At 34.0% G+C, this 72,089-nt stretch overlaps 2 protein-coding genes, 2 long non-coding RNA genes and 3 other non-coding genes across 14 annotated transcripts; 4 read left to right on the forward strand and 3 right to left on the reverse strand.

The window, feature by feature from the left end:
- Window positions 1-8,528: 8,528 nt before the first annotated feature.
- Window positions 8,529-10,801, reverse strand: LOC105788353 (heat stress transcription factor B-3). Its single transcript, XM_012615226.2, has 2 exons — window positions 10,358-10,801; window positions 8,529-9,092 (listed from the first exon to the last, which is right to left on the reverse strand). Exons 1-2 carry the CDS (start codon window positions 10,604-10,606, stop codon window positions 8,619-8,621), a joined length of 723 nt encoding a protein of 240 aa, XP_012470680.1. The 5' UTR covers window positions 10,607-10,801; the 3' UTR covers window positions 8,529-8,618.
- A 2,508-nt stretch (window positions 10,802-13,309) lies between these two features.
- LOC128036018 (uncharacterized) lies at window positions 13,310-14,508 on the forward strand. 3 transcript variants are annotated; one of them, XR_008192819.1, is made up of 4 exons: window positions 13,317-13,563; window positions 13,659-13,945; window positions 14,047-14,145; window positions 14,428-14,508. It is a non-coding gene; the product is annotated as an uncharacterized LOC128036018 (long non-coding RNA). The 3 variants fall into 3 exon arrangements; XR_008192817.1 differs by having other exon boundaries at window positions 13,310-13,945; XR_008192818.1 differs by having other exon boundaries at window positions 13,310-13,945; window positions 14,434-14,507.
- A 94-nt stretch (window positions 14,509-14,602) lies between these two features.
- LOC105788352 (uncharacterized) lies at window positions 14,603-17,098 on the forward strand. 6 transcript variants are annotated; one of them, XR_001131973.2, is made up of 5 exons: window positions 14,603-14,673; window positions 14,996-15,174; window positions 16,025-16,130; window positions 16,581-16,697; window positions 16,770-17,098. It is a non-coding gene; the product is annotated as an uncharacterized LOC105788352 (long non-coding RNA). The 6 variants fall into 6 exon arrangements; XR_001131974.2 differs by having other exon boundaries at window positions 15,018-15,174; XR_008192807.1 differs by having other exon boundaries at window positions 14,606-15,174.
- Window positions 17,099-34,083: 16,985 nt separating this feature from the next.
- On the forward strand, window positions 34,084-34,190 carry LOC128039499 (small nucleolar RNA R71). Its single transcript, XR_008194001.1, has one exon. It is a non-coding gene; the product is annotated as a small nucleolar RNA R71 (small nucleolar RNA).
- Window positions 34,191-43,567: 9,377 nt separating this feature from the next.
- Window positions 43,568-43,674, forward strand: LOC128039455 (small nucleolar RNA R71). The gene has a single exon (XR_008193959.1). It is a non-coding gene; the product is annotated as a small nucleolar RNA R71 (small nucleolar RNA).
- Window positions 43,675-48,746: 5,072 nt separating this feature from the next.
- On the reverse strand, window positions 48,747-54,049 carry LOC105788351 (AP2-like ethylene-responsive transcription factor At2g41710). The gene is made up of 9 exons (XM_012615220.2): window positions 53,643-54,049; window positions 52,323-52,405; window positions 52,175-52,183; window positions 51,995-52,083; window positions 51,194-51,267; window positions 51,076-51,126; window positions 50,466-50,530; window positions 49,669-50,300; window positions 48,747-49,094 (listed from the first exon to the last, which is right to left on the reverse strand). The coding sequence occupies exons 1-9, from the start codon at window positions 53,852-53,854 to the stop codon at window positions 49,041-49,043; spliced, it is 1,269 nt and encodes a 422-aa protein (XP_012470674.1). The 5' UTR covers window positions 53,855-54,049; the 3' UTR covers window positions 48,747-49,040.
- A 15,325-nt stretch (window positions 54,050-69,374) lies between these two features.
- Window positions 69,375-69,481, reverse strand: LOC128039526 (small nucleolar RNA R71). The gene has a single exon (XR_008194027.1). It is a non-coding gene; the product is annotated as a small nucleolar RNA R71 (small nucleolar RNA).
- Window positions 69,482-72,089: the final 2,608 nt, after the last annotated feature.

Below are 72,089 nucleotides of genomic sequence, written 5' to 3' on the forward strand. Positions count from 1 at the left end.
TGATCAGGGATATAGGACTGTGGCTTAAATTTGCTTTCTTACACTTGAAGATAAGATTCGCCGTCTTCGATCTGCTCCGCTACTGCTTAGGGAGACAAGATCTGTAATTTCCCAGATCTGTTCTCTGGGGAACATGACCTGTATAATGAACCTAATTATGCCTAATGATTAGGATGGCATGATCAAAATGAATCAAATGCTCCTAACTTAGACATGTGTGAATGGCATTTGCATGAATGCAGAATTTTATTTTTTCCGAGAATGATCCCGCTTAGGTTGTCATTACTCCAAGTTTATTAAGGCTTTGTGACTGACGTGCTACAACGTCTTCTTTCTTGACTGGCTTTTCTGAAGAGACATTTAGCCAGGTTGCCCCCCACTGTACACCTCAAAGTTTAATCCATTAGGGCGCACAATTTGTGCCATCATTCTCTCACTGCAATCCAATGGTAGAAATATGTGGCTTTTCCTCAATCCTATCTTATCACAATTCAAGGATACAGGATCTGAATCGTTCTGGTTTCTTACACTATTCCCAGGGTGTCGTACCAAAGGCTCATGCGCAAATAAAGGCTCTCTTTTCCGAGGTAACCTCTTCCTATTGCCTGGTGATCATTGCTTGCTTGTTTATTTAAGCTTTGTCATCAGCATGACCTTCTTGTCATTTTGTTCAATCAATGCATTTGACAACAAAATCCAAAGAGAAAGTCCAAATTTAAACTCTTCCTTCTCAAATTTCCAACCTTTAAATTTGGTGTGTTCTAAACAATAGTCCTGTTTCAGGTTCCTATATTACTTAGAACTTTTCAGAGTAATATGCAAAACTTCCTTTGTGAAAGCTTTATTAGTCCATTAATCATTATTCCAATGCAACATGCTTGCACAAAGGGTCATAACAATGGATAAGAATAAAGTTGGTTCTGAGCATAGCTCGAAAGGAATAAATTATCAAAAATAGTAAAGAAGGATAAAAAAGAAATTGATTGGGAATGTGTATCTTGAAAGGAAAAAGTATTCCAAGAACAAAAATAATATGAGAATTGGGTGCCCCAGATATCGCAGCTTGAACTTCTCTGTACAAACTTTCTGAAGATCATTTTGAGTTTGACATGTGTTTAGGAGATCTACAGTGCTTTGTCGATGCCCCAAGATGTCGCCTACCCTTTCCTGTTGATTCAGGTATAAAAAGATTACCACATGCCCGAAGATTCGAGTTGCTCTGATCGCTTCATGCCCCATTCTGATCAATATTTGAGCTGCCTTTTTCAGGTTTTCAACTCAAATCCCCCTTGGTCTCAAGGCGCCCTTTGCGGGTTTTCCCCTTAGCCTCTCCATTTTTACTTTTTCATTTTTTCATTTTTCATTTTCATTTTTCATCATTTTTTCCTTTTTTTTTTGACTAAAAGTCCCCTTTGCAGGTTTTCACCTTGGTCCTTTCTTCTTCTTTAAACGAAGTATTTCTTGACTGGATCCGAGTTTATAGGATTAGAAATCTCACTCAGGATCAGTGCTCCTCTGAAAAAGGTCTTCTTTATGACATAGGGACATTTCCGGTTTGGCATTCATTTCCCACTAGGATCCTTTCGTTGAGGAAGGATCTTTTTCAACATCCAGCTCTCTCACGGAATTCTCTGAGACGACCCTGTTTACTATGGGCTTGTATCATTTGTTTCTGGGACATCCGACCCTAATGAATAGCTGTTAACCCTTTTCCTAGGTCCAAATGACCACATCGCGATTGGATCCCTCCAACTCTAGCTCAACTAATACCCGGATAGAGGGGATTTCAATAGGTAAAGCTACCTCAATCCCGTAAACCAAAGAGAGGGGTGTTGTCCCAGTACAGATGTTCGACAAGCAATTAGGGTAAATGGTAATTTCTCATGCCAGTCCTTACAAATCTCAATCATTTCAATTTTCTTGATGTTCATCTCTAGGCAATTTACTGACGAATCGTGGTGTCTGCTTCTGAATTGATTTCAGACCTTAGCTCTCGTGTTGTTGTTCAAGCTCAACGCATTATCCAATATAATCTTCTTTGGAATTTTATATCGGCATATAATGACATTGGCGTGTGAAGCAGCCTCTAATGATCTCAAAAATGAAGCAATGCCCATTAGAAGTCTTCGATAATGGTGATGTCCATGCCCCATTTCGCTCAAAATTTGAGTCGCCCTTTTTGGGTTTTCAACTCAAAACCACCTTTGGTCACAAAGCGCCCTTTGTGGGTTTTCACATTGGCCTCTCCTTTTTATTTTTCTTTTTCTTTTTTTATTTTCATTTTTTTGATTTTGATTTTGATTTTGATTTTGATTTTGATTTTGATTTTGATTTTGATTTTGATTTTGATTGATTTTTTTCTTTTTCATTTTTTTGACTTTGATTTTGATTTTTTCTTTTTCTTTTTTTTTTTGAATCAGATCTGAACTCATAGGATTAGGCCAGTCCTTGTTATCCCTTTTTTATCAGAACCAATGTTTTTCCAGATAAGATCTGAGCCTTTAGGGCCGCAACTATGACAGAAAACTTTGGATCTTCCTCTTTAATCAGGATAAACCCAATATAAACTTGAAGAGATGGAAACTCGACTTCAAACGAGCAAAGCTATGATGAGTCCACGAGAAAGGCATTGCCCCGGTAAAGAATTGCATCATTCATACTGCAAATCATGCTGTTGTGCAGATTTCCTTATCAGCGGTTAACCTAGACATATCCTGTATGATCATACAAAGACATCTTTGAACTCTAGAGGTAACTCAACAAGGCCTTGCTTCGTCTTTGCGGTCAGGTCAAACCTAATCTTCACCAAGCTTACAATTTCTAATGGTTCCTCGTGAGGTAGGATCTGTCTGTTCTCTTGTTCTACCCTCCTCGCCAATTCTGGAGATAAGCTACGATCTATGTCATTTCCAAAGTCATGGGATCCGTCTAAACACATGCCTCGCTTAAGAGGAAAATCTGAGTCTGTAGCAGTGTCATTCATGTCATTGATATCTAAGGACCCATAGCAAGTACCAAAGAATATACAAAAGAATGTGTGAATTTATGAATAATTATTTGTACAATATAATTATGAATGAAAGAATGATGTGGAAGACAATTTAAAAGAATAAATGAGTAATTATTCAAAAAGAATGAAAGAATATTGGCTCAAAAATGAATGTAAAGATGTATTTTTTTAGAATAATAACGTCAGACATTAGCCTATTTCACAAAGGAATTTCTATCACTTTAGGCTAAAAACAACAAAAATGTTCTGAACATTACTCTAAATAAGCTCTAAAAACTACAAAATTTCTTCCACAAGCTAATTGCTTAGAACACTCCAGATTTATAAGGGTAGATATCTAATGAGGTCCCTTTTCATTTGTGTCTTCATATATGTCATTGGTGTGAACACTTGCCAACATTGTGTGTATGTTTTTCTCCTCTTTAATTTCCTCACATAGCTTCATCTCCTTGTCGTTCATCATGCCCGGAGCCAAGGCCATGAATTTCACACTCTCTTGGGTCTCGTACCCCTTCTCGTGATTGAACTCACAACGGTTCCTTGTCTCTCTATGGTTTCCTCCTGAATCAGAAATAACTAATCCCCTTCCTGCCCTCACGTCTACCACATTATCAACATGATTGGGTAGTGGATTTTTTGCGCTAGACGAGTCATCAAATCTGAAAACACCCATGCTAATGAGTTTTTCAACCAGTTTCTTGAAGGCAATGCAATTCTCTATTGAATGCCCCGTAATTCCCGCATGGTAGTCGCATTGTGCGTTCGTGTCATACCATTTGGGATACGGAGGCTGTATGGGTTTTAAGTAGAAGGGGGACACCACATGTGCATCAAATAAGCTTCAGTATAACTCACTATATGACATTGGTAAATGTCTGAACTGAAGCCTTTCAGTACCTAGTTTCACTCCAGATTCTTGTCTCAATGAACCTTGTTGATCAGTAACCACCTTCCCTGGTTGGTTCACTGTAATTGACTTGTATGTACTCACATGGTTCACTTTATTCTCCTTTTTCTTTGGGACTGACATTCTATTATCCTCCTTATTCCCCATCTTCTTTGGGGCCTTTGTAATATCTGGGTACTCCACCCTCGACTGCTTTATGTCTGCTGGGTTATCAGGAAAATTGTTCCTCAAATTGGATCCTGGGCCTGTCAAGCAACTGACTGGTATCAATGTACCAGTCTGATATTGTTGATATCTGATGATAAAGAGTGCCCCTTGCGCCCATCTGGCTGGACCTGGATGCTTGTCGAAGTACAATCTAGGGAATAGGTCAGATCCTCATTATCAACCCCAAAGTGGACCACCGAGTCTTTCATTTTTTCTAACTCTCCAGCTAGCAATCGGTTGAACTTGCTCATCCTGGTTCTCTGTAATTCTAGCATGTGATCTTTCATCTCCTATTGAAATTCGGTCAATTACTCCTGCATCTGTATCTGCATTCGCTCTAATTTTTCCAACCATTGTTCCATTTCTCTAGTCTTTGCTTGGATACCGTAAGGGTGTTTGGTTGGTTGGTTTTCCAAATTAGCTGAAATAAATTTACTCGTTTAGACTCTTTCAATGGATTTTAATGCATGTAATGCAGATGCATAAAATGAATGCCTAGAGAGACATTGATTTTGATTCAATTACATTTAGGAAACTTTTCTAGAAAGCAAATTCCTTTACATGAAGAAGATGCATGTACGGCCTCGCCCTTATATTCCAAGAAACAACATCGATCTTTTTCTTAATCCGCATGTTTGTGATAATCTCGCCAATTTCCAATAGATTCCACTGCTAGCTTCTTTTCTTGATCTTGGTCGCAATTCATCCTCTGCCCATCTTCATAAGGCTCGTCAGCTTCTTTAAGGGGTTGGAACGTCGAAGGCTCTTAGACGATCGCCTTGATTCCTCAAGCCACGAAGCAAGGTCACGAACTCTTCCATCGCTCTTCTTGTGTTTCTCAGAATATATTCAGGCAGCTGTATTGTTTTCCACTTTATCAAGGGATCCGTATTCCATGACAAGCTTTCTAATTTAGTAATTAGATTTGAATCAATATCTCTTTCCTAAGATGAAAATGCAATGCAATCATAATCAAAACAAAACAAGATAGGTTAGTACAAAACAGAAGCAAACAAGGAAAACAAAAGTACCTAGTCAGGTAACCACTAAGGATTTGGAGTGGCTCTACCTAGGATGGGTTCCTAAGGTCTTCTACATGCGATTTGGCTCTAAAGTCAAGGTACCCGAACCAGCAGATTCCTCGATCTTCACTCATTATAGGCTCATACAGACCGAGTTCGATTCAGGGGAATACATTTCCCTATGGCTGCACAGATCTCACGAAGACATAGGTACGGATGTATTCCGAAAGTGATCCACTATCCTGCACGGAGGTGAAAACCTCACGAAGGAGTAGCTTATCACTCCCACTTAGAGGGGTAAGACCAACGGTCTTTATGCAATATGATGCCAAGATATAAAAACTCAATTTACAGTAATCATACAAACAAATGCAAAAAGAGGATCGTAATTTTTCAAACCCAATTTTTAATTTTTCGGCAATAAGACAAAAACAATCAATTTTACGGCTTGACTCTCTTATTGTCCCCAGTGGAGTCGTCAAGCTGTCGAAACCATCTTTTGAAAAATAAAAAAAATTATTGTCGACATGAAAACGAAACGAAAATTGGAGTCGCCACCGATCTTTTATTGTGGTGTGATTGGATCACCTTGAAAATAATTTTAGGTCTGCAAATTTTGAGAAAACAGGTTCGGGAGTCGGTTACGCATGAGGAAAGGTTAGCACCCTCGTGACGCCAAAAATTGGTACCGAATTGATTGTTTAATGTCTTAATGTCAAAATTTTGAAAAGATTTTAAAATTCGATCCTTTTATCTTGAATAAAATGAATTGGATGATAAGGTTCACTTATTCCAAAGAAATATATTGTCACACTCAGTAAGTTAGAGTGCAACATTTCAAATCTTCAAAATTAAGTTTATCTTTTGACTTTTAAAACCTATGCATTTTGAGAAGGATATCGGATTATTTGGGTCAAATGAGAAAATCAAAACCTAGTAAGTTAGGGTTCGATTTCACAAAATTCCTAAATATCGAATATTGCCTTTATTTTCATTTGTTAGAAAAATCCTCATCTCGAGAAAACAATATGTCACATCCAATGCGTTAGGACGCCACGTATTGAATTCTCGAGAATGATCTTTTTATTTATGTTTTAAAAAGGATACTCGATTTCTTGGATACAGCGAGGAAGATTGAAATCCAGTAAGTTAGGAAAAAATCTTTTCGAAGATCCTAAATTTCGAGTGTCGCGTTATTTTGACGGCTTTTTGAATAAAAATACTTGCGATATTTAAATGATATGAAACGTAACCTTTTAAGCAAATAAAATGCAATAGAATGATAACGTACAACGCGAATCGATTATTCGTAAATTTAAATATACACCAATGAATACAAACAATCAATAGATAAATACAAACAAACATAGTAACAATAGCCTCAATTATGTCAATATCAACATCAACATTCAAAATAAACATTATAGAAAAAATCAAAATGCATTAAATCATATACATATATTAATTTAAGTAAATTGTACATATGGAAGGAAAATTTTAATAATAATATAAATGATAATATATACATAATAATATACAAAAGTTGAAATAAGCAAAATATATTAAAGTAGGTTTTTTTCTTTCTTTTTTTAAAAAATGTATGTATAAATAAATAAAAGATACAATATAAAATCAATAATATGTTATATATACATGTATATAATCAAAATGGTTTAATATAAATTGTATATATGTATAAAATAATATCGTATATAAATGTTAACACCTAAAACAATATTATATAATAAAGTATATACATAAAAAAATATGTAGATAAATATATAAACTAATATAAATGATAATACTAATAATAATGATGATAATTAGGGTAATAAAAATAATTTAATAATAATTACAGTAAATTTGTTAAATAAATGAAAAAAATGAATAATGAAAAGGGTTAAATCGCAATCAAAATCGAATTATCAGGAAATAAATGGGATTAAGCTAAAAAGGAGGGCCATACTGCAATGCGCGAATTACATGGAGGCCGATTGGGAAATATCCCGCTTCCCCAAAACGCAGCGTTGCAAGCTGGGTTAAAATGAAAAAAAATGAAATAAGAGATTAAATTTAAAAAGAAATAAAAGACTGGATTGAAGCACGCTTGAAAAGCGGAGGGACCAGGGTTGTAAATAACCCATTAATCAAAACACGCGGATCCCCCATGGAGCGGGTCGGGTCGCGTGTGGGCTGCTGGGCAATGGTCAATACGGCACCATTTTGGAGCCACTGATCAGGTTCCAAACGGTGCCGTTTCGAGTACCTCCAAATATCATTCTAACCCTAAATCAGAAAAACCAAATTACTTCCCTTTTCTTTTCAAAACTATCAGCAACCCTATGCCCCCATCCTTTCTTATCCGCCGCTCTTAAGCCCAGAAACTCTTGCCAAACTCCGATCACGGCGAAGCAGGCAAGGATTCCACGGCGAAATATGAAGGTAATCCCTTTTCTTTTCTCTTTTCGTATAGAAAATAGAAAGCAACAAAGAAAAATAATAGAGAAACGCAGAAAGAAGAAAGAAAAAAATAAATAAAAAAACAAGAACCGAAAATGGTGAATCACCTTCAAAAACTCAAAAAACTTTGTTTTTTGATTCTTTTTGTATTGATATTGTGCGTGTAACCTTTTTTTACAGAAAACGATTAGCCTTATATAGCCAAAACAGAAAGAAGAAGCCAAAACAAAATTCTCTAAAACTCTTTTTTCTTTTACATTTTTTCATTTTTCTTGCTATTATTTTCTGTCCATTTGTTATGTCGTTACTCCTTTGCTGCTGTTTGTTGCATTGGAGGTACGGCCGTACGAAGCAGTGGACGTGGAGGCGTGGTACGTGGCGGTGGCGCATGTGCGAGGTACGGCTCGGAGGGGAGCCCGTGTTCGATTGCGGCGTGATAGCTGCTGAGGGCTAGGGTTTTGGCTCTGTTTTTTTAATAAAATGGGCTTAGGGCTAGGTGCACTGGGTCATTTGGGTAGTTTAGGTTAAATGATTTGGGTTTTGTAATCGGGTTTGGGCTTAACTATTTTGGGCTGTAATTGGGTAGTTGTGTTAATAATTGGGTTGTGATATTGGGGCTTAGTGGGTCTGATGTATTTTGGGTTTGGGTAAATTAATTAGGCCTACTGTTGTAATAAACTGGACGTTTTTTGTTTTGTTGTTTTGTTGTTTTTCTTTTGTTTTAATTTGGTGTTTATTTATCTATGATTTTGGGCCCGGACTAAAATTGGGTATTACAGTTTCCATTTAACATGAATAAAGGAATAAAAATAAACATTCTTAAATTTTCTTAGGCAACAGCTAAAATTTTAATAGTAATAGAAGGTAACGAATGTTTTTGGTTGAAAATTATCAATGTATAAATTTATATGTTAATAATAAATAACCTAAAACCTTAAAAATGATTTATAAATAATTAAACTTTTTAATATATAACACCATAATTTACCATCAATATATAAATATATAGTAATTATTTGCAGGCTTGAGATAGCAAAACGCTTGCGCTTTCACTGATCTCATCTCTCTTCCTCTTCCTCTTCCTCTTCCTCTCGCTATCCCCTTCAATTTCCAACTTCACTCCAAACAACATAGGGCTTTCATCGTCATCTTTTTCTTTCTCGAACTGTGCATAATTAGCCACCAAATCAAGAAGTTTCTTGAATTTTCTTTTCATGCTTGTCAGCTCCCAGTTCAATGCCCCATTTTCCTTCCTCAAACGCTTATTTTCGTCCATTAGGTTGTTGAATCCCGACGATGAACAAGTTGACGAAGACCTTTGATCTTCCTCACACTCCAATGGTGATGACGCTTGAGCTATTGCACTGTTTTGTTGCCTATTTGCCCATGATTTTCTTCTTCGGATTTGGGAAAGTAGCTCTCCTTCGCCCTTTCGAAACATTTCGTTGCAAAATTCCCATCGACTAGTTGCAACTTTCCGAAATCCCTACGAACAAATAAATATATGCAAGATACATTTACTAATAATTTGTTTTGGCCAATACTTATTAAGCATATGGTTTGGATATAATATGGCCATCATGCATGCTATGCGGGATCCATAGACTCGAGAAATTACTAGTTTACCACTAAAAAAAATATCAAAATATAAAATTAAGAGTAGATCTAGTAACTCTAGACACCGTGAACAGTATAAACACAATGCAACATCAAAATAAAAACATGAACTTAACAAAATTAAATAAATATGTATATTTATCAATACAAATTATTAACTTGCTTAAAGTTATAAAATAATCTGAATATAACTTAAGAAATACACAAAACGATATGAATATGAAAATTGTCAAATTTAAGTAGGAATTAATTGAAACATATATGATTGAATATTTTTCAAAAATAAATTAAAGGTAAAAAGTAAATTAATGAAACCAATAAATTGATGCAAAATAGTACATTTTCTTTACCGTGTGACAAACTTTTATTCACACATATAGGTACATGAGCCAATGTTAAAATTAGAATTCTAAATCTATTACATATATGACCTTTTTATATCAAGGAGAAGGATGTAAGTGGAGTTTGGTACTTAGCTTACTATTGAATATATGAATTAAACTTTAGATTCATAATTATTTCTTTTAGATTCATATTTTGTCTAATCAAAAATTCTTTTGGGAAAACTATAGAAAATTGGTAAAAACATATCCGATTAAATTAAAATTAAAGGCATCGAACGTAAATCATCCATAAAACGTTTTATTTTATTAGGTTAGACCCCCTACGTGCTTTTTAGAGTCGAGCTTTAGTCAAAAATAGTAAAAGCGCCTCAAGGTCTTTTTTTGGCACATTTGACTAAAATCTATGCCTGAAATGTCTAGCACAACCGACAGAACACAACACATAAAAACAACAGCCATCAAAAAACCAGCAACAACCAAACAAGCCACCAACTGAAAAATATCTTAACACATCTTTACGTATGGTATATCTAAGTATATTTTCTTTTAAATGATAATACTTAGGTGAAGAAAAAATATTGTTGAGGGACTGGAATAAAAATATAAATTATTGAGGAGTCTACTGGCACTAAAAATTTTATGTTAAAAGGATAAACTTGAATTATTGATTCTGAAAACCAAGTCAACTCAACCTAAATGATAAAAACAGATGTTACAAGAAATTTATGACACGAGCATCAAACATCGGTTGCAATGATACAAGGAAAAGGAACAAGAAAAAACTACTTACGTAAGTATTAAGCTGGCGGACAAAGCTAGAGAAATTGCTATGCTTGAAAAGTGTTGGGAGGAGATCACGAGCAAACTCCGCTGGCTGCCACACGACAAAACCTGACCCGTCTGCGTTCCACGATATAACATCATTGGTGATCGGATCCTCCACTAACATGTAAGTCTTCAACAAAAATGGTGGCGGTGTTGATTTCCTTACATATTCTAACGAAACTTTGTTATTATCACTTCCCATCATATATTCCATACTAATACAGAAAGTGAAATCTATATAATAAGTATTGTGTAAAATTAAATAAAACGAAGAAGAAATTAATTCAAGGATAAGGGGAGAAGAGAAGAGGGGCAGTTAAGAACTCCCAACCCCAACAATAGAAACCCAAGACGACTCCACAGTTCATGAGAAATGCAAGGGCAAGGTTTTGGCTTTTCCCTTCTCTTCTTTCCTATTTCTCTCTGAAACGTATGTTCTTCAACCCCCTACCGCTTCTTATATTAAAGGCATTGTTTTACTATGTATGTGGGTCCATGTGTTACTATGAACCTTACTTTTGGAACGCCCAATTTCTAAATATCTAAAGGAACATCTAATTACAATTTTTTTTTTTAAATTTAGATTTGACCCGTAAATTCTGAAATGGGGTTTAGTAGTCACTACACCAAACCAGGCTTTTAGCGGCGTTTTTAGCGGCGTTTGGACAAAAAACGCCACTAAAAATCAAGCATTAGCGGCGCTTTTATAGAAACGCCGCTAAAGGTCGAGCATTAGTGGCGCTTTCTGGAAAGCGCCGCTAAAAATAAGCATTAGCGGCGTTTTTTGAAAAGCGCCGCAAAAAGCCTAAGCCCAACGACACCGTTTTGTAAGTTTTGGGGCCTTTAGCGGCGTTTTAGAAAAAGCGCCGCTAATGCTGGGGCCTTTAGCGGCGTTTTTGAGGAAGCGCCGCTAATGCTCTGGCCTTTAGCGGCGTTTTTGATGAAGCGCCGCTAATGCTCGGCCTTTAGCGGCGTTTTTGAAGAAACGCCGCTAATGCTCCGGTCTTTAGCGGCGTTTTTGAAAAAGCGCCGCTAATAATAATAAAATCTAAAATCATTTCAATTATCTCATTCTTTGAAATATTCTCAAGTAATGTTTCAATTATATTTTTTTTATTATAAGTCGAAAAAATTGATATTTCGTTGTATTTATTATATATGATAACAAATTTACATTTAAATGATAACCAATTATATTTTTAATACAAAATGTTTTTATTAAAGAGAAGTCTTAACTCCTAACTATTTATTATTATTTTTCAATCACAGTTTATTTAAACTACTTTACTAGAAAAATATATTAAATTATGAGTAAAATAAAATATCATAAAACTTAAATTGTTGTGTTGTAAAGAATAAAAAAAGAATAATTTTTTAAGAATAATAAATTTTGATAGTTCGATTAAATAATTCAAATAAGGTAATATAAAACACCAAATATCGTGATAAATAATATTATATATTGATAATTTTATTACCAAAAATAATTTTATATTTAGTTAATCAAACATGAACACAACAATGACCTAATAGTACCTACTCAAGAGTAAGAACTGAAAATGAATGAAAAGGGACAAATGAGGTTGTTACTTGGTCTAATACCCACTAGAAATAATGAATAGGGTTTAGGGTCTAGATTAATTAGTGTGTTTTAATTTATATATTAAATAAGGTTTAGGGGTTAGGGGTTAAAGGTTAGGGGCTGGGGGTTATGGGTTTAGGGTTTAGGGTTTTAAGGTTCAAGGTTAAGGGTTCAGGGTTTAGGATTTAAGGGTTAATGGTCGGGTTAGAGTAAGTATTTGATTTAATTTCTATTTTTTAAATTATATATATTAAATAATAAGGATTAGTAGTTAGTGGTTAGTGGTTAATTGGGGTAATTAGGGTTATCAGTTTGGGATTAGAGGTTTAGAGTTAGAGATTTAGGGTTTAGAGATTTGAGGTCGAGTTAGGGTTTAAGGTTTAGGGTAATTAGTATTTTTTAATTTACATATTAAATAAGTTTTTATATAAGTGTAAAAGATATAAAAAAATTGTAAACATTATTAATTTTTATATAAGTTTTTATACTAATTGAATATAAAAAATTGAGATTTGGCGGCGTTTATAGCAAAAAACGCCGCTAATATACATTCGAATTTTTAAAAACGGTGCCGTTTCATTAGAATAATTGAATTTTATAGTGGCGTTTAAGCCAAAAATTGCCGCAAATTTATGTTCTAAATTTTCTATACGGCGTCATTTAATTTGAGGAATAAAAATTTTATACCGGCGTTTTTCCATATGATTTTAAATATGTCAAAACAATGCCGTTTTTGTAAAGAATGAAATATTTTTGTGGCGTTTTACTGAAAGCGCCGCAAGTATAAAGAGCATTTTATCAATGCGGCGCCTTTTATGTCCTGGATTGAAATATTTTAGTGGTGTTTTGTAAGAAAACGCCGCAAATACTTATTAAATTTTGCCAATGCCCAATTTAAGGTTTAGGGGTTAGGGGTTTAAGAGTTAAATATTAGGGGTTAAGAGTTAGGAATTTAAGGTTTAGAGATTTAGGGGTCAGGTTAGGGTGTTGGGTTTAGATTAATTATTTTTTAATTTATATTTTAAATATGTTCTTATATAATTATAAAAGAGATAATAATAAATTAAATATATTAAAATTATGAGTATAGTTTAAATTATTTAAGAAATATATAATAGATAGACTTTATATGTATTGGCATGTGGATTTAAAAATATATTGAAATTTTCAGAGCAAAACGGCGTCGTTTTATATAAAATAAAATAAATTTTTTGTGGCATTTTTTAAAAAAATGCCGCAAATAATAAGCAATAGCGGCGTTTTTCTGAAAAACGCCGCAAAAAAAAAATTAAAATCCCGCCCATTCACAAAAAAAATTTTTTGACTACCCGCTCATTACTCCCTCTTTTTCTCATATCCATCGAGCGCCCTAAATGCCCCAAATAAAAGTTTGTACTTAATTGTTTTTCTCTTTCAATCTCAAAATTTGCCCCCAAATTTCCCATTTTCCCTTTCAATCAAATCTTTCTGAATAAGAAGAAGAAAAATCAGTACTTTCTTTCCATTGAAGAACTAAAAATGAAACAGGATTTCAAGGGAAAATGTCAAGAGAAAAACTAAGAAGAGTCGCACTTCCTCCTGTTCAAGAGGTGTTCTTATTTATTTCTATTGCTTTCAGTATATATTTCTTTGATTATTTCTGTTGATAATAGTTGTAGGAGTTTGAGTGGTGATTCTTTACAAGGTGTGGAGTTGCTGGTGCTACGGCGGAGGGGGAGAATGGAGTGACAGTTGTTGAGATGAGTGCTGGAAAGCGGAGACGGGGAAGACCGTCGAGGAATCAAGTGAGAACCACGTCGTCATCGGCGCCGCCGCCACCGCCTCAAAGGAAGGATGAGGATGATGAAGAAGATGTTTGTTTTATATGCTTCGATGGCGGTAGTCTCGTGCTTTGTGATCGACGGTGAGTTTGGAAATTTTTTAACATTCACAATGGAATGCTAAAACTTACAGAAGGTGGCACTTCTTGAGGTAAAACAAAATGATAACAGTGCTTTTTTAATGAAAGCTTGTCCTTCTGGCTGGACTAAATATGAAGTGAAAAATCTCTTAAAATTAACCTGATATATCAGGTTGAATGCACATCTTTAAATCAAGAATTGCAAGACATGGAAGCTCATTTTCGTCGTGGACAAAAGAAGTCCCCAGAAGAAGCAAATCAAATGCTTCAGGTAAATATGATGAGGATGTAACTTTCTGAACTCTGTCTTGCGAATTATATTTTTTGGTCTATTTCCATCTAGCCAGTCTAGAAAAAAAATGCATCTTACCTATTTGATTTCAGTACCTCAAGTAATCTACTAGAATGTGGGTTTCTATATCATTAAGAACATTCTGAAGTCAACAGTTCAAAATGTAATTAATATCTAGTTATAGGCACAATCTGTGGCCATTAGCTATTCCACCAACTGTAATTAATGTAAGAGGCAATGGCTTAAAGATGTTGATGTTAGATGCAGGCATGGCAGAAGGAAGTGAAGCATGCACGCCAAGGTCAAAGAGATGCTGAGAGCAAGCTCTCTTCATTAGAGGCAAGTATTATCATTGTACATTTATATCAAGATTATTTTGTTTTCTTTTGCGGGCTGATTTGTGGATTTATTTTCTCTGATCTATTTGTCTGGCTGCAGGCTGAAGTGCAGAAAATGAGGGTTGAAATGGCTGCCATGAAGAGGGACGCTGAGCATTATTCACGCCAGGTAACTGTTAAAATTGATTCACCTTTTAATTAGAAGTGTGGTTGTCAATTGTATTGATGATGTATAAACTGAAAGCGCTTATTATAGTGACTGTTGAACTTTGTGAAGCCTTAAATTTCATTGCTTATTTGATTTATGTAGTTGTATATCAACTATCAAGTTATATGGCACTGATTTACTGTTGTTGATGTCTTATTTCTTAAATTTTCCATCTCATCTGAAACTGTGATGAAATTCAGTTCATCAGTTGCTTTCCGTATGCTAGTTTATAAAGTATATTTCAAACCAGGCATTATTTTATTTTCTAACCCTCATTTTTTAGCATACTTTTCTTAACATGGAAGAATAAGCTATGATTTTGACCTTGATGTTGATGGAAGTCGCATTATTTAACACCAAAACCCATATTTTACGGGTTTTTCAAAGAAGAAAAATGCTGAGAATAGATGGTCTCTGCAAAAAGATGGGCTACAAGGACGCCAAGTTACTGATGCTTTACGGGTATTAGATTTATCCTTTTTCATTTGTTTCTTGTGTGTTCCTAGCTTTCACTGTAAAATGGGATAGCTAAATTATATGGAATCTGCATGCTCCAAATTCCTGAAAAAAGGTTGAGAACATGGCAAGTAAATTTTTAGAGAAAGTTCTATGAAGTTTTTTATGGATTCTGTGGCGCAGACCCATATTTTTTATTTTGGCATATCATGTAATTGTTGTACAAGTAAAAAGTAGACTGAAGCAGTTTACTATGAAGTTTTAGAGAAAGGTCTATGAAGTTTTAAAAATATATATACATTTGTTTCAATTTATTCTGTTGAGTTTACTTGAAAATTTGTGGAATTATGTATTACTTGCTTTATTTTTTTAATAGCTTATACTGTTAGTGAATTAGATAGATTTACTCCTTGTTATACCTATATCTAAGTTGAAATTATATATGTGCCTTTGCATTCCAAATATGAAAAATTGGAAATTAGGCATAGCCTATTGAAATTGGTGTTTTGATATGAATGTGTTATGCTTCTTTTTGTGCAAATCTGCATCGTACCATGGTAGGATATTCAACATTTGAGTTTGTGTTGAACAAATATGCAATAGAAGTGCTTTGTAGGATTATCAAAGGAATTCTCACCAATAAGGTTTGTTTTACATGATTTTTTTATGTGCAATTGTTTTTACTATCAAATTCTTGCTCATATTTTAGTTTAATAGATTTTCATTTTTGAGATGGTTATAATGGGGGTTTTATTCTACCAATCAGTTGGTGGGTCTTTTTTTTTGTCCTTTTTCATTTTCTACTTTTTTTTCTGGTTTTGTAATGGTGAATGCAGTATGGTTGATGGTTTTGCAGGGGAAGAAGTTCTATTAATAGGTATTTACAATGGAAGAGTGGTAAGGTTTGGAGCAAGTGATTTTCAGCTGGGGATGATTCTTGTAATTCTTGTTCTGAATTGGAGGTAATTTGCAATAGCTAATTTTATTATGTTCCTTAAAATTTCCAGAATCCAAATTATTATGAGGGGAAATTGTTAATTTTACTAAGAGAGCAAGGGTTTTTATTATGAATTTATGATATATTTGTTTAGGTTTGTTGAAAAGAGTTTTAGATTCTGAAATCATGTTGTTATACCAGGATGGCAAGTCCCATGAAAAGAGTTTTAGATTCTGAAATCATGTTGTTATACCAGGAAAAAAGCATCGGCATAACAATATACTTTTAAGGGGAGACATATGAAAACATGAAACAATTGTTTACTCGTTGAGAATTAACGGTTTGCTAATGAATGACATGCCGTTATCATGATATACATGTTTTGATTTTCTTTTTTTTCTTACCGGTAACAGCCAGCTTTGTGCAGGATTTATATCTCATTCTCATGCAACATGCTACCACTTGGGTGATACAGGTTAAAAAGTTGCAGCAGCAGTTGCAGAAAGAGACCGATTTGCACTTAGCTCTAGCAAGTGCTATTGAACATTGTGGTTCACCTTCTTCTAGTTCTCCAGGCAAGCTTCCAAATAAGGTCAGTCTCTTTCTATGGGATTTCTGTTCTTTTTTTATGTTCTTTTCTCAATTTCTGAAACTTGGATTTCAGGCCTAGGAGCTTTTAGATAGCATAGTTGTTCTCGAGATTACCGTAGCAAAGTTACAGCAAGCATTACACCAGGGACCGTGTTAATTTTGTTGGCTGGAAGGTTTATGGGGAAGAGAGTTGTTTTCTTGAAGCAACTTACGTCTGGGCTCCTTTTGGTCACCGGTGGGCATTACATATTTTACTGCTATCCTTGTTTCGTCATTCATTTGCTTACTTCTTGAAAATATTGGATGTATGATATATGTTATTCAATTGCGAGCTGGATATATGAACATGTTTGTTAAAACCCTTGTTATTGATTTCTGCAGTATTACTTCCATAGTTTCTCACTTGGATTATTTTCTAGAAGCATTATGCTACTTTTATCTTATAGATAAGATTTGATGGTAGCAAAACAATTTAACATTTAATATGCCCGAGATTGAGTGACGCTATCTTGAAATTCAATGCTTCAGAAAAGGATAAACGTGGTGAAAAATATCGATTCACTATAAAATTGATTTGATTAAAAGTATATTAATTTAAATAATATTTTTTATTTATCCTTAAAAGTATATTTAAAGTTTAAATTAAAAAAATAAAACATAATATAATATTTATCATAAAAAAATATTATTTGATTAAAATAAATTTTTTTAAATGTTATGTTTTTAGTTGCGTTTTTGGAAGAAGCGTCGCTAAATGTTTGTTCTATAGCGGCGTTTGTGGTAAAAGCGCCGCTAAAGGTCTTCAACTATAGCGGCGTTTGTGGAAAAAGCGTCGCTAAAGATCCTAATTTTTCACTTTACTATAAACTTTTTTTATCCTTTTTTGTATATAATGTACATTGCTTCGTTATGATTTTTGATCTAATTTTTCAAGACATTAAAAAAGAAATGCCACTTACTGATTTTTATATTTTCATAAAAAAAATTCTTGAATTATTTTTTAGCTTAAAAATATATTTATTAAAATTACATTTAACTAAAAATTAAAAATTGTATTTTTTTTTAATTCTTTCTCTTTTTTCATGTTTTCTTTCTCCTTTTTCCTCTTTCCCAATTTTCCTTCGTACCCATAAAAAAAAAAAAAAACCATTGCTGAAGTCTTCATTTCCATCATAACTATCATTAGAATACACCCAAAAAAAAAAAGAAAAAAAAAGAAAAGGAAAGACAACAAAAAGCAAACAGCACAGTATCAATTCTGCCTAAAGCAAGAACTGAAGTCTTCCGAGTATTATTTGATTGATCTAAACACTGAAAGAGAAACTGAGAAAAACCCATACCGAAAATTGAACACAACAGAAAACACTTAGATTTTATGTTGAAGTTTCAAGATTGCTTTGGAAAAATTCAAATTTTCCTTTGAAAAAAGAAATGATGGAAACGAAAAGAAAAAATTAAAACAAAATAATGATGAAATTTGGATTCAAACAGCCACGTGAGAGGTGATTAACGGTAAACGCCAATATCTAGAATTTTTTGAGTTGATTCGAAACTTTAAAGGGAGAATAATTTGAGTTTTAATTTAATTAAAGAAAATTTTATAGAAAATCATAAATAAAATAAAATCATGTGAATTAATAGGAGATTTTTTTTCTCAGTCATTTATAAATTTGTAGAGGGTTCTTAACATCACTTTAATCTTTGGGGAAGAAGAAGATTGAGGGAAGAAAAGAAGACAGAATCTAGAAAGTAAGAGTTTGAAACCTAAAATTATAAAATTAAAAAGAAATTTTCATCTTGAAATCTAAACAAATAATCTCATCAATCTTGAAACTCAAAATTATACAATCATATTTTATTTTGGGTTAAAATTATTTAATCATTTACCATATATAGAGATAGGAGAGAATTTATATCATTTTTCTTATTCTTTTTCTATGTTTATTGATAACTTAGTTTTAGATTAGATATGTTTATGTAATGTTTATATATATATATTTTTTATTTTTATAAATTTTCAAATTTATATATTTTATAAAAAATGATATATTTTTATTAAAAATATTACATGATGCTATTTTATTAGCTACAACAAGTAAAATAAGGTTTATAGGCCGATTTTTTTAATTATGGTTTTAGGTCGGTTTTAAAATTAATTATGGATTAGGTTGATTTAATTGGAAAGCGCGTTGGACGTGCTCAGTTAATGGTAAGATTCTAACGACTTTTTAAACGTTGCTGCCAACGGTAAAAAAAATTAAATACCCAACGGTAACTTTTTTTTACCCTATAAATACCCTTCAAATTTCATTTTTTTCATTCGCATTCTTCTCTCAACTCTCTCAATTCTCTCAAACTCTCTCAAGCCTCTCAACTCTCGTTTTAATATTTTTTTGATATTTTTATTTAAAATTATTATTTTTAATTATCTCATTTTTATTCGTTTAAATCGACTTCTCACAAATGGCTACCTCCTTAATCCACTTTAATGACAAGCATATTTATGTCGCCCAATTAGTAATGGTAAGAGCAAAATTTAAATTTCGTTAATATCAATAATGTTAAATTTAATTTTTTATAATTATAAATTTTTTTATTGTGTCAATAGGCGGATGATCGTGTTCTAGAGGGCTTTATCCATAATATGGGAAATCCTATGATCCTTGAAATTCGTGGCCACTTGCAAGCAATTGGATTCTTACATGTATCTTGTATGTCCAAGGGCTGCAAACTCGATTTGTAACTAATCAGCACATTGGTGGAAAGATGGAGGCTCGAAACACATACTTTCCACCTTCCATACGACAAGTGTACAATCACACTCAAAGACGTAACACTATAACTTGGTTTGACAGTGGATGTGTCAGTCATCACGGGATCTGTGATCATTCCGGGCAAAGTGACCATCTGCCAATAAATGAACTGGTTGAAGGATAATTTCAACGAGCTCCCTGAAGACCGAATGGAGGAGGTCATACAATAATACGCCCGAGCATACATCATGAGGTTGATCGAGCACATTTTAATGCCCAACAAATCTCAAAATTTGGTCACGTAAGGTGGCTACTACATCTAGTAGACTTCAATGAGTGTGGGAAACTAAGTTGGGGATCTGTCGTATTGTCCACGTTATACCAGGAGATGTGTCAGGCCATGCTACCGAGTGCGGCATCGATCGGTGGTTGTCTACTCCTACTGCAGACATGGGCTTGATGGTGACTATCGTTTCTACATCCTATGGTGACCAACCCATATATGTTCCTGTTGGTGACGAGGTAAACATCATTTATTAACAAATGCATAGTTTGTACAATAATTTTTATTAATATACATTTTGACTAACATATCACATATATAGGTAGATCCATGGGTCGAGCTACATGATATTGGTCGAGGATCTAGAAGATATTAAGTTGTTGTTAGATCAACTCTCGAAAGCTGAGGTTAGTTACCTATTCTTTCGAACCTATATTAATTACGTAATGATTCGTAAAAAATCACAAATAACGATATTTACAATTTTTCCTTTCAGTTTGAATGGATGTCTTACGCTGATATTGATGTCATATCATGCATCTAGCCGGAAGTGTTGGGCAATCAACAAATGTGGGACGCGAAGGTACCATTGGTAGTGTACACAACGGTGAAAATGCATGAAATAAGACCGAGTGTTGCGACAGTTCGGGGTGGAGGCAACAAATTCTGCCGCCACCGCAAGACCTAAAGGAGCTGTACAAAGTGGACATCCAGAGGAAGGACAACATCGACTGGCCAGTGTGGCACGAAGAGCACATCGAGGCGTATGATTGTAGGATGTTGATGATTATCATCGAAGGAGAGGAGTCGATAAATTTAGGTGAAAAGGTCACGTTGATCACCCCAGTATACTAGAAGGGGACACAGTCGCACGACAGGTTCATCATCCGCTCTGGCAGAAGATGTGTTGCCTATAGCTACATAATATCCGGGTCACTTCGATCTAGGTATTCCCATTAAATTAAGTAACCCTGTGTTTTATTCACAAGCACCACCGCACTATGGACCACCGCCACATGTGGTCGGTTCTTCTATTCCAGTAGGTACATATTTCGCTCCACTGACGTACCCCATATACTACATCCCTGCGCAGATGTTAATGCCGAACCCTGTGTCAAGATAGACGCTGACGTACCCACCGCCACCGATGCAAGTGACCATGCAGCAGTCGATGCCTAGTACTTTTCTTACATACCCAAGATTTGAGGTTCCTTATGGTTTCATGCCTATAGTGACCCAAACACCACGTGCATCACTATTTTACGGAGGTGGCTCATCGTTGCAACCGGTGGACGAGGGAATGGCAGATACACCATTGATTGTATTTTTTTCTTTTAAGTTTTTAATGTAAATATGGATATGTCATAAATAAAAAGAACCGAGGTTATTCATTCAAACAAACCATTTGTCATTATTACTATCTATGTTTTATCGATAAATAACAAATGTCAAAATTTGTTATCGACATATTATTTTGAATATAATTTTTTGGATTTACCTTGTTATTTAAATAAAAAGAGAAGAAAGATGAACACGAAAATGTAGAATAAAAAATATTTGCTCTCCGTACATCCGAGAGTCATAACATTTTATAACTAAATAAATTGTATATCCTTAAAACCAATTGCAATACAGAACATCGATCTTTATAGTTTATATTGAATACAACAAATACTATTAGTATGGAACACGCATTTATGAAAATAAAATTTGGTTATAAAAAAAACACTAATGAATATGAAATTTGGTTGAAAGCAATGTTATCAACGCTGGAGCCCCACGATTTTCCTGTACAGATAACATGTTGTTCGTATGCCCTAGGTTTCTACAATACCCGCATAATTTTTGTTGATCATGCCTCTCCTGAGTGTCCATATTATTATTTATCCGGGTGGAATTCAGGTGACCTTTCTGGACGCGACGCAAGTCTTTGTTGGCACTAGCTTGAACAGTGCACTGGACATAAGCGACCACATACTCTCATCCGGGACAGGTGGGAATTCAGGACTCCACATGTTACGAATGCGTTGTAGTCGGTAGACGTCATTGATGTAAGGCGCGTACTCAATACGTATGTTCCTACATGTGACAATTGCATGTATGCATGGAAACCAAAGTGCTTGGAATCTCCCACAATAGCAGGTCCCTTCCTTTAGGTTCACATGATAGGATGCAGCTGACATTTCTTAGTCGGGCCTAGCATGCTTAGTGACTCGAAAATCGAGGTTCTAACGTGAGTGGCACACTACATATGTTCGCTCTCAATGTACTTCACCGAATCTCTTGCATCACATCATCGTAGAATGTATGTCTACTATTTGTCCAACATATGCCGACTCCCTCTTAGGAAACAAGGCGACCAGTCAAAAGTATGTCATGATAGAAAACATGTTGGACAAGCTCGTAACCTCTCGATAAATAGGTATCGGTTAGTGCAATGAAATAACCCCATAATTGAAAATTCAATGTGTAGTGAATACATAGTTAGAACTACAAACTCATGTCGATGACTAGATCTCGCTCAGTCGCCGAAAGATATTTTTGGTAATAGTTCGATCCCACATGTCGTATGTAGTACCAATGATGAGTGCGATCTCATAAGGATCCGTGACGATCAATTGCTAAGAGTATTTCGGGTCCCTTGTCCGATATGACATATATGTCGAGCTACTGGCAAATGAGTCGGCACAACTAACTTAGGAAGAAATCTCAGTCCTTTTTCGTTTCTCCGGGAGTTATTGTGAATGCTATAGGCAGAATCTTTCGATTATCATCATGAGCAACGACAAGCAACAGACACTGCTGATACCTTCCATATAGCCAGGTGCTGTCAATTTGGACTATAGGCTCACAATGCTAAAATGTCTCTTTACATTGCTCAAAGGTCCAAAAGAACTGGTGGAATACTCTTTTCTTAGGGGCCATCTGATTGTCGCAGTACCGTAGGTACATTTTGAGATCATTACGAAATTTTGTATGTATCGGTCCAATACTTGACACCATTGCCATATATAGTTATACGAACCTTCCCACCCGCAACCTTCTATTTTGCAACCCATACTTTTTAGAACAGTGGAGTGTGCTGGTACTAGCTATGCATATTCGCAATCAACAACAGTATTTTAATTTGAGAACTGGCCTTCACCATCTGTAGAATAATGTCAGCGATGAGTGAGCATCATTTCCACGAGGATTAAGTTCAGGCAAAAAATTGGTCAAGTTATTGTAATATGGTTAATGTTATGGCAAGACTGACGAATAAAATGTTATGGTAAACTTAGGTAAGTATGCAGTGATAATTCAAAGCAATAATGATGTATGCAATAGATGGAATTAGATGAATAACTGGAAATGCTATGACAAAAGTGAGAGTAGAAATGTAATGGCAATAACGAGAGTCATTATTTGAATAGAATATAAAAAAGAAATAAACAACTAAATATGTTGTGGCAAAGTTACTACGACAAAGAATAAGGATAAAGTGATGTTGATACAGAAGGTTGGGATTAGCCAAAATCAACCCTTACTATTAATAATGCCTTGGAAAAATGGTATCTACTTTATTGCACAGAAGATTTCTCAAATGGCCTACCTCTAATGAAAGCAAAACTGCAAGTTACCTTGGCAAAATGGTAACTACTTTATTGCACAAAAGAGTTCTAAAATGGCCTACCTTTCATGAGAGCAAAACCGCAAGTTACATTGTCTGTTTCTATAGGCTTTTTAGATATCTTGCATGGGTTCCTTCTATATGATCATGACTTTATGTTTAGAGTTGACTCCAAGTGTCTATTGAATACTTGTTCATTTCATTTAATTTTAATCCAACCAATCCAACCCTTTCGGAATTAGAATCAGCTTATAAATATGCGAACGGTCTTCTATGTCTAGAGATCAATTGCATTTTAATTAAGAAATAAAACAATAAAATGAAACAGTAAAGTAAATTAGATATATACTGCATCCATAAAAATAGTTTACAGTTTCATCAAAAGCAATCTTATCTCTATGAGATTTAGCTCATGAGTTGGGAAAATAAAATTCCAAACCAAAATATTATCCGACATTGTGTTCAACTACTTCAAATCAATGTTTTGAAGGAACACTAATAGAAATAACATAATAAATTTGGGAAATAGCTTTTGCTTACTCAGTCCACACTTCGGTAGCACAGCGTCATGTAATGGCTAAGAAGGACTGCCTTCGACTTTCTTTTCTTTGCGCAGTTGAACCCGTATCACGCCTAAAGATCTCTCCCACTTTTTTTGTTTGCCCTTTGTGAGATTCCCTTTATCGGCTTTTATAGATAGGCTAGGCTAGGGTCAGCTAACAACTCGTGATTATCTTCTCCGCTTTCAGGGGGATTTATCTGGTACAAGTTTGAATTTGAGCTAGGACTCTTGCGCTCAAAATGTTGACTTGGTCTTCCCCGTATTGTCACAAGCATACATGCTGGCAAACTGTCTACACTTTACCCTAAAAAAACTTTACTCCTTTATTTCCTCGTTCCAAAAATTGTTCCCTCCACACGAATACACAAAAAACTCCACCGCAAGCGATTAAAAACACCTAATTCTGACACAGTCCAAGTCCTAATGCAATAATAAAAATGCTAACTAAAATGTCCTAAAATATAGAAAAATGTATTTAAGTACAAGCAATTAACTAGGTCTAAAGGCATGAAATATAACTCTGTTCAAGAGTTATTAGTATTTCATTCCAACTTTCAATATTCGTACATCACGAACTGTGTTTGCATGACCAAGTGTTTTATATGGAAGTTGAGAAAAATCTAAACCACTATTTGCCAATAGGTCGATATTCTTCATGTGGGGCAGAGGTTCATATGCCTTAAATTATGAATTCGAGTTTGAAGCATTTTCTGGGGCATTATCATCAGACTCGTAAGGTTCCGACTCTGTTTTAACTGGATCTGATTCAAAAAATAGTGCCACTTTTGAACCATCAGGACTGGGATGTCGAATTGGCTCAGGTTTTGACTCCTCCCCCTCGTTTGCATCTGCAGCCCTTCTTCCTCACCTGCATCTCCTTCCTCGTCCACGCTTTCGTTGTCACCTTTGAGCATGATGTTGGATATACACTCATTGGCCCCCATCGAAAGGAGTAGGTCATTGGTTCTCCTCTAAACTATGTGTCTACCAGAATAATCTTCGGGTTGATGACCGGTGTATGTCGATGATCCCCTGGTATAACTGCTCCCTCCCCATAACATCGACCTAGTGTCGAATTTGAAATCGAATGTACTGATTGAATACCGAGCCTGAGTGTCTAGATTTAGGTTATGTTGATACCCGGACTGGTATTGATCCCTGAAGTTTAGATCGATGTCGGAGACCGATTAGTGTCTGCCCATAGATGTCCCGAGAACATTGTAGTAGCCACATCGAAGGAGGCCAGGAAACCCACCACACAACTATGTAGTAGGACTTTCTACTTGAACTTTGGTACCCATATTCGTCGCGACGGAGGTCGAAGATGTGCTAGATCCATCAACATCGATGAACTCGACATATAACTCAATAACAACATTTTCGCTAGAGATGTGCAATGATATGACCGTCTCGAGCTACGTCTCACTAATCACATCGAATAGCTTATACTTATAAGGGTCAACAAATGCAAGAAAATCTGCATTGCAACCTTCTAATTCTTTCCCGGCTCGATCCCCTGACTTTCCTCCTTATTCTAGTCAGTAGCTCACACATTTGAATGGTACTATTGAATTGTAATTCCACGGACTTCGCTCCTACAAACACCACCTAGAACACTGTATTAAAGATTTGATCGTCATAGTATATAACGAATTTCGCTCGTCGACTCATTTCAATATCGGTCATAGTTTGGATGAATAAATATAAAAAAATAAGTAAAGAGTTGTTCAAATGAGTACACACAACTTTCACTCGCGATGTAAGGTTCTTTTGTTTGATATTAACTTGGTTTGTGTCTATGTTATGAAAATTACACCCCTTTTATAAGAAAATTATGGAGGGAAAAAGAGAATACCTACTATGAATTTTGTTTACGAATGCACACATTTGTTGCATATTGTATGGTGCAAATAATTTTTATCATGCATTCAGAGCTCATATAACTTTATCGAGATTTTATGCTTCATAACGTGCACAACAGTCATTTGAAAAGATACTTTCTGCCCACGGATAGCAAATATGTTAGAGCTAGCTCACCCAGCTGGAAGGCTTTCTTACTGACATGGCAGGAAAGCCCCCTAGCTTAGCAAGCTTTCTCTAACATATTTATTATTCGAAGCCTAACGCTTCGAATAATTCGAATGATTTAAACACTTCAACACGTTTAGAATATGTTCCAACGCGCTTTCAAGGTTTTCCTTTGCAAATAGACTCTTCCATACGGCTATAAAAAAAACTCCCACATACCAAGCTTCATCATTCGTCACTCATATAATTTATCTTCAATCTTTCTATTTCTCCACTATAAACCATTTCCCGGTCTTAAAAATTTCGGGCCTTAAAAATATTTAGTTTACGTTCAAAGTATTCTTGAGTCGTTGGTGATGCAATATTGCTCCAAGCCGTACATATTTCATATATCATGCTGAGATGGGATCATTGCCTTTGAAGCCTATCTTGGGGAAGTCGGTTATAGGGTGATTTTTCTTTGTATGATCAATGGGAAAAGTGGACATAGAGGTCTCAATCGATGGTTTTTATGCGGTAATATATCCATTTGATGGTCGTTACGAGGCCACAAGCTCAATGTTTTTGAATACCTGAAACTGATGCCCTATAGATACCATAAAAAGTTTGAGGGCATATTCATATTGAAAAACTCTGGGGCTTCTAGCTATAATCAATGTGATTTTTTTATCCATTTCCAGGCAATTGGTACTTTAACATTCATTCTTATTTGAAGGTCAGCACCTTCCTGGACACAAGAGGACTCTTAGGGGGGAGCGACTATTACAGTGCAGTAAAGGTGATGCTCCTTCTAGAGTAAAAACTGTTGTCGATATTACACAACCCATTAATAATTGCAATTGCTGCCGCACCGACTTGAAATTGACCTCTACTGTGCTGGAACATTTTCTCTCCTCTTAAGAGCCCTCTTGTGTCCACCTCGGTGTTAGCCTTGGACGAGAATGAAAGGATAGAGATACCGGCTACTTGGAAATAAAGAAAAAAATAACGTTGATTACACCGGAAGTCCCCAGAGTTTTTTTGTATGATTATAGCCTAAGAGCTTGTTTGGTTTGGTGTATTGGCTAAGCCAATACACCCCTAATCGGTGGGCCGCACGTAATACCTATCTAAGACGCCGTTTGGTTGAGCGTATTGCTAATACGCGTGTATCCCCTTACTTCCCTAATCGGTGAAAAGCACCGATTTCTATTCCCCCCTTCTGCCCAGATTAGACGACGCTACCCTAAACCCTCCCTCTTTTACCCCTAATCGATCCCCTCTGTTTCTCTTCCGTTTCCCACCTTCATCCGAATTGCTTCCTTGTTTCATTGCTTTTTCCCAGTATTATTTTCTTGCCTTTTCTGCCGATTTGCTCCCCCGATTATTTTCTTTTCTATTTCGGCCGATTTGCTCACAGTTTCTGCCGATTTGCGTCATCGGTTAGTCTATGTTTCCCGATAGATTAATATCCTTTTCTATTGTAGATGAAACCAATACTTTCGAGGTAAATATGATCTATTGTTTTTATCTAATCGGTTTCCCCTTTTGCTTTTTTCAGGTTCTTCTTCATTGTGCCCCGATTTGCTAATAGGTTAGTTTTAGCCAATTTTATTCTGTTTGTATTGCATGTGCGATTGAAATGTGTTTTCTGTTGTTGGTTAGGCTTAAGAAATGCATGCCGTTCGAAGTTGTTCTCTCTTCTCTGCTAATCTTCGATTTCTGTTTGTTCTGTTGTAATTTTCGAGTCCTTTTTTGATTTCCAAAACCGAATGAGATTTCTTCCAATGTTTGTTTGTTTAAGTGCCTGAACTGAGTAGCAAAAATAGGTAAGATCATTGAGTTCTTTTGGTCCTCTGAAAGTAGCAAAAATAGGTAAGATTTATGCAGTTCGCGTTCTTTTGTTTGTTTGTTCTGTTGTAATTTGGTCCTCTGAAAGTAGCAAAAATAGGTAAGATGAAAATGTTAGATGATAACGAATGTTCAAAACAATTTATAATGTTAAGAATATTGAATTTCATCTTTGAAAAGATCATAGAAACTAGAAGTCGTTAGATGCAATTTGTGTAGTCGGCTTTGGATATATGTGTGAAGATACTGATACTGGTACTTCAATGTCTTTCATGTATTCCATTTTTTCTAAATAGTTAATTAGGATGAACAGAAAGATGATTTTTTAAGATATTAAACATTTTGGAATTTGAGGTTCTTGTTATTGATTGAATAGGATGTTTGATATGAGTAAGAATTTCTATTTTCTTTTGTGTTTTAATCTATGAATTTGGGCAAGATATGAATTTGAGTTATATGCATATAACTAATTTGTTGTAAATTAAGAATAAAATTTGATATTTTCAGACTTTGATAAACAGAAAAGCAATGATGAGTTGGATTTTCCAATCAGTGTAATATGATTTTTTTTCTTCTAACCAAGCTATCTATATGTTTATGTTTAATTGTTGGTCCAAAGTTCTGAATTCTATAGTCAAACTTATAATGTTTCATCGAAACTTTTTAAAAAGCAATAATATTATTGCAAAATTCCCTACAACTACCTTTTATCAACTTGTTACAGTCATTAAGTTCTATTGTTGGTTTTTGAACTTATCAAAGTACATTGTGTTTGGATCATTTATTAAACATAATTATGTATTTTCTGCTAGTAATATCACAAGATAGATAATATCGAGATAGAACAGTTTTAACCTCTGAGGTGGGTTAGCTTTGATACACATGGTCAGTTACATAGATATCAAATTTATTATGATTTCAATCTTGTAGGTAAGTTAAAGTACTTGTACATTACAAATTCATGTTTGAAGAGGTTATAGGCGATAAAGATTTTGTTGGTTTGTTCGGACATTGTTTTGATAGTCTGTTGGAAAATGTTATTTTAGTTTGTTAGTGAGTAGAAGATGAAACTGTTGTGGAAGATGAAATGTTATTTTAGTCTCTTGGACCTTGTTCTTGATTTGTTAGTCAATAGAATTTGTTATTTTAGTTCTTTTGGACCTTGTCTGCTGGAAAATTTTGATTTGTTCTTGATTGGGACGAGTATAGGATTTGAAGAGCATGTGTTTTGAACATAGGCCATGATAATACAAAGGAAAAAGTCAGCCATTAAAATAAGCAAGTAATTACTTTCAGGTTCAATTAGCATTCAAAATAAGCTTTCCTCATTTGCTTTCAAAAAAATGCTGATATAATATTGCTAAAACTTGTAAAAGCAAGTAATTAATTTCATTAAAATACCTTTCCTTTTAATTACTTTTCATGCCCTTCATGATGTTTTAGGGTGAAAGTTTGTAATCTATTTACCAAAGCTAAATTATAATTATATCTTTCTTTATATGACATTTCACCGACCAAAGTAAGCTAATTTAATGTGATTAATTGCTCTCTTTTTATTATGGTTTACGTCACTATCTCTCAAACCATATTCATTTCGTTTACTTTTGTCTCTAATTTTTTTACATTGGTATTTAAATTATTTATCGATTACTATTTTTAGTCAAATAATTTAACGAGTTTAAAAATAAATACTCCATCGATTATTATTTTTATTCATATTTAACAATCTTATTTGCTTATCTAGTTTATGACTTGTATAATATTTGTCATGAGAGCAATTTTAAGTTAAAATTGTCACTTAATCCAATTTAATAAAGTAAAAGGATTAAATTTTTAAAATTATAAATAAATAAATTAAATTTTAAATGTGTAAAAAATATAGAGACGAAAGAATAATTAAACCAAAAATGGGGCTTGTGACCTAATCTATCAAAAAAATTCTTCATGCGGCAAAGGTTGTTATTATTTAAAATAGTACAGGTAATTTATTATAAATTGATGTTTAATTAAATTATAAATATTATGATACTAATAATGAGAACATTATTAATAACATAAATATAATTGTAATTATTATAATTTTTATCTTTAATATTAATAATTTGAAATTAATAATAAACATGAAACACTGTTTGTTAAGTATTAATGTTGATATAATTTTATGTGGAGAGAATTATATTTTTATATTAATTAATAAAACTATCATATATATTTAAAATATACGTAAAATTAAAAGATTATACATACACCAACAATGTTTTTAGGGTAAATAACATTAAACCAACAATTATACATACACCAACAATGTTTTTAGGGTAAATAACATTAAACCAACAAGTAATTTTAGGTCAATTATACATACACCAACAATTAATTTTAGGTCAATTATACATGCTTTATAATTTCTTTATTGTTTGGATGATTCATAAAGAAATGAAATTAAAGTTGCAACGATATCATTTAGTATCAACTATTTTGCTTCGTGTGTTCTAAATTTGTATTGTTTATTTTATTTGATAATGTGTAATTGCAACTTCAATTCATTGATAGTGTGTTATAATTTTAATATGTTGCGATAATGGCTCAAATCGCCTTTAATTGCACAAAGTGTGAGGCGTAAAAGAATTGGTCTTGCTTTGACATTATGGTTGGAAATCTGTAGAATTGCGATTTGGTTCTTGTTTAGAATGGGTACCAGCCTTAGCCTACAGACTTATCAACCAAGGATTAGGTCCTATACCTTATATTTTTATGCAAAACGGGATTATGTGAAGAGGCTTGTATATGCTAGTGACGAGACTTGTATTGAACAAGTTAGGATGAATAGAACTGCCTTTTGTAAACTATGTGAGATGTTAGAATCGATAGGGGGATTGAAGTCGTCAAGGTTCATGCTTGTTGATGAGCAAGTAGCAATGTTTTTACATATCATCTCCCATCACCTGAAAAATTGAGTTATCAAGCATCACTTTAGAAGGTCCGGGGAAACTGTAAGCAGAGCATTTCATAGTGTTTTAGATGCTGTCATACGCTTACAAGATGTCTTATTTAAAAAGCCGGAGCCAATTACAACCGACTCTTCTGACACAAGGTGGAAATGGTTTAAGGTAGTAGACTGAGTTTTATATATAGCTTGTACAACATTTAGTTAACTTAGATTTAAGTTAGTATTCTAACACAAGGTTTTATATCATGTGATATAGAATTGCTTAGGTGCTCTTGATGGAACCCACATAAAGATTAGGGTGCCAACAGCTGATAAACCTAGATATCAAACCCGAAAAGGTGACATAGCAACAAAAATGCTAGGTGTTTGTACACCTGAGATGCAATTTGTTTATGTTCTTCCTGGTTGGGAAGGTTCAGTTGCCGATGGACGGGTGCTCGAGATGCCATCAGAGAAGACATGGACTAAAAGTTCCTCATGGTACAGTGTATACTTAGAGGAATTTGAATTATTCATTAAGATCAAACTTTGTTTGTTGAATTAATCATTTTAGCCAATTTATTTTATAGGTTGTTATTATCTAGTTGATCTTGGATACACAAATTGTGAGGATTTCTGCACCATTTAGAGGACAATGATATCATCTAAACGAGTGGCGTCGGGGTTATCACCAAGTTCTCCGCAAGAGTTTTTAATATGAAACATGCCTCAAGACGTAATGTCATTGAAAGATGCTTTGGCTTATTAAAACTTAGATGGGGAATACTTAGGAGTCCATCGTTTTATCCTGTAAGGTGCACAATAGAATTATTATTGCATGTTGTTTGCTCCATAATTTTATTGAACGCATATGAGTATTGATCCCATTGAAGCGGAGGTGGAGAAGGATTACCTACTAATGTGGTGGATGACGATGAACCGAATATCACAAATATTCATCCATCGGATGCTTGGGCAACTTGGAGGATGGAACTAGCCAACCAAATGTTCGATGAATGGCAAGCATCTAGAAATTAGTTAGGTTTAGGGACAAAATCAGTTTGAATTGATTTGTTGATGTTATTTTATGTATCTACTTTGTGAAACTTTTGGTGGTCTTTATGAAACTTTATGAAACTTTGTTGAATTATAATGTAATTATCTTTTCATTAAGCATGTGTTATAAATTTAAATTTAGTATTGAACTACCGATATAATATTATAAACTGTTCACCCAACAATTAAATGATATTCAAAATAGTAAATAATGTTAATTTGTTTTTTTTAAGAACAATATGTCAGGTGTTCCACCAACGGGTGCTTCTTCTCAAGCTTCTCGAGGAAGCAAAAGAAAATGGGTTCCAGAGGAGGATGCAGCCTTGGTTTCTTGCATGGTGGATTTGCACAATGTAGGAACATTTAATGCTGATACGGGTTCAAAGTCGGTTATTTGAACGAGCTAGAAAATGCTAGAAAAGGCTTTACCAAGAGCAATGTTGAAGGCGAAACCAAATATTGAATCTCGGATTAGGTGCCTAAAAGGAATGGTCATCGTCACGACATGCTTAATGGCCAAAACAATGATGGTTTTGGTTGGGACGAGCATAAGTACTCGTTGTTCTTGAAGATGCGATTTGGGAATCCTATGTAAAGGTAAAATGTATTTCAAGTATTTATTTGTTTTTACAAAACTTATAACTAATATGATTTCCTCGTTTTTTTTAGAGTCACAAAGAAGCCTCTCAGTTCAGACATCGTTCTTTCCCTTATTACAACTTGACTTCTTGCGATATACGCAAGAGATCGGGCGACTGGGAAAGACGCTCAAACAATTCTTGATGTTCTTGAAGAAATACATCTTGAGGATGAACGTACTACTGAGATATGAATGAAGAGAGAAACACATTCTATGATTGCGGTCGACGTCTCTTTAGATGACATGGATGTTTCGCATGCAGATCCACGAGGAGATAGAGACCAAGGGGTTCCTCATCTTCAAACAAGAGAAAGAAGAAATCGATGCTCGTGATAATGTGTATTCTTCATTTGAGGAGGCGCCACTTTGTTGGGGAAAAAATCCAGCCGTTGGCGATCAAATCGAGAGGACTATGGCCTCCAGGTGGTAGTTCAGCGAAGTCGAGGAAAAGATGGAAGAGAAAGCTTCAAATTTATATTCACCTTATGGTCAATTGAAGGTTTAACCGACGATCAGCGGTATGATACTTTGAGTAAAATTCCCGATCATCCAACTCAAATGATCGTTTTCTTTAGTTTACCTTCTGTTGCCCGATTTCAATGGGTCAGAAGATTTCTTTCTCACCATTAAATATCAATGTTCAAACTTTTTGATGTTGTAAAACTATATAACATATGGATTATGATGTACAATTTCATTTTCATCTAACATTTTCTTAATATAAGTTAATTATGTTTATGCAGAATATAATTCTCAAGTTATATATTGATTTTAGTAAATTCATATAAGAACATTTTATTATTAAGAATTTTATGAAATTATATATCATTGTTAAATTATATTTAATATTAATTATTTTAAATTGTATAAATTCATATAAGAAAATTTATTATCAAGATTTTTATGAAATTTAATATTAATTATTAAATTATATGTAATAATTATTATTTTAAATTATACAAATTCATAAAATATAATTTATTAGTTATAATTATTTTAAATTTTATTAAATCATATATTTTAAATAAAATATATTTAATATTAATTATTTCAAATTTTCATTTATAGTATCATATATTATGATTTGAGTAAATTCATATAAGAATATTAATTATTAAGAATTTTATTAAATTATATATTTTAATTATAATATATTTAATAATAATTATGTTAATTTATATTTTACAGTATCATATATTATGATTTGAGTAAATTCATATAAGAATATTAATTATTAAGAATTTTATTAAATTATATATTTTAATTATAATATATTTAATAATAATTATGTTTAAATATGATTAAATTATTTATTATTGATATTAATAATTAATTACCAAAACAAATTTCGCTAATTATTAAGAATTTTATGAAATTATATATTTTAATTAAAATGGGTTTAATAATAATTATGTTTAAATATGATTAAAATATTTATTATTGATAATAATAACCTTATTAAAATTTAAATAACAATAACAATAATCATTTACCAAAACAAATTTATGCTAAGGGTATTCTAGTCATTTTAGTTTTTTCCATTATGCTATTACACATCTATTCCATTCAACCAAACACAAGATTACTATTACGCCTCTATTCCATTACATTCAACCAAACAGTTGATTTGCTATTACGCCTCTAATCCAATACACCTCTAATCCAATACAGCGAACCAAACGCACTCTAAATCTTATGTATGTTATATATAGGACATTTCTAAATTAACTTCTTAAATCGTTCTCAAGCTTCATATAGCATTTTATCCTCTAATTACCAAAAAGATGTGATGTCATTTCTTAACTTGGCATTCATAGTAGACGAGTTATATTGTAACAAGAATCTCTAGCAAAGATCATTATGTGATGCCATTGTTCTCGATGGTAAAGCATTTAGCCATGCTCCCGTACAATCTCTTAAAGAATATGGGAATAGCTTAAGTCTCAAGGCATCTTCAGGAATACCCTGTTGTTTGAATGAGTCGTATATTTCTAGAAAGAGTCTTAAATGTAATCGTGGGTCTTTAATGGGGAGTCCACTGAATTGTCTTACGATTTGTAACATTTGGAACATTACTGGTTTCAACTTGATTTGCTGAGCTGTATATTTGGTCTAACTATCTTTGGATTCAGATCATCCAGCATTAGGACGACATGCTCTCTAAATGGCCTATCTCAATCATCCACCACACGTCCAATGGGTGGATTTTCATTGCGATCATTTGGATTACCATTAAGATCATTCGTGTTTCCAGCCATTTTTCTCAATTCTTTTCCCTTTCTCTGCAAGGTTTTGTCAATCTCTGGATCAAAAAGGTATTTTGTGTTAGCAGGAATGCCTCTTCTCATGTACTGATGGAAAAATTATAAAAAGTAAATACACTAAGTTAAATAAAACTACTAAGTAAAATAACCAAACAAATTTCACAAAATTGTCGGTCCTGGCAACGGTGTTAAAAACTTGTCACGTGTAAAATGATGTGTGATTTTGTGCAAGTATACACGTTGGTCAAAGTAATAAAGTGATGAGTGAGTATCGTTCCCATGAGGATCAGATTGAGGCACAAAATTGGTCAAGTTTTTGTAATATGGTTAATGTTATGGCAAGACAAACGAATAAGATGCTATGGTAAACTAAGGTAAGTATGCAGTGATAATTAAAAGGAATGCTGATGTAGGTGATAGATGAAATTGATGAATAATTAGCTTTTATAGATAGATTAGGATAGGGTCGGATAACATCTCATGATTATCTTCTCTTCCGTTAGGGGGATTTATCTAGTATAAGTTTGAATTTGAGTTGGGACTATTGCGCAAAAAATGCTGACTTGGTCTTCCTCGCATTGCCACGGGCATCCATGCTGGCAAACTGTCTACACTTTGCCTTGAAAAAACTTTACTCCTTTATTTTCTCGTTCCAAAACCTATTCCTTCCATACCAACACACAAAAAACTCCATCGCAAGCGATTAAAAGCAACTAATTACAACACAGTCCAAGTCCTAATGCAATAATAAAAATGCTAACTAGAATGTCCTAAAATGTAGCAAAATGTACTTAAGTACAAGAAATTAGCTAGGTCTAAAGGCATGAAATATAACTCTTTTGAAGAGTTATCACTCCCCAAACCTGAGTTATTGCTTGTCCTCAAGCAAAATACACCTAAATGCATGAATGCACCCATTTTGTCTTGGCAAGAAAAAAATTTCTTGTATTGCCTAGCTATTTGAAAAACAATTTATACCTCTATTCTCAATAATATTCTCTTTTCCTAAAACTGATTCGAATGTCAATTTTTTGTTCAGCAAAGGAAGTGTAAAAATTTCTCCCTAAAAATAAAATTTCTTAAGTACCCATGCATTCTTTCTTTCATCCTGTAGGAAATATCTTTTTATTCACTTAGTTCATTCGTTACCTAAAAAAAATTCACTTGCTTTAAGCCCATATCAAAATATATTATTCACATTTTCATATATTTAATTCTCTTTTTTTTCTTTTCTTTCATTTTTTTTCCTTTTTTTAATGGAAACCATATTAGGGGATTTAGTCATGTAACAAAAATGTTTTTGACTTGACTATCACGATGGAGCATACACCAAATTGCTGAGTACCTCATCATGTCACAATTTAAACCAAAAGTCACTTATGAAGCCAAGGCCTTTAACTAAAAAGATGGATGGAGCATACAACTACCTTTTTAGTTACTCAGTCATTTGCTATAGCGAAATGCCCCTAAAATTATATCACACACTCTTACTTAGACCCTCCTTTCTAATCAACAGCATGATGAAGCAAACAAAGTGTTGCTGGCCTACTTAACAAATCTAAGCATTGGAGTGCATACTTATTTAAACAAAATGCCGTAGGAATTTAATTAATGTTTGGTTTCAAAAATCCTTAAGGGCATTAAAAGATACTTACTATATTTCGAAAACCCAAAAAAAAAAAGTATGGGACACCCATTTTTAAAAATCAATTTCCAAGCAACTTAGTCTAAGCTAACTTCACCCAATCCATTATTACCTATTTTAGGTATATCGAAAACAAAATTAAGCTCATCATCGAACATCATAAAGAAAAATTGTACTTCTTATAGATAAAGTAGTATTTCAATAGTTATTATGCCATGGCAAAATATCTCATATACCAAAATGAACATACTAAATACAAAATGCAACCTGGATGTACAATATACCCCCGAATCTAAGGGATGCATTGTCCTCGATGCATATAAAATCATGCACAGTATATAAAAAGTAAGAATATGCACGCAAATGATAAAAAAATTATGCAATACATGACAGAAAAACAAAAACAAATACGAAAATAAAAACATAACTTTCTTGGACTAGAACGTTGGTACTTCATTCAAATTTTTTGTGGACTTGCAAGCACTGACTTTGTATTGCATCTTTCTTTTCCATAAGTCAACTTCCTCACCTTCTTTATCGGTCTTCGTTAGTTCATCGATCAGTTGATCAATTGCTTGATCTTGTGTAGTCATGGAGATGGGTGAAGATGTCGGCACAAAAGTTTTACCTTTTTCAGTGGCAGTAGCTGGTGCAGTGGTAGGGACATTTGTTTTTTCCTTTTTCTACATCCTTCTCTAGCTCGGCAAAGGTTGAATTTTCTAATTCCTCTTCAACATCTTTTCCTTTATTTGCAATGGCTCATTTAGTCATGAAGTCAGTTCTGGTAGCAGATGAAATTGGCTTTTCTCCGCACTCATTAGACAAGAGCAAAGTAACTGGGAAAGTAGGAATTCTAGATGGGTCTCGAAAAGTTTTTCTAAAGGGATCTTCTTAATGCCAAATCCCTATCTTTCACATACGACCAGTACCAAGCCTGGTGTTCATTGCTTTGTTCCAACTTTTCCATCATTTGGTATTGTTTCACCTCAAACAGACACAACCTCAATTCTAACTACTTTAGAGAAGTCAAGATTTTCTGGTCATGAGAGGCGAAAGACGTTGTGGGAACACATGTGGTAGGGGAAGCTTGACTGTGCTGGGATGTTGCAGCAAACTCAGTTCATTGTAGGTTGACAAAAATTTCCTATGTTATCCCAGCCTTATAGGGGGTAACGTCCTAAGCATCAACTAAAGGCACATTTATCGTCTTACATTAGGTAGAAATAAGGGAAGGAAAATTCAAACTCCCATCATTCTTATCAGCACACCTATAGACCTCTTGGAAGATGATATTCCCTACATTTATTTGTCTTTCTTGTAAAATAGAATGTAACAACAACATTCTTTCTTTCGAAACAGTTGTGTTATGCGTAGATGGCATAAGACAACTCCTTAAAAAGTGGTACCATACCTTCCCAATTGGTTTTAATGCAACTCTTTCAACCATGTAACACTCTTGGCTTGAAGCAATCCACTACGTTCCTTCAACGCATAAATCTTCTAATACTTTTTCCAACCCATCCGGAGTAATATTCTCGGTAAATTTAGAATTCTCATCTCTAATCTCCTCGATGTCAAACTGGGCATTAATATGGTCTCCGTCGAATGGCACAAATTTACCCCTCACATAAATGAGGAGAATATCTGGGGAATTTACATGAGTGTAAAACTCTTTTATCACTTTACCCACAACATCCCCTGGGTGTAAAAAAAATCTGCTCCAGTTGTGTTTTTTTTTTACAATCGAGGATACCGGTTCATCATACCCCATGTGGAGTTCATCTTTCAATAAAAATCCCTGTTCAAAACAAAATGGCTATTTCAGAATATTACTTGAATACCTTGTGTGGCTGCAGCAGCATTGAAGAATATCTTCGGTTGCGGGGTGCCAGTGCGCGAAGATTCTGTTGTTTTAGAATTACTCTTTACATGAGCCATAAAGAGAAAGTTAGGGAAATAGAAAAGAAAAATAATGGAGTAAACAACAAATAGCAGAGGTTGAAGATGAGAAAACCGTAAAAATGTGAACTTTGTGAGAAGTAAGAAACGTGAACAGTTTGAAGAAAATAAAAAAGGATAATGGAGACAATTTTTAGAGAATGAGAAACGTGAGGAAGAAGGGTTATGACATGAAGGAAAAGTTAAAAATGGAAAAGACATTTGGGGGAAAAAATGAAATAACTGAGCCCAACATTGTGGGTTTCATACTTTGGGTTTCCCAATATTCACTAAATGCAACTGCCTAAAAATCTTACCTTTGAAATTTTCTAATCGATCAACTCTTTTATTAACACCTCATCATTCAGTTTGTCATAGCATAACGTTTCTCTACAATGCTACCAAACTACTGCTCAGTACACACTGACAAATCTTGCTTCTTTTTCTTTTGCTCCTGTTCATAATAATAATAAAAAACAAAAATGAAATTGTATTAAAAATAAAGAAAATAAAAATAAAAATAAAAAAGGGAAATAAAACAGAAAAAACTACTTATTAACGAAAATTCAAACATCACACAGGCTAACGCTTTGCTTGTCATGCTCTATAAGAGCACCCAGTAATGCTTCAAGCGTTGTCCATTAACCTTGAATGTAGCCCATGTTCTTAGGTCTTTAACAACAATAGAACCATACAAATACACTTGAATTACTTCAAAAGGTTCTAACCATTGAGATTTTAACTTACTAGGAAATAATTTGAGCCTATAATTGAACAATAATACCTGCTGTTCAGGTTGAAATTGCCTTGGCAAAATTCTAGCATCATGTTATCGCTTGGTCTTTTCCTTATACAAACGAGCATTCTCATATGCTTGTGTTCGAAACTCTTTCTTCTCATTCAATTCTAGCAATCTCTTGCCACCAGCAGCAACCCAATCTATGTTCATCTTCTTAATTTCCCAAAATTTTTTATGCTCAAGTTCAACAGGTAAATGACATGGCTTACCGTAAACAAGTTTAAAAGGTGACAGTCCTAATGGTGTTTTAAATGCAGTTCGGTATGCCCATAGAGCTTCATCCAATCTAGTAGACCAGTCCTTTCAAGATGAATTCACCATTTTTTCCAGAATTTGTTTAATTTCTCTATTAGAGATTTTAGCTTGGTCATTCGTTTGAAGATGATATGCTGTGACAATTCTATGTTCCACCTTATACTTGCAAAAGGCATTGGCCATCAGTTTACAATCAAAATGGGATCCCTTGTCACTGATAATGGCTATCGGTGTACCAAATCATGTGAAAATGTTATTATGAAAAAATTTCAATATCGACTTAGCATAATTAGAGGCTAGGGCTACTACTTCTACCTACTTAGAAACATAGTCTATTGCCAAAAGTATGTATAGCTTGCCCACAGATCGTAGAAACGGACCCAAAAAGTCTATTCCTCATAAATAAAATAGTTCAATCTCCAATATACTTTGCAACTGCATTTCCAGTCTCCTAGACACATTTCCTGTTCTCTGAAAATGGTCACACAACCTATAAAATTTATGAGCATATTTAAATAAACTTGGCTAATAAAATCCTGACTAGAGTACCTTGACAGCTATTTTCATTCCACCAAATTGTCCTCCATATGAGGCTGAGTGACAATGTTGTAAGATACAATGCATCTCATCATTGGGGACACATCTGAATTATTTGATTTGCACAATGCTTGAATAGGAACAGTTCATCCCAATAGTACTATTTGGCTTCGTAAAGAAATTTTCGTCTTTTATGAGCATTGAAGTCAAGTGGCATTACACCACCGACTAAGAAGTTTACTATGTCAGCATACCAAGGTAATGCCTTGGCAATAAGCAACTATTCATCTAAGAATTCTTCCTTAATAAGTTTCTTGCTTTCATCTTCATTTCCCGATTCTATTCTTGACAAATGGTTAGCCACTTGATTTTCTGTTCCCTTCTGATCTCTAACTTCCAAATCAAACTTTTATAACAAGAGTATCCACCTAACCAATCTCTGCTTGGTATCTTTCTTCCGTACCAAGTACTTGATAGCTGAGTGATCTATGTAGACTGTGACCTTTGTTCCTACTAAATAAGGAGTTTGTCAAATTCAAATACCACTACCAATAAATCCTTCTCCGTAGTGGTATAATTAAGCTGAGCCTCTGTCGATGTCCTACTAGCATAATATATTGCATCTAGTACCTTATTCTCCTTTGACCCAACACTGCTCCTACAACATAATCACTGGCATCGCACATGAGTTCAAAGGGCAATGTCCATTCTAGAGAAACCACAATCGGTGTTGCTACAAGACACTTCTTGAATTCCTCAAAAGCCTGCAAACATTGATCATCAAAATTAAAAGGTTTATTTTGTTCAAAAAAAGTACACATGGGTTTAGATATTTTCAAAAAAATCTTTGATAAATCTTTTGTAAAATCCTGTGTGTCCTAGAAAACTTCTAATACCCTCAACACTAGTGGGTGGTGGTAATTTTTTGATCAATTCTATTTTTGCTCTGTCTACTTCAATTCCTCGCTGTGACACCCTATGTCCCAGGATAATGCCTTCACGGGCCATGAAATGACATTTCTCCCAGTTTAATACTAGATTCGTTTCTCCATTGCGGCATAAAACCATCTCCAAATTCCTTAAGCAATCTTTAAAATCATTTTCGAACACAAAGAATTCATCCATAAAAATTTCAAGGAAATTTTCCACCATGTTCGAGAATATGGCCATCATGCAGTGCTGGAAAGTTGTCGGGGCATTGCATAACCCGAACGACATCTGCCTAAATACAAAAGTACCATATGGACACATGAAAGTTGTCTTTTTTTATCTTCAGGTGCTATGGCAATCTAATTATATCCTGAATAACCATCTAGGAAGCAATAAAAAGGCATACCAGCTAATCTGTCTAACATTTGATCAATGAATGAAAAAAGGAAATGATCCTTCCTAGTTGCCTTGATAAGTCTACGGTAGTCCATACACACTTTCCATCCCGTAACAGTACGAGTCGTTATGAGCTCATTGTTGTCATTACTTACTACCGTGACACCCCCTTTCTTGGGTACACATTACACAGGACTTACCCACGAGCTGTCTGAAATTAGGTAAATAACGCCAACATCAAGCCACTTGATAATTTCTTTCTTGATAACTTCCTTCATAATTGGATTTAGTCGTCTTTGCTCTTCAATGGATTTGCTATGGCAATCTTCCAACAAAATTTTGTGTATACAAAATGTAGGGCTGATTCCCTTTATATCGACAAAGGTCCAACTTAGTGCTATTTTAGATCACCGTAACACTTCTAACAACCTATCCTCTTGCTCAACTGTTAGCTTAGCAGAGATAACAACTGGCAAAGTACTATTATTTCCCAAATACGCATATTTTAAATGTTGTGGCAAAGGCTTTAACTCTAGTACGACAGATTCCTCTACAAATGGCTTAGAAGGATTAAAATATCGATCTAATAAATCCAGGGATCCAAATTTCTTCCCTAGCCTATCCACTATTTTTCGGGCTTCCATAAATTCACCAAGGTCTTCAAAACTTATTGTGTCACATTGCTCCATCAAATTGTCTTCACTTTTAGAATTGCTATAGCAAAATTTTGCAAACTCGTCCACTGTTGTTTTTATCAAGTCAATGGCATAAAATTCCTCATTCTCATCATCGCATTTTAACGCATCAAACACATTAAAAGTAACCTTTTGATCATTTACTCTCATGGTTAGCTCACATTTCTACACATCAATTAGGGTCCTACCAATAGCAAGAAACAGTCTTCCAAGAATAATTGGTACATCAGGGTCAGCTTCACATTCTAAAATAAGAAAACCTGCAGGAAAGATAAATTTATCCACCCTTACCAATACATCTACAATTTTACCTTTTGGATGGGCGTAAGATCGGTTAGCCAATTACAACGCCACTATGGTAGGTCTCACTTTCTTGATTCACAACTTCCTAAAAATTGACAAAGGCCTTAGATTTATACTTGCGCCTAGATTACATAATGTTTTTCCTACATAATGATTTCCAATTATATATGTGATAGTGAAACTCCCTGGATCCTTTAACTATGGAGGCAGCTTATTCATCAACATTGCTGTAAACCTTTCAGTGAGAGCAACAGTATCAAATTCTTCCAATTTGTGCTTCTTTGACAATATATCTTTCACAAATTTCATGTAGTTGGGTATTTGCTCCAAAGCTTCTACTAAGGTATATTGATATGGAGTTGCTTCAAGACCTCCAAAAATCTTTCGAACTGAACATCTTGTTTAGAATTATGGAATCGCTGCAAAAAAGGTAGAGGCGTTCGTCCTTATGGTTGCTAATATTGTTTTGTTATGGCATTTTTGTTGGCAACCTGATATGGTTTTGCCACAGCATTCTTCTGCTTACCTTTCTTAGATGCGACATGTTTTTCAAATGGTTTTGGGATCTTTACCTAATTCTTACTTGCATTATCCTCTCCTGCCATAGCATCATGATCAACATCACTGAACTGAGTCCTTCTTTTAAGGGTAATAGCCTTGCACTGCTTCTATCCTTATGCTCTTAAATTCTTGGTATCACTTGGAAATGCTCTTTATGGCCTTGAATTTAGAACATTCGCTATTTGCCCCACTTGATTTTCAAGCGTTCAAAGAGATGCAACCTAATTCTGAATGACAACATCATTGTTGGTCATATATTAATTTAACAAAACTTCAATGGAAGTAGAAGATGATGCTTAACCGATTGAGTATTTTTCCTCGGCATAGGTTGAACATAACCAGGCAGTGCATTATTGACATTCTGTCTTGCGGCATTGTTGAAATTTCCTGCACCTTAATTACCCCAATTAAAATTTGGATGCTGTTTCCATCCTGAATTGTAGGTGTTGGAATATGGATTGCTATTTCGATTGGAATTTCCCATGTAGTACACTGACGCTGGGTTTGATGGGCATTCATCAAACACATGATTTTCCTCACAATAAACACACGACAACTCTATTGATTTCATCTCATGGACTATATTTGGATTTTTCATGGTTTTAATCATATTAGTTAGAGAAGATGCATGGGTCATTAATGAAGTGATTGCATCGAGCTCTATGGTACCAGCAGCTCTCTTACCCGTCCCAACTCTCGTGGTCGAATACTGATAATAATTGTTGGCAATCTTTTCCAAAATCTCATATGCTTCATTATAAGTTTTGTCCAACAAAGTACCATTAGAAGACGTATTAACTACCACCCCTATATGTGCATTCAACACATTATAAAACATCACAATTTGAGTCCAGTGTTGGAATCCATGCATCGGACATTTCTAAATTAACTCCTTAAATCATTCCCAAGCTTCATATAGCGTTTCACCCTCCAATTTCTGCAAAGATGTGATGTCATTTCTCAACTTGGCATTCATAGTAGACGAGTTATATCGTAGTAAAAATATCTGGCAAAGATCATTCCATGATGCCAGTGTTCCAGATGGCAAAGCATTTAACCATGCTCTCGCACGATCTCTTAAAGAATACGGGAATAACTTAAGTCTCAAGGCATCTTCAGAACACCCTGTTGTTTGAATGAATCACATATTTCTAGAAAGAGTCTTAAATGTAATCATGGGACTTCAGTGGGGAGTCCATCTAATTGTTGTACGATTTGTAAAATTTGGAACATTACTGGTTTCAACTTGAATTGCTGAGTTGTATATTTGGTCTAACTACCCCTGGATTCAGATCATCCAGCATTGGGATGACATGCTCTCTAATTGGCCTATCTTGATCATCCACCACATGTCCAATGGGAGGATTTTCATTGCGATCATTTGGATTACCATTAAGATCATTCATGTTTCCAGCCATTTTTCTTAATTATTTTCTCTTACTCTGCAAGGTTCTACAAATCTCTAGATCAAAAAGGTATTCTGTGTTAGCAGAAATACCTCTTCTCATGTACTGATGGCAAACTTGTAAAAACTAAATACACTAAGTTAAATAAAACTACTAAGTAAAATAACCAAACAAAATTTCACCAAATTGTCGATCCTCGACAGCGGCGCTAAAAACTTGTCACATGTAAAATGATGTACAATTTTGTACAAGTATACACATCAGTTCAAGTAATAAAGTGATGAGTGAGTATTGTTCCCACGAGGATCAGATTGAGGTACAAAATTGGTCAAGTTTTTGTAATATGGTTAATGTTATGGAAAGACTAACGAATAAGATGCTATGGTAAACTAAGGTAAGTATGCAATGATAATTCAAAGGAATGATGATGTAGGCGATAGATGGAATTGATGAATAATTGGAAATGCTATGGCAAAAGTGAGAGTAGAAATGTAATGGCAATAACAAGAGTGATTATTTGAATAGAATGTAAACAAAGAAATAAACAACTAAATATGTTGTGGCAAAGTTACTACGACAAAGAATAAGGATAGAGTGATGTTTATTTGGAAGGCCGGGATTACCCAAAATCGACCCTTACTGTCATTAATGCCTTGGCAAAATCATATCTACTTTATTGCACAAAAAAGTTCTAAAAGGGCCTGCCTCTCGCAAGAGCAAAACCTCAAGTTACCTTGCCCGTGCCTATAGGCTTTTTAGATACCTTGCATGGGTTCCTTTTATATGATCGTGACTTTATGTCCAAAGTTGACTACAAGTGTCTATCGAATACTTGCTTATTTCATTTAATTTTAATCCAACCAATCCAACCCTTTCGAAATTAGAATTAGTTTATTAGTATTCAAATAGTCTTCTATGTCTAAAGATCATTTGCATTTTAATTAAGAAATAACAACAATAAAATGAAATAGTAAAGTAAATTAGATATATACTGCATTTATAAAAACAGTTTAAGGTTTCATCGAAAGTAATTCCAACCCTATAAAGCTCATGGGCTAGGAAATAAAATTCCAAACCAAAATATTATCCGACATTGTCTTCAACTACTTCAATTCAATCTTTCAAAGGAACAATAATGGAAATAACGGAAGAAATTAAAGAAACAACTTTCGCTTGCCCAATCCAAAATTCAACAGTACAGGGCTTGTGGTGGCTAAGAAGGATTGCCTTCGAGTTCCTTTCCTTTGCGCAGTCGAACCCTTATTCACGCCTAAGGATCTCTCCCATTTTTTTGTTTGCCCTTTGTGAGGTTCCCTTCATCGGCTTTTATAGATAGATTAGGCTAGGGTCAGCTAACAGCTCGTGATTACCTTCTCTGCTTTTAGGGGGATTTATCTAGTACAAGTTTGAATTTAGGCTGGGATTGTTACGTGAAAAATGTTGACTTGGACTTCTCAGTATTGCAATGACATCCGTGTTGGCAAACTGTTTACACTTTACCCTGAAAAAACTTCACATAGTTATTTCCTTGTTCCAAAACTTGTTCCTGCCACACCAACACACAAAAAACTCCACCGCAAGCGATTAAAAGCACCTAATTTCGACACAGTCCAAGTCCTAATGCAATAACAAAACTGCTAACTAAAATGTCCTAAAATGCAGTAAAATGTACTTAAGTACAAGCAATTAGCTAGCTTTAAAGGCATGAAATATAACATTTTTTAAGAGTTATCAGTATTCCATTCCAACTTCTAGTATTCATCCATCAGAACAATGCTTGCATGACCAAGTGTTCTATGTGGAAGCCGAGAAAACTCTAAACCACCATTGGTCGATAGGTTGATGTTCATCATGTAGGATAGAGCTTCATATGCCCTAAATTACTGATTTGGGTTCAGAGCATTGTCTGAGGTGTCATCGTCAGACTCATAAGGTTCTGACTTCGTTTTAATTGAATTCGGTTCGAAAAATAGTGCCACTTCTGAACCATCCAAACCGCGCTGCCGAATTGGCTCAAGTTCTGACGATGACACCTCAGACAATGCTCTGAAGCCCTTCTTCCTCACTTGCATCCCCTTCCTTGTCTACACTTTTGTTGTCACCTTTGAGCACGGTGTTGGATGTACACTCACCGGCCAATATTAGTCACGGTTTGGATGAACAAACGTAAAAAAAAAATTAAAAAGTTGTTCGAAAGAGTACACACAACTCTCACCCGTGATGTAAGGTTTTTTTGTTTGATATTAACTTGATGTGTGTCTATGTTATGAAAATTACGCCCCTTTTATAAGAAAATTATGTAGGAAAAAAGAGAATACGTGTTATGAATTTTGTTTACGAATGCATACATTCGTTGCATACTATATGGTGCAAATAATTTTTATCACGCATTCAGAACTCATATAACTTTTATCGAGATTATGCATTTCATAACATGCACAACAATCATTTCAAAGGTACTTTTTGCCCAGGGATGGTAAATATGTTAGAGGTAGCTCGCCTAGCTAGGGGGCTTTCTTATTGACATGGCAAGAAAGCCCCCCTAGTTGGGCGAACTTTCTCTGACATATATATTATTCCAAGCCTAATGCTTCAAATAATTCAGACGATTTAAACACTTCAAACACATTTAGAATATGTTCCAGCGCGCTTTCGAGGTTTTCCTTTGCAAACAAACCCTTCCATATGGCTATAAAGTAGCTCTCACATACCAAACTTCATCATCCATCACTCATATAATTTATCTTCAATCATTTCTATTTCTCCACTATAAATCATTTCTCAGTCTGAAAAATTTTGGTTGCTAAATATATGGTTTATGTTCGAGGTATCATTGAGTCGTCAATGATGTGATATCGCTCCGAGTCGCACATATTTCATATATCATGCCGAGATGGGATCATTGCCTCCGAAGCTTATCCTGAGGAAGTCGATTACGGGGTGATTTTTCTTTGTACGGTCAATGGTGAAAGTAGACATGGAGGTCACAATCAACAGTCGTTATGCGGTAATGGATCCATTTGACGATTGTTACGCGACCACGAGCTCAATTTTTTCGAATACTTGAAATTGATGCCCTATAAGGCTTTGGGGCTTCTAGCTATAATCAATGTAATTTTTTTTCTTCATTTTCAGGTAATCAGTACATTAACACTCATTCTTATTCGAAGGTCGGTATTTTCGTGGACGCAAGAGGACTCTCAGGCAGAGAACAGCTATTACGGTGCAGTAAAGGTGATGCTTCTTCCGAAACGACAATTGTTGTCATTATTACACAACCCATTAATAACTACAATAGTTGCCACGCCGATGAGTTTGACCTTTATTGTGCTGGAACATCCACTCTCCTCCTAAGAGCCCTCTTGTGTCCTCTTCGATGTCGACCTTGGACAAGAATGAAAGGTTAGAGATACCGACTGCTTGGGAATAGAGAAAGAAATTAGGTTGATTACACTGCAAGTCCCCAAAGTTTTTCCAGATGATTATAGCCTCAATCTTATGTATGGTAAATATAGGACATTGCTTGCCGATATCTAAAAAGCTTGAACTTTTGACTGGGTAACGACCGTCACCTAGCCCCACGATTATACTCAAATCCGTGACTGCATCATGGCCGCCACTTTGGACCTTCACGTTGAATTCGACCCTTGATTGTATCAAGCATTATTACCTAAAACTGAATTTCCCCACGATAGGCTTCTATGGTCATGGTCCTATCTCGCCATGACATATGAAATGTATGTGTGTTGAGGCACATTATCACATCCCAACCCCTCAAAACTACTTAAGAAATTTCGTCGTTTCAGTTGGAAACCATGAACACTTTTAAAATACCCTAAACCCTAAAAAATCCTAAACCAAAATCCTAAGCCTAATAAAATAAAAATCCTAACCCTAAGAGAGAGATCTCAAAAATACATCCAACTTCCAATTAAATCGGCCTATATCTCTAATTGATTTTAAAACTGGCCTAAAAACCTAATTATAAGCCTTATTTTCCCGCTACAACAACCACCAGTTCTTTTAATGCCTATTAAAAAATTGGACAAAAAATCATGTCAGAACAATATTTTTTGGATAAAAAATTTTTAAATATCAAAATGGAACGAGTACATCAAAATGATAACTTAAGCCGAAGGCAACGATACTCCACCGGCCTGCACCTGGTTTCAAAAACATGTTAACAACCGATTAAAATCTAAAAGTATTTCCGTTGCATCCAAATGATGCCTACCATAATTGAAAATATATGTCCAAACTTTGACATAAACTCAGTTATTTCACAAAAATATATATATTTCATATAAAATAAAGAAATAAATTTAAAATAGAATTTTCAGTCTCTAAACTTTTTATTAATTTTTTTTTATCAATTCAACCTATTTTTAGCGGAAAGATCCCCGATTTCATGATATTAACAAATTGGACAAATCATCAGCTTCTAGTCCATTTATTTCGATTCCACCATCTAGTCCAATCCCTTTATCATAAAGAATAATTGAAACTCTATTACCAGGCCTAATCATAAATTTTAACCCTCTACGTCACAAAAGTTTAAAATTAATTCATTATCTTTTAATCGCTAACCCGAAAATTCAATAATTTATATATAAACAGCAGTATGAGAACTAAATTCTGATCAACTGAAGGGGCTAACTTCGTATAAAATTCTTAATTAGACCAATTTTAATTTGATTACAAAGACCAATTCATATCTCAACTGTAACATTACCAGATAATACACGTGGTATGTCTTGCATACTATACAATATACACCAAAATTTTCTTCGTATATGCTCTCAGAACTTGAGGAAGTATTGCAAAAGTCTCGTTCTAAAGATAAACTGGCCTGTGTCTTATAAAAAAAGAAATCTGCAAAATAAGAATTCAAGCAAAATATATATTCCTCCCATTGCACCCGAATTACTCATTCCTCAGGCCGAAAGAAGGTATATGTCGAACTCGTCTCCGTCTTTGTAACCTGCATGGAGATAATTTAAGTTCTTTATGAGGCTAACTTATGTAAGGAAGAGTTGGGAGCTTACCAATTTCATAAGCAGCTGCGCCTCAAGGAAATAACAGATTTCAAATTATTGAGGAATAAATTAACACCCCTGCCATCTCGTTATAGTTAGGAAGCTATATTAGGTTTGAGGTGATAGGAAACTCGGAATGGGTGTAGTTAGATCATGCAGAGACAAAGAACCGGAAACCATTTTCAGTTGGTTATGTCAAGTTCTATTCTAATTGGTTCCTACTTCCAGGGCTTAATGGTACAGCCATAAAACTGCAATGAATATTATTTTCTATCATCAATTAGGGGAAGATGACTACCTGGACAAGCAATCTCAGAAATCCCTGGTTTCAAACTTTGACTTCCTTCCTTAAAATGCATACGATGGAAAGATCGATGTTTTGGTTATTACAGTTTATTAGCCTAAACAACTAAAAACTTTCATCATATACGTACTACAACAATACGTTTCATCTACTAGTTATATAATTTTATTAAAGTTCTTCTAAAGAGAGAAAGTATTGATGAAACTTATACCAACCTCAGGATTACGAGATGGTCCAGTAGGAAGAGCAGGAACAAGAGATGTCCAAAGCACAGGGTCCACCAAGGAGTCAATTGTATTGTAGTTGGTGAGAAGTGGAGCAGACAAGAAGGGAGTCAAAGGGAACACATTTTTCTGAAGAGATGATAACCCACCAGTCATCCCCATTGCAGCTCCAAGTCTGTCACCTCCAGTATCATTATTTACTGATTTTTCAGCTGCCTTACCGTAATCCATTTTGTTTATAGTATTTTTGTTCTCATTCTCATCATTATCAGAATTTTGTTCTTGTTTCTTCAGTGCTTTCTCTTGCAGGCTCTTGAAATCAGCAGACCGGGACAATATACTCAAGGCAGAGACAGAGGACCCTTTGCATTTTGTACCTTCAAGGGATGTGCCCAGACGGGGCATTTGGTATGGTTCAGTAGGCTGCACTGCCCACTCTGATGTTTTAAGTTCACTACCAATGTCTTCTGGGCATGCATTTTTAGTTTCCTCAGAAGATTTTGTTCCAGCTTCTGCTTGACGAGTTTTGTTGGTTCCCCACCACTTAATATAACCCGTTAAGTCAATCTTTCTCTCAATGCAAAAACCACCAATGTAATCATTTTCTTTGGTAGTATCATCACCTACACAATTGGTTTAACAAGATAGAATTGGATGTTACTAGTGCAAGGAACTGACATGTGAAAGATCCATATTACATTTGGCTAGAGAAGGTGTGAATTAAAATAACTCACAGTCCTCCCGTAAAACTAGTTGCTGGTTTAAAAAATATTAAACGGTAAACTTACCATAATGTATACTATTGAAGTATTCAGATCCCGAAACACGGCCAAATGAGGAGTCCCACCGACGACTTCATGGTAACCAAAGGTATATATTCAAAATTTAATAAAAGAGGAAAAGAAAAAAAAACACATTAATAATCAATGCATGATTTCAATGATGATAGGCTCCCACAAGTTGGAAGTGAATGATGTTAAGAAATTTGCAGGAAATAAATGAATAATTAACACTTCATTGATACCATAGAACTCACAAACATATGATTCATGGTTTGGAACATGATAATAAGGGAAGAAAAAACGGATGATTATTTCTTCTGACTTCTTTCAACCGTAAGGGATTTTTCTTTTCATTTTGAAAACGTTATATTGAGAGAAAGGCTATTCACATCAAATGTTAGCTGACAATTCTGGCAACAATGCTCTTGTGTGGCCTACTGAAATATGAAATTTGCTAGAGATATTCAAAATTAGGTGAGAAAACTAAAAGGGGAAGCTTGAGGCAGCAATTTCACCAATCTTTTAAACTAGTTCTTCCATCCACTAACACTAGGAAAAGGAATCGTAGAAAATACATGTTTTGGTACAAGTATGGATAGATATGATAAAAGTTTACCTTGAAAGACCACGATATTTAGAAATTCCTCTTGAGAAACCACTGCTTTTTCTGTAGAGAGACAATTATAAGTAAACAAATCTAAATTGGGATACAAACTTCTAAAGTTCACACACACCTTCGAAGAGATGCAAGATAGTCCTCTCTTGACACATTCTGCATCTCTTCAAGATCCCTAGTATAGTCAGTAACCTGCACAGAAATTTCCACGATTTAGAACCAATTTCAGGCAGATGAGGATTAAAGCACAGAGGTGATGAATTAAAATATATTCTTTTGTGCCAAACCGGCTCTCTCAACAAGACCCACTCTTCCCAAAAAGCCCAAAACCTAACCAAAAAACATCCAAAGAAAGAAGGAAAAGCAGAAAATGGTATGCATTCATGTCCCTGAAAGGTGAAACAAAAGTTTCAAATGCCAAATTTGAAAATCAATACTAGGAGTAAGAATTAAGAACTGCAAGGAAATCACATCATTGTTAGGAAAACGTTAAAATCTTTTCTTTTAAAAAGAAAAAATCTCTCGACTATTTCTTTCAAAAAATAAAAATATAACACAAGAAATAGATATTTTAATTCATAAGAAAATTTATTTTCTGAAATTTTTTAATTCTAAAAATAAGTTTTACTTTTTTAATTTAAAAACGACTTTTTGAAGAATAATTATAAATGATATGACAGGTAGCACTTTTTTGTTCCCTAATTTTACCATGTCAACCTTTTGATTAATATGTTAGTCGATGGGACAAGATACTAGAGACAACTAAATTTTGAATACACGATATTTCTACCCATTAGGTATCAAGTTGGCAAAAGTGGTTTTCAATTAGTAGCAAACAAAGCAAACATGATGAGCGTCCAAGGACCCAATATTCCAAAGCATCTAATTCGTCTACTTTCTGTGCTAGTAGTCATCTTACCGGAAAATTAATGAGCGTCCCAGGACCCCAGTATTTCAAAGCAGCAAGGTCATAAGCTCTTGCAGCAGCCTCCTCATCATCATATGCCCCTTAAAATATATGTTGCTTAATAATTAGTAATTAACAGAATGAATGGAAGGACATGTTCAAACAGAAAAACTCATGAACCTTCTAGCTTACCTAAGTAGACTGATGATAGTCACACACCAATCATCATAGGCACCAAAGAACAACAAAAATATTGTCAGTTTTCATGAGAAATAGTAACTATTAAGTTGCAATTAACTAGCTTTCAAATGTAATACAAAAGAAAGGCAGACAGACAGACCTTGCTTCCCTTTTTTATTCTGGTTTTGATTCCAAGTACTTTTATCCCAAAGGTGAGCTTCATAACGACCAGTCCATCTATGCCTATTATAGATCAATGTTGAATCACAAGCATCAATCACCATGTATAGGAATGAGTGCTATTAAATTCTTTAGTACTTTCAAAAGATAGCCAACTTTAAAACATGCATCACCCAAGAAAAATGTTGCAGAACTAAATGGGATCTTTTAGTTCCTTCAGAATGACCTAGTTTATCCATTTATTATAGCTGTCAACTTCAACTTACAATCAACCCTAATAGAGAAGATATCAATTACAAACCACAGAAACCTATGTGGTCTAGTAATATGATTAACTTGAAGAAAAGCATTCCTTGTTGTGCACAAAATTTGATTACCTTAAGCTTAAACTATTTCTTGCAGATTTCTACTCCAATATATCACAGTAGTACAATTTTATCAAAGTTTCTCCACAGCAAAGAGGAAACAGAGGGGTGGCTTGGCTACAAAAGCAGATAAAGATGACAGCTATATGCTCACAGCTGCTGAAATAGAAACATGCACACTACAACATTTTGAAAAAAGAATTGATGTTTCTTCTAGGTCTTGCAGTCACCACATTGTGTACCTATGACAAACCCTGTTGATTTTTTCTCCCAAGCCTTTCTTGCGTTATGCTTTTCAAAAAGCTGGCAGACTTAATATGTTATCATTTTTGTGTCCTCTCCTAACCGAACATACAAGACCAGCCAAAGGATCCCGATCAATTAATCAAAGGCATATGCCCATTTTGATTTTCTCTCCAAAGCTTCGTCCTTACCCTTCCCAAGCACCAATCATCAAACACGTAGAGGACATCAATAGTGCCCTTTGAACTTTCACCTCCAAGATTTCTTCACTCACAACAACAATAAACTGTAACTCTGAAATTAAAAATAGACAAGTTCTCGCAATTTAGTTCCCTTTACAATCTATAAAAGCTAAGGTTAGCTCAATTTGACTGCTCACTTTACTGATATCTTGCAGCAACAATTACATATGCCCAAAGCTAAAACCAGCTGAATCCCAGATCAAATCCATCAAAACCATTCAAAAGTGCCACTCTTCTCCCATCAATTAATCTAATAAACTACGCATAGAAAAATCAGATTTCCACTAGGCTCATCCATCAACATAAACTTCAGACAAACTGTAACTCCACACTCATGATTTTTTATTTGAATAAGAAAATTACAGATTATAACTAAATCCAAGCAAGTAAACCAAAATATTTTTAAAATAAATAAATAACTTCAATAATTGGTTTGTTATTTCTCTCTACCTGGTGACTCCACGGTAAATGGAGCTGCGTTTGCCGGCGGTGCAAGGCGGCATCTTACTGATACGTTCTTTAGCAGTGCAGCCTCTTTCTTTCTTCGCTTTCTTCAATCCTCTGCACAGTAAAAGTTGATCGTTTGCTATCACAGTCTCGGAATTCTCTCCGCCACTGGCTTCCGCTTTCATCCCAGGATCAGAAGATGACGTCGAAGCCATGTTTAAAGAAAAAGAAACCCTAAGCCTAAGAGAAAGAATTACAAGGTACCAAAGAGGAAACAGTGAAGTTGAGAGACAGTGAAGCGTCGGATTTTTGGGGTTTTGTTTTGACGTTTGGGTCTGATTTTCACTGTGGAGGAACAAAAATATGGGACGAAGGAAATGGGGAATTTACGACGGTGCCCTGGGCAGTTCTTGCTATTAACTTGGTGATGATTGCCATTGAGAACGATGAAACGGCTGTAACGGCTAGGATTGGGCGATGGTTAGTTATGTAACTTTACATATTTTGAAAGTCTTTGAGGCTTTGGCATCTGTCAAAAACAACGAGCCCCACGACGTCGGTTTTGCATGTTTCTTTATTATAATAATTGACTGTTTTAAACGGTGTGGTTTCCGAAAATATTTCTCTCATAAATAATAAAATAAATCTATTTAAATATAAATATAAATTATAGAGTAAATTACTCAAATAGTCACCTAAACTTTTTTTGTTTATCAAAATTTATTTTTATTAATTTAGTCACTACCATCAAGTTAACTTTGTATTTTAATCACTATTATTAAAATAGATTTAGTCACCAAACAGGATACCGTTTTCTTGTTATAATAATAAATTTAGTTTCAAATGATTACTAATTTTGTTAATTTAGTATTAATTTTAAAATTTCAATAAAATTAACCATCAATATATTACTTGAGTTGATCTTGATTCTAAAATTAAAATATTTTTCAAATATTTAAAAACACATAAATATTCAAAAATTATTACAACTTATGAAAATATATAAAATAAATCAAAATAAATTAAAAATAAACATATTTAAAATTGTTAAATTTTAAAACATTTTAGATTTCCTTTTTATTTTTTATTTTTTATTTGTTCTCTTTCTTTCACGTTATTATTTCTCTTTTTCATTTTACTTCATAAATTTAAATCTCTTTCGCTAGCTTCAGAAGAGTTAAGAACTCAAAAGAAAATAAAAAATGAAATAAGGGAAGATCAACAATGGTTTTTAAGCTCAAATCCCCATGAAATTTCACCATTGTCGTCACAGTCTGAACCAGGGAGTTCATTAGAGCAAGTTGAAGCACAATCCCAGAAGCGAAAAGCTGGAAGGAAGAAATTTTGAAGTGACTCAACACCCAGTATTCAAAGGTGTTTGTAGAAGGAAGGCAAGTGGGTGGGTGGGTGGGTGGGTGGGTGAGTGAGCCTATCAAGAAGTCCCGAATATGGCTAGGCACATGCTCGAGCCCAGGTATGGAAATCAAGGCTTACAATGCAGCCGTTATGGCTCTCAAAGGAGATGTTGCTTGCTTAAATTTCCCAAATTTGCTTGTAAATTGTCGCGTCCTATTTCGTCTTCGACTTATCATAAGTCGAGTCGGATTGAGTTAAAGCTAGACCCTAATAAAATTTTAACCCAATTAATAAGATCGGGTCCGATCTGGAAAATGAATTTAAATTTTTACCTAAACTCGATCTGGATAAAATTGTTAAAACACATATTTGGTCCAGTTTAACCGTATTAAAATTTTTTATTTTATTTTTTATATAAAAAATTTTAAAAATCTAATTAATGAGAAACACTAAAAATATTAAAATAAATATTTTCAAACAAATTGAAAATAAATTAAAAAAAAATTTTTATACTTAAATAATATGTGCAATTTAATAGAAAATGTCTCTAAAATAATAACAAAATTAACAATAAAATAATACTTATACAATATCCAAACAATAGTAACATAATAGTGAAATGACAACAAAACAGTGAAAAACAATAATAAAATAAAACGGTTTTTTTTTTTTTTGCAAATTCGGGCCAAGTTCAAGCTAAAAATCCCTTACTCATGGCACAGGCCTTATTTTTTTTTGCCAAAACTCATTTTTGGATCTATATTGTTGCCTAAACGTACCCACTTTTCGAACAGACCCTTCAAGTCGGCTCATCGGACAAGTCTAGTTCATCCCGTTAGAGATATTTAGCTTGCTGCTATGGGGAAAAAATGATAAAAGGGAAAAGGGAAATAATAAGGTGAAAGAAAGACAACAAATAAAAAAAATTAAAAAAGGAAGGTGTGAAAATGCATTAAATCTTAACAATTTTTAAATATATTTTTTTATAATTTTTTTGAATATTTTATACATTTTAATAAATTTTAATAGTTTTCAATTTTATGTATTTTTATTTTTTAAATATTTTTAATTTTTAGAATCAAGATCAAATTGATCAAATGTGCAAATATTAAAAGTTAAAATTTTTATTTTTCAAAATTAAGACTACATTAATAAAAATAGATAATCATTGAGGACTAAATTTATTATTATACTAGCCCATTTTATCATTTCATTTGGTGACGAAACCTATTTTAGCATGGTAATGAAATCTATTTTAATAGTGAATCAATTATATTTTGAAGAAGTCATAATTTAATGAGATATTTTGATGGAAATGTGTAGAAAACGTGACTCATAAATGATATTATAGAAAAGTTAAAGGACAAAATGATAATCATATAAATAAGATAATTATGGAAAGTGTAATGATTAAGGATTAAATTCTGTCAAAACATAATTGGTAGGGGTAATTTTGTAATTATTATTTTAAGGATTATTTTAATGAAATATTTTGATGGAAATGTGTAGAAAAATATGGAGAAACCATCTTATTTAAGCCATCATCACGTCACCTTCATAAGGCCTTCATCCCAAATTTTGTTTTCTTTACAAATAGATCCTTTTCAACATTTCCAAGCCAATTAAGCTTAATCACTCCAAATTTTTTCATTATTAGTAAGTGAAATCAATAGAGAATAGCAGTAGCCACTTGAATTTCATAAGAAGTGCACCTATAATTGTCTTGGAGGAGGAGAAAACAATGATTAGTAGTAAATATAAGTGATTGAGGTAAGAATGATAAACATTTCTTGAAATTCATGTTAGTTTTAATTGAAGAATATAGATTATGATATTTTATTATGATTTTAATGTATAAATATTGTATGTTTTGATATGGAAAATGAAGAAAAGAAGGAGATAATTGTTAAGTTTAAGTAGATAAGTAAAATTCTTTACATGATATTTAAATATAAGCCTATATGTTATATAAATAAAGAATAAGATATGATAACAAATAAGAATAAGAAAGTGATGACTTGATTTGATTTACTAAGTAGTTAAATTAAGAGAAAAAGAAAGAAAAGTGAGAAAAATGGCTAAATTATAAAGTCGTAAAATTTGATGAAATTGTAATTATTATAAGTATGTGAGTAAACGAAGTGAAATATGTAATGTGTGCATGAGAGCAATACATAGGTTGAATAATAAAGACTCTTTGAAAGTTACAAATGAGCCGAATGTAATTGGGCCAATTGCATGTGGGTCATCTTTAAGTGCAAGAATCCATTACAAATACCAAGTGGGCCGATCAGAATGGCTAGGGCTAAACGGTTCAAGGAGGCACTTGGGGGCTTATTCAAGGTATTTGGGTTGATGATGAAAAGACCAAATTCAAATGTGGGCCAAATGAAGATTAACGTTTAGTCAACATTATTGAAGTGGCTGTCTAGCTTCTAATATGCATCTCTTTTTTATGTTTAGCATACTAATGGGTGTATTTAGTTTTTATTTAAGACATTAAACTTACTTTAGATGCATTACATGACCGGCCAACAAGATGCATGCATAACCGACCATTCATTTACCTTGGATACATTGTATGGTTTTGGTTCATGTATCTTCAGCCACTCATCTCTTTTTAGGTTCAACATATGACCAATATATACATGTGTGACCATATTCTTACCCTAGATGCAACGAATGGAAGGTGAAGTGAATGTACATGTATTAATGATCATACATGTACTTGAAGGTACATTGGATGAGAAGATTCATGAACCTAAAGATTCAATGTATGGTCGGATTCATGGATACATTTATGGTAGAGTTTCAGCCATTCCTATTCTTGGAGGGATGTTCCAAGTATAAATAGTAGATTTAGTCCTATGTAAAAAGGTTAATGAATTATTCAACTTGAAATATATTTAAGAGAGTTTTCTGTTTAGTTCTTTAACGAACTTTCAAACTTATCAAGATTAATTTTTGTGGCGTTCACCCTTGTCTTATCAATCACCTTTTACCTATCTTGAGTGTGGTGACAATAATTCCCTCTTACACCATTTTTTCATGACCTATTATAGGTTTTTGGGTCAAAGGTTCTACTTAATACCTCTAGTTCTATAACAGCTTGAATTTGGGGCTAGTCAGAACAGTGGTTTCGGGACCACAAATTCGACAAGGAAAAATTTATTTTTATTATATTTTTATGGTCTGCGACTTCACAAAATAATTTATTAAAAATTTCGTTCGAAAATTTCGACGTTTGGACACTCAATTTTGCCAAAAGGACTAAATTGTAAAAAAGTGCAAAAGTTGAGTTCTATATGTTAGAAGTGTCCAATTGTTATGAAATTTTAAATTGGAGGTCCTTAAATGGTAATTAGACCATTTTTTAAATTGTGGACAAAAATGGACATGAGATAAGTGAAATAGGAAATTTTTAAGTTAGGGGCATTTTGGTAATTTGGTAATTAAAAAGTATTAAAAAGAGAAAATAGGCCAAAAATCATCATATTCAACCTCATGGCTGAAATTAGCAAGGGGGAAGCCATGGTTAGGGTTTTCAAGCTTCCAAGCTCGATTGTAAGTCCGTTCTAACCCTGTTTTTAATGTTCTTTACGTTTTTTGAGTCCCGGTAACTTGATTTAGCTTATTCTAGCAATAATTTTAACCTAGGGTTTATATTTAGAAAAATAAACATAAGTGAAATGTGTTTATTTTGATGTTTTATGTTAGAATATGAAGCTAGAAATTATGTTAAAAAATTTTTACTAAGCGATTTTAAGTGAAAACGAGTAAAACGACATAATCGGTAAAAATACCTAATGTTCATAAGTAAGTGTTAGAGTGAGAATTTGATGTTGCCATAGAAGGGAAAAATGTTCAGTATGTCATAAAACATAAGAATAAGAGATGAAGTTTAATTTCAGAGCTTTGGGGAAAAAGTGTAAATATGCAAAAGTTTAGGGGCAAAATCATAATTTTGCCAAAGATCGTGTCAAGGACTTTTTTGATGAATGTGAGTGTTAAATAAGTTAAATGTGTCATTATAAGTCAAGAAAGACAAAGAATTTACTTTGATTAGTGAAAAAGAAAAGTGAGAAATTCCCAGTCGAACCTTCGGAATAAACAAGGATACAAATGAAGTGACAAAAATGATCACATGTGTGGCACGAACTGTGTGTGGGCCACTATGTAAAAGTGAAAGTGATGGTCACGTGTCTAGTACTATGTGTAGGCTACTACGTGTACTAGAAAGATAGGTCACATGTGTAGTACTATGTGCAGACTACTATGCGTATCGGATAGCTTCGATCAGGTGTGTAGTACTATGTGCAGGTTACTACTTGTATTGGATAGTGATGGTCACATGTGTAGTACTATGTGTAGGCTACTATGTGAACCGGTATCATTAATTATAAGGTGGTTGCTATGTGCTGATCCCACCGGATATCATTGATTACAAAGGGTGGTTGCTGTGTGCTGAATTCACAGTGTATCTGTTATTATTCCGAAGTGTTCATTGGGAAATTAACTAAGTGAAAATACATGAGATCATGTAACGATTAAGTGCAATTTAATAATGAATATATGTGCGGAATTGAATTGAATATTGACTTGAAAATGACAAAGTGAATTTTGAATTAAATAGTGATTGAAAGTGAAAAAGTGAAATTATGAAAAGTAGAATTAGCAACAAAACAGTTTTGAATAGCAACAATCATGTGACTTTAAAAATCACCAAAATGGTGAAAATAGAATTAGAGAGAGAATAAGATATGAAATGAAAGCTTAGTGAGTATATTTTTACATAAAAGAAACAGAGCAAACAAAAGAGTTATATATTTTGAGATATTTGAATTTTAGTGAGACAGGACGGATTGATTTCGGAATCCCTATTCTGATTTTGGAAAATAATTAAAATTGTAAAAAATAATTATGAGTTATAATTTATATGATTAGAATCCTTAATGAGTCTATTTTCAAGAGAAATAAACGAGAATACCATTTGAATTTTGTATAATGAGATAATTCATTTTAGTGAAGAGTGGTCAGAACTATCGACTACGTAACAGGTAAACTTTAAAGAATAAATTGTACTATTTGGATAAACCAAAATTCTAAAAATTTTATGGTAAGAAGATATGTGAGTCTAGTTATAGGAGAAATTAATGGTTCTTAATTTGGAGTTCTGTAGCTCCAGATAAAAATAATTTAGTGATACTGACTCGGATAGACGACTTTGAATATACATAAGGGTGAATAAAGAAACTATAGAAAATGTTATTTCTAAGAGTGTTAAGTACACTAAGGATGTGGAATTGAGAGGAGGAGGAGGAAAATTCAATATATATATGAATGATTTATGTATAATTGGTATATGATCAATTATAATCGATAAACGTGGAAATAGAAATGATGCTTACATTTGTATATTATTGATCATGGTTTAAACTCATATTGGAAAATAAAGTTTCATAGTATGTATGTATGGTATATTTGGCATATGATTTGGTATGAAGTAAGGACATGAATGGTATATGGATTAAATGCACTAGCTTGCGACTATGGTTGAGTGTAATGTTTATATCTTCTGTGATATGCATAGGAAACAGGAGTGGAAAGGAAATGAAATACTAAGTTCATGCTTGAAGTGTAAAATGACGCAAAAAGGGGACGTTAAGTTAAACGATAAATATGTATTAGTATTGAACTTAATGAAATTGAATTATACGTGAATTAAATGGAAATTGCAAATGATTTGATTTGAATTAAATGAATTATTGTGGTATTGAAATGTATATTGGATTGAGAAATTGAATTGAATCGTGAACATGAGAATCATGAATTAAATGAAATGGAAATGAAGCATTGAATTGCATGAGTATGTATTGGGTCTCAGAAGCCCTATTTGTTACAAATATAGTATTTTGAAGTTATAATGTGAAGATTTATAAAAACATGTTAAAAATTTGAAGAGTTTAAATTTGAATGAAATTTTATAACTCGGTTTAACATGTTTGTAAGTGTATGTGTTCTGGTATTGCCTCGTACCCTATTCCGGTGTCGAATACAGGTAAGGGGTGTTACAAGTTCAAAATCTTAACTAGACATTAGGTCAATGTCTTTTTCTTTGTCTTTTTTGAATCTGTTTTAAAAAATTCGGGCAACAAATTGTGTCTCTAATTTGAGTTTGGGTCTCACTATTCTTTTTAAAGTTCAATTTGATTAGTTGACTCACACCATTTGGTGTCAGAGCTTGTGGTTTCTAAATCAAGTTTCTATCTATATTAATTTTATTGTTGTTTTATCTATTTGAAAAAAGAGCCGTATATCATTATTAAAAAGAGGAGTCATATATATATTTTAAAAATTTTCAGATATGAAGTTTTTAAAATTTCATCCAAGTTCATCATCACAACGTGTGTTTCTATCTTATGTTTGAGTTTTCTTTTTCTTGTCATTTCTTGCAAGTTTTCGTTGAAGTTATCCTGAGCTACAAGAATTTTTTTTGTTCTTGTAACACCCCTAACATGTATCTGTAGCCGGAATACAGTTACGGAGCATTACCGTAAAATCGTAAGATAAAAGCATACATTTCCAAAAATTGATATAAACATAGCATAATTCATTCATATACATGCATATTGTCCCTTAATCGAGCCCTCGAGGCGTTAGAAACACTTTATAAAAGATTCGAGACTAAACCGAAAACATTTGGAACATTGAGGAAAAAGTTAGAAATTTTAAATTGCAGGGGTCACATGGCCATGTAACTCACACGGCTGAGAAACATGTCCGTGTCTCAAGCCTTGTAAAAATTGAAATAGGGACACACGGTCGTGTCCCAGCCCGTGTCTGTGCTCGTGTAACTCTTTGACTTGGGTCACACGGCCAAGCCACACACCCGTGTGCAAGGCCGTGTAACACTCGAAATGGCCTCACACGCCCGTGTGCCAGGCTGTGTGCTAGTCTGTGTAACTGCCTGACTTGCAACCTCTAAAACCTATAGGGGACACATGGCCATGTGGCATGGTCATGTGTCACATACGGCTGAGACACATGCCCGTGTCTTAGGCCGTGTGGACAAGAAATTGGCCAAAATCAAGCCATTTCCTTCACCCAATTCAAGCATGTACCTAAACATAATTTGCATATATGACCAAGACATTAAAACATGCCCAAAACATGCATAAAATGACCAATTCACTATACCATTAATCCATACAACCAATATGCCAATAAGGCACCTCAATCACAAACCATCAAACATATCTAAACATATGCATATTTGGCCATACATCAACCATACACATCTAACTTATTTCCATACCAAAACATACCACAATTGACCACATTTCAAACATACCACCACTTATCACTTTGGTCATAAAAACATGCATCAACTTGACCATATTATTACCCAACCAAAAAGTATCAAAAGTACCAAAAGTACCACAAATTCAAAGTAACATTTACATGCCATAGACATAACAAGCCATGAAACATAAGTCCACCTATACATGCCATTATAACCTTGATCAAAACATCAAAAACTACTGATATAATCGTTGGATAGTGTGATAGGCCTCCGACGAGCTTCCAAACCGATCAAGCTTCCGATAATCTATAAAATATAGGAAAGAAAACTACATGAGCATATAATGCTTAGTAATTTCGTATAACATGAACATAACTTACCATTTCAATACATAACTTTAAAATTAAACATGATACAATCCAACTAATAGCTTGGCACAAGCCTGAGCATCATCAACAACAATTGTTAGTGCTTTAACACATAATTCAATAGAATTATCACATGGTAAGATAAATTCACATGAACATAATGCCATTGGATTCATACTTTCCATAAACTTAGATATACATTCATAGATCATTTCATACCTTTCCATAGGTTTATAACATAGCCATTGGAACACTTACTGTTCTTTCCCTTTTCAGCTCGTTGAACCACTTAGAATAATATCAGATACACGGGAAAGCTCACACAAAGTGTGCTAAACATATGGTCAAAACTATTCATTTTCCTTTTCCTTTTCCTTTACATCGTTGCTCAATCGAGCCATAAAATGGGCCTGCTCACAAAAGCTAACGGTCAGAATGTAAGTTACATGATGCCGCTCACACAAGCTGATGAGTATCTGCAAGAAATGTTGGAACTTAGCCATCGGTAGGACATTCAGGACCAGCACCCGAACATGGTAACCTTAATGACATGTCATTTGTATCCTATATATTCCTAAAGTTCAAATGGGGCTCGATAATCGTTGAAACATCATTGAATTTCCATCATTTCATGACATAATAAATAGCACAATAGCATAGATATCAAAATAACATTAAAATGTTATTTAAACATACGAACTTACCTCAATTACGAAGATGTCGAAACAAAATTAACTAATCCGAGGCTTTAGCTTTTCCTCGATCTAAATCCATACAAGGTTTATCTTGATCTAAATAAGAAAATTCAATCCATTTAATATTAATACTATTCAATTCAGTCCAAAATTCATACTTTTCAAAATTACACTTTTGCCCCTAATATTTTAACTTCTTTACAATTTAGTCCTTAAGCTCGTAAATTGACATTTATGCAAATTCATCCACATTTCATGCTATTTGAATTACCTAGGGACTTATAAAACCTCATAAAATTCAACATTTTACAAATTTATCATGGTATTTTACTAATTTTACAAGTAAGTCCCTGAATGATAATTTCATCAAAATCACTTTACAAAACTTGTTTATTTAAAAATAAGGACTCATAATCTTTCATTAAATTTCAAGAATCTTTGCAAACAAACTCATGGAAAAACCCTAATCCTTTAAAATTTTTACAAATTAGTCCCTGGGCTAGCTAGATTAAGCTACAATGATATCAAAAACATAAAAATCATTAAAAACAGACTCAAAATCACTTACATGTAAGGTAATCAAGTGACCGAAGCTTTCAAAACCTAACCATGGCTTCTTTCTTCTTCAATTTCGATGGCAGATGGCAGTTAGGAAGATAACATTTTTGTTTTTATTATTTTAACATTAACTTATTAATTGAATTACTTAATTAACCTTATCTTTTAACATAAAAATCATCTAATTTATGTCCATAAATGTCCAATAATAATAGTCTATTTACCATCCAAGTCCTCTTAAATTAAAGTTTCATACCCATTTAATACCTCTAACTTATAGAACCCTATTTTGCACCTTTTACGATTTAGTCCTTTTCACTTAATTAAGCATGCAAACGACAAAATTTCTTAACGAAATTTTTATACAACCTTACTATCATACCATAGACATTAAAATAATAATAAAATAAATATTTACTCGTCAGACTTGTGGTGCCAAAACCACTGTTCTGATTTCACTAAAAATGGGCTATTACAGTCGGTACCTTTTGAAAAGTATCGATTATTTTACCTTGAGTATCAATACTCGTGATAAGCTATCGATACCAAATTACATTACTGACATCCTACACTTTCAAAAAACATGGAGGTCTCGATATTAAAACCCGAATATCAATACCTCTGCTCCAGACATAAAAAAACAACAATTACAAGCATATAATTCATACCAACTAATGTCTAATTATCGTGTATCATTCACTTCATCAAATGGTCACGAAAATGTCTGAAGTAATAGTCCAAAAAATCTTAATCATGACCGAGCAAGAAACTAATAATTCAGACTGAAAGTCCATAAGTCCTAAGCAAAATAACTATGTACATAATTTAAAAATCATAGCATAAACCAACATATATATAGTCTACCACATTGCCTTGTTCCCAAAACATAAACGAATAGATAATAAACACCTACAAAATAACACAAAGACTTGCTTGGATCGCCCTTCGAAACCACACCGCTCACACTAGCACACAACTAACCTGCAATGGTTTTAGAAGGGAGTGGGTGAGCTTAACAAGCTCAATGAATGCCTAGAACAACTACCGTGCAAACATGTTATCAAGCATTAGTAGAACACATACATGGCATAATTAGAACAATCACAACCTTCTCGACATATTACATTTACACATGCACATTTAACAGTTTATTGTTTAAGTCATTGCATACACTACCATATATACCTTGCAATACATACAAACATATTTATAGACAATTTCTATAATAGTCACATATCATATAAACATATATCAAAATACACACATATGCATATATAAAGATAATTACAGATAATTTGGCACTTGAGTTAGGAAACGTAGAGTGGGCACTATCACCACTCATCGGATGCACAGATCTCCAACACGCTACATAGACTCATTGACTCAAACATGTCCTGTAAGTGAAGCATTAAGCTAACACTCTCCAACACACCAAACTTGCCCCGTTGAATGGAGCTTAGCTCATATTCCCTTATCTTTCCAAACATGTCCCAGGGCCTCAACACCCAAATCACATGTACATATAGGTGAGTATTCACAATCCTATGGCATGCTAACTATATCCAATGGTCTCAAGTATCACAAGGCCAAAATATCCGTATTTAAACATACATATTACTTACCGATTTTTGATTTTTTTCATTGCACATTTGTACCATTTGCACAATATTATCACTGTCACTTAGCATGTATGACATGCCTACACATATACTCTTTCACAACAGTAATCATGAACATATAACACATATATAGCATCTCATCCCAGTTCACAATTTCATAATAACACAAGCACATATCTCACAAGAAAAACATGAGTACAAGAAAGCTTACACTCAGAATTTAGAGTAGGGGTTTAGGCTACCACTAAATTCTCAAATAACGCATTGAATCGTGTCCCCAAGTAGTTAATCTGAACACTCACCACTACACTTTCACCAAAATACCGAAAGCTCAAACTAGCCTTCCTAGCTCGTAGATGGTCCTAACGGATCTAGAACATCAACACAACAATTCACACAACAATACATTAAAAAATCAGCTAAGAACTCACCACAAGTAATAAAAAATATAAGCTTAAGTTATGTTCCCATATAACCGAAACCTGTAACATAAAATATTTACATTCGAATCTCTCGGTCTATACTCAATCTTTTCACCTAAAACCAATTCCATTCATCTTTTAAGTCACCTATGACTAATTCCCAACCTTTAAACTATACTAAAATACTCAGTTCATAGTATCGATTTTTTCAACATGTTTATGGTTATTTTTCCAAAAATTCATTAAAACCCAAGAAATCATTAACGATACTTCAAAGCAAGTTTATAAACCTCTTAACCATATCAAAACCTATTGATTAACACTTTGAAATCATATTTTTACTTGAAAATCCAAAAGTCACCATTAACGACTTCATTTTTAACTTTTAATCAAAACATGCAATTTAACGGCTAAAAATTCAGTTTCAAAGGCCTAATAATATTAAAAACTAATAAGAAAGTGAATGATTACCTTTTATGGAAGAATAAATGATTTTTTGATGCAAATCCGAGAAACCCACAAGTGAAGAAGATGAAGAAATTAAAGGTATTTTAGGACGTTTTCTTGAAGATTTATGGAGGTTTAATACTTGAAGAATGATGGAAATCAAGAGGTTTATGTTTGGAAATCAAAATTTAGTTCTTTGAGTTTGTGAAAGCAAGGGATGACAACACAAAGGAAAAAAGGAGAAAACTATTGTGAAAATAAGCTCTAGGTTTGGGGTGTTTAGGTTCAATATTAAAATTTGGTAAAATTGAAGCATAAATGCTCACAACTTTGAATCTATTACAAATCAGTCATTTTTTTTAAAATTAGAGGTCTTTAAAACTCATTTTCAAAAATTGATTTGATTTTCTAAAAACGATAGTCAAAAACATTACCGATAAATCGTAAACTAAAAATATATAGGATTTTTCCTATATAATTAGTTACGTTTTTACTTAAATTTGTTGTTAAAACCAAGTAATTATTTAATAAATTAATGAAATATGCGAAAATATAAAATTAGGACATAGAAATTATTAAAATGTGATTTTATACTTTATTATATAGTTTTCATGCATAAAATGACTTATTTTATATTAATTTGAGCATATTATATTTTTAAGCTATAAAGTGGGTCATGCATGATTAAATTAAATAATAAAATATAAAGTTATATTTAATAATTCATTTTTTTATTTCATTAATAAATTGGGTTTTAATTAATTAAGTAAATTGATTAATTAAAGTGGTTAAATTATATTATTTGGTCCTCTAAACCATCTACTATTTTTGGACAGGTCTGAGAGTTTTCTTCTAATTGCAAAACCGTCCAAATTGGGGACCAAGTCAATCCAATTTTTGGCTGCACATGGATGTCATAAACTATTTTTTGGTTTAATTATACAAAGTCCTTGAAGAGTTAAAGAAATCAGAGATTTTCCCGAAGATTTGCTGATGACCGAGTCTTAGTCCTGAGTTGTTGTGGCACTCAAATTGACCTAAAATCAAGGAAAAATCAGCCACCTTTCCTCAATTAATGGCCGACCACTCTTGGAGGAAGTTTCAAATGATGGACACTCCTATTTTTAGCAAACTAGCTCCCTTGCCTCACCTATAAATAAGAGCTCATTTCTCACTTTTTCAATCATTCCTCATCCCATCATCTCTCACTCATTCATCATTCTCTCAACTCTTTTAGCTGTCTTTCCCCTTCATCATCCTTGCATAAGGATTTTAGCAATTAAGCCTCTTAAAGAACCTTTGGTCGGCCACCTTGGAGAGCCATCAGCAAAGGAGCAACGCAAAGAAGCGAATGAGCCTCGTCAGTCAGAGTCTTGGGTGACAGCCACTCTGAATTGGGTTTAACCTTTCTTTTCTTTAATTTAATATAAATATTTTTGCTATGTGTTCTTTGTTCTTGTTTACAACAATGATAGCTTAATTTTATTTAAGCTAGGATGATTATTTTGATTAAATAATATTTATTTGATTCATGCTTATAATGTTTGTGCATCAATCGATCATGTTTTCAATTAAAATCAAGTCTGTATTTCGTTCATACGTGATTGAAATGCACCTGAATTAGCTGAGAAATCCTAACTAGAGGACGGCTAATGGACACATAATTGAAATGTGCATGCTCAATTTAGATCCTAACCCAATTGAATTGTAGGTTGCATAACAACTCTAACCAAGCTCTGTTATCTGCATAGTTTTTAGATTTGTGTGATTAAATTGTTTCAAACCTAACATGTCTCTGTTGCCTTACACAAATGTTAAGAAACCCTTAGTAAATAAAGATCAGTAAAATGCGTATTTACTAAGTAAAGGATTCCGAAAAGACCTAATGTGGTTACCAAACTCATGAAAGATCGAGTTGCCATGGAATGTTTTTCGAATGTTATTAAGCATATTGATAATAAATTGAGTTTAATTAAAGTAATTATCCTAGTTTATTTATGTTATAATTGTTGCAAATTGTGTTTAATTTTACTAAAATCTATTTCATTCATATAGTTTGCGTACATAGGATAATTTGCATTAGGGATCATTGCATTTAGTTTAATATATTTTAATCACCACTTCTCAACTATATTGTGTTTTTATTTACCAAATTGTTAATATAATTTTACAAATTAAGTGACTTTGCACAAATATAATCCCTGTGGAGACGATAACTCGATACTTATTTATTACTTGATAACGACTGTGTACACTTGCTCAAACCCGAGCGTTACAAGTTTTTGGCGCCGTTGCCGGGGGGTTGTCAACTATTGCCATAGTCACTTTTTTCATGAAATCATTTATTTTCAATTTGATTTATTTCTAACATTACTAACTTATTCTTTTTAATTTTTGTGATTTTTTTCAGGTGTTTATGAGCATAGATCGAATTATCGATTTACTTCCTGTAGACCTTGAAATTGAGCGAACTTTCAGACAAAGAAGACCTTAACGAATAGCTCAAAGACAAGTCAAGATGGACCTTGGAAATCATAATCAAGACCAAGGTAATGAAGCCGATATGTACGAAATCCTATCCTCATTGCCGATGATAGGGATCAATGCATCAGACAATATGTTGTGCCACTTTTCATTGAGTTAAACCCAAGAATTAGAAGGCCAGATATTGAGGCAACCTAGTTTGAATTGAAACTAGTGATGTTTCAAATGCTACAAATGGTGGGCCAATTTAGTGGTATGCCTACGAAAGATCCACATCTCCACCTTCGATTGTTTATGGAGGTGAGCGATTCATTCAAGATAGCTAGTGTGACTGAAGACGCACTGAGGTTGAAGTTGTTTCCATACTCGTTGCGAGATCGAGCACGAGCATGGCTCAATTCGTTGCCACCAAGTTCCATATCTACATGGTAAGAACTAGCAGAGAGATTCTTGGTTAAGTATTTCCCACCTAGCAAAAAAGGTAAGTTGAGGAACGAGATCACAACTTTCCAACAATTGGATGATGAGTCTTTGTATGAAGCTTGAGAGCGATTCAAGGAGTTACTTAGTAAGTGTCCTCATTATGGGATTCCTCATTGTATCCAGTTGGAGACATTCTATAATGGTTTCAATGCACATACAAGATTGATGGTAGATGATTCCGCGAATGGTGCAATTTTTTCTAAGTCTTATAATGAGGCTTATGAGATCATCGAGAGGATCGCGAGTAATAATTATCAATGGCCAACAAATTGAATAGCTTCAGGAAGACGTGTAGTCAGAGTTCATGAAGTTGACTCCCTCACATCGTTATCAGCTCAGGTATCATCTATTTCCTCTATGTTAAAACAGTTAACCGCTAATAGTAATAATAATTTTGCAGCTCAGCCACCAAGTCCGTTTGAAGTAGTTTTCTGTGTGTATTGTGGGAAAGGTTATTCTTTTGAGAATTGTCCATCAAATCCTGAGTCAGTGTACTATGTGGGGAACCAATATCAAAAGAGGAGTGGACAAGGACCCTAGTCCAACTTCTACAATCCTTCATGGCGTAATGATCCTAACTTTTCTTGGAGCAACCAAGGAAATGGGCTAAACAATAATTTATTACAGCAAAGACCCAACCAATCTCAAAGGTTTAATCAACAAGCTCCAGAACCACCTCAAGCTGAGGCATCAAACAGTTTGGAGAACTTGTTGAAAGTGTACATGGCAAAGAATGACACTTTGATCCAAAGCCAAGCAGCAACACTGAAAAATTTGGAAAACCAAATGGGTCAGTTGGCTACGGAGCTTCGTAATAGACCGCAAGGAACCTTGCCGAGCAATACTAAAAATCCAAGGAATTTGGGTAAAGAACATATCAAGGTAGTGGCATTACAAAGTGGTAAGACTTTGGAACTTTGATTGATTGATGTCGAAGATGAGGATGTTGAAAAGGAGGAAAGTCAACCAGATGTTGAAGTTCCTACACTAAAGGAATCAGAATCTGCAAAGTCTAACAAGGTAAACCCTAACTTAGTAAATTCAAATATTTTAACATCTTCTTTAGATACAGATTTACCTACTCAGAAAAGTTATCCGGTTCAACTGAAAGTTCCATCAAAGGTGCAATTAAAGAAGATTTTGGATGTTCTGAAGCAGTTACACATCAATATTCTATTGGTGGAGGCTTTAGAACAAATGGCGAATTATGTGAAGTTTATGAAGGATATACTGTCCAAGAAAAAATGACTGAGTGAGTGTGAGACTGTTGCCTTAACAAATAAGTGCAGTGCATTCTTGCAGAACAAACTGCCACCAAAATTGAAAGACCCAGGAAGCTTTACTATACCCTGTAACATTGGTGAATCTTACTATGGTAAAGCTTTGTGTGACTTAGGAGCAAGTATCAACTTGATGCCTAAGTCTACTTTCAAGATGTTAGGGATAAGAGAAGTAAGGCTTACAACTGTGACGCTTCAGCTAGCGGATTCGATCTTTAGCATATCCCGAAGGAAAGATCGAGGATGTTTTGGTAAGAGTTGATAAATTTATTTTTCCTACTGATTTCATTATTTTAGATTTTGAAGTAGATAAGAAAGTGCCAATTATCCTTGGGAGACCTTTCCTAGCCACGGGGAGGACGTTAATTGATGTACAGAAAGGCGAACTCACCATGTGAGTTCAAGACGACCAGGTAACTTTTAACATTCTTAAAGCGATGAAATTTCCCGATCCGGTAGAGGAGTGTTCAGTTATGGAAGAGATAGAAACCTTGGTTTCTATGGAAAGAATTTTTGAGGAAGATCCATTGGAGAAAGCCCTAGAGTTTGACCCTTTGGAGGATGAAGAAGGTGAAGAAAACATGGCTTTGATGGAAGCCAACCCGAGAAATTTTATTCAATCCACACGGTTTGAACCGTTGGATTTAGAAGTCAGAGAATATGTGCAACCCAAGTTGTCAATTGAAGAACCACCTAAACTCGAACTAAAGGTACTTCCTTCCCATTTGAGATATGTTTATTTAGGTGACTGTTCTACTTTTCTTGTGATTATTTCAGCAGAACTAACTAAAGATCAGGAGGAACAACTGATTGTTGTTTTAAAGAAATTTAAGAAAGTAATTGGTTGGACCATAGTTGGCATTCGAGGTATAATCCCTTATTTTTCCAGGCATAAAATCATTTTAGAAGAAGGTGAAAGAGCTCGAATTGATGGGCAAAGGAAGCTCAATCCTATTATGAAGGAAGTTGTGAGGAAGGAAGTGATAAAATGGTTAGATGCAGGAATCATCTATCCTATTTCAGATAGTTCATGGGTAAGTCCGATGTAGTGTGTGCCAAAGAAAGGTGGAATCACGATTGTTGAAAATCAGCGTAATGAGTTAATTCCAATGAGAACTGTTACCGGTTGAAAAATCTATATTGATTACAGAAAGTTGAACAAAGCCACTCGGAAGGACCATTTTTCGTTGCCTTTTATGGATCAGATGTTAGATCGACTAGCAGGTAATGAATTCTATTATTTTTTAGATGGCTATTCGGGATATAACCAAATAGTTGTAGCCTCGAAGGACCAACATAAAACAACCTTTACTTGTCTATATGGTATGTTTGCTTTTAGGTGAATGCCTTTTGGTTTATTCAATGCACCTGCAACTTTTCAACGATGCATGATGTCAATATTTACTGATATGGTCAAAAATTTTGTTGAGGTTTT

Source organism: Gossypium raimondii, chromosome 2, assembly GCF_025698545.1.
Source record: "Gossypium raimondii isolate GPD5lz chromosome 2, ASM2569854v1, whole genome shotgun sequence".
Taxonomy (NCBI): domain Eukaryota; kingdom Viridiplantae; phylum Streptophyta; class Magnoliopsida; order Malvales; family Malvaceae; genus Gossypium; species Gossypium raimondii.

Coding starts and splice junctions, on each gene's coding strand:
- LOC105788353 (XM_012615226.2), bottom strand. CDS start 10,606: ATGGAATATATGATGGGAAGTGATAATAACAAAGTTTCGTTAGAATAT. Junction 9,093..10,357: donor TCCGCCAGCTTAATACTTAC/GTAAGTAGTTTT, acceptor ATTTGTTCGTAG/GGATTTCGGAAAGTTGCAAC.
- LOC105788351 (XM_012615220.2), bottom strand. CDS start 53,854: ATGGCTTCGACGTCATCTTCTGATCCTGGGATGAAAGCGGAAGCCAGT. Junction 51,127..51,193: donor TATCTTGCATCTCTTCGAAG/GTGTGTGTGAAC, acceptor GTCTCTCTACAG/AAAAAGCAGTGGTTTCTCAA. Junction 50,531..51,075: donor AAATATCGTGGTCTTTCAAG/GTAAACTTTTAT, acceptor GTTACCATGAAG/TCGTCGGTGGGACTCCTCAT.